Below are 72089 nucleotides of genomic sequence, written 5' to 3' on the forward strand. Positions count from 1 at the left end.
CATTATCCAGAATGATATTTGGCTCAATGACAGAAATGCCAGGAGGTCTCAGTCTGATTGTATCCCCAATTCTCCCTAAATCACTTGGCCTGGATAAAGGGCCTGTGCTGGTGTTCATTCAGTCATAGTCAGGAAATGTAACACCTAAGAGACACAGCCTGCAGGAAGAGAGGGAGCAGGGATGGAGAGACGGCACAGCGCTTAATACCACTTGGTGCTCTTGCAGAGACTTGGGGCTTGGTTTCCAGCACCCATGTAATACCACACAACTGTCTGTTACTCCAGTTCCAAGGGATGTGTTGCCTTCTTCTGGCCTCTGGTACTACATGCACAAGTTACACATACACATATACATATACAGACAAAACACTCATATACATAAAAAATTAACAAATGTAAAAATTTGAAAAGAAATAGCTTTTTGGTGATGGTAAAATAGGAAGAGAAGAGGGGGAACTTTTAGACAAAGTTAATTTTGCTTCTAATTATTTCAAGAATAATAGATGCAAAAATTTTATGTTCTTTAATGGTATGTCATATTACGTCATTCTTTGTTCTTTTGAAACATATAAGCATCTAAGTGCATATATATCACCTTATACACCTGTATAGTAAAAGGAAATGCATGTTGTTACTTCTTTGTCTAAATTTCCTTCCTATGTTATATCTATTACTTACTCTTTAAACACTTTGACATAAAACGCATTTTGATTGTAAGCACTGCTCAGTCGCCTTCCAGCTCTCATCCTCCGAGATCCCCATGCATCTCCCTCCCAACTTCAGGTTCTTCTTTTCTTCTTTTGTATTATTTTTTACCTTCTAAATTGTTAGTCCTGCCTATATGCGCACAGGCATGGGGTGATCCACTGGGGCACGAAGAGCCCTTCAATGACCGTACCCCCAAAGAAAAGTGCCTGTCCCTTTTTCAACAGACAGCAACTGTTAATAGCTGTTGAACTAGACATGGGGCCTCAGGAGCTCCTCCTCCCTTCAGGTTAGAATTGTTAAATGGCTTGATACTCAGCAGATGACCCCAACTCCTGGAGGTTCATGCATGCAACAGCCATGACATCCCCAGTGGACAGGATTTCACAGGCCTCCCCCGCTTCCTTCTTTCAAGACACACAGTTTTCAAATTCTCATCAAATTTCTCAGAAAATACTTTTGACAGCTTGGTTTAGGTGATGAGGAGTCCAAAAGGACTCTGGCAATGATATCCACGTAGTAATTATCAATAATAGGTTAAGCCAAATCAGGATTGTATTCACATGTGGGCACTCTTTGTTACAATGTCATGAGTTTCTTTTCTAACAAAATCAATAAACTGGCAAGGAAGCTATACCAAGCCTGCCAGCCTTCAGGTGCCCGGGTGCAGATTAGCAAAAGAACTCTATGGAAGAAATGACTTATTTGATGAAATTGGAGGTGCCCCAAAAATTAAACATTGATTTCCAAATTGCAGGAAAAATAGTACTTTTTTAATATTGCTAATTATTATTCATTATTTTGGGCTTGTGAAACATCTCCAGGACAGTTTGTTGATGAGGTTGACTTCAAAGAACAGTATTTAGGCAGAGAGGTGAGGAACTCAGAACCACACCGAAATAACAGTTCATAGAATATGACACCTGATTTAGTGGTGTTGGCTTTTGGCTTCTTCAAGAAACAAAATAGAAGGGTTTTGGTTGTTGTTGCTTATGTTTTGATTTCTTGAATTTATTTTTTCTTTTTAATTACTCTTTTAGGAAAAAAAGTCATGAGGATAGAATTAATACTGAGGATATTGGAAAGTAAACACAGCATCCACAGAGATAGTTCAGTTGATAAGATGCTCACGGTACAAGCTTGAAGACCCAAGTTCAATGCTCAGAACCTCCATAAAACAACAATGGAAAAAAACATGAAGGCATGTGATTGTGACCTGGCAGTTGTAAAAAAGGCAGACCCCCCCAGCTGAATTGGCCAAATTCTAAAGCAATGAGAGACCCTTTCTCAAAGAACAAGTGGATGGTATCAAGGGAAATGCTACTCAACACTGATTTCCCTCTTTCTCTCTCCCTTCTTCCCTCCTTCCCTCCTCTCTCTCTCTCTCTCTCTCTCTCTCTCTCTCTCTCTCTCTCTCCTCTCTCTCTCTCTCTCTCTCTCTCTCTCACACACACACACACACGTGCACACACATACCAGAGAGAACAAGAGAGAATATGAAAATATGGTAACTATAAAAGCAGGCATGTTGAAAAACTCAGTCCTTTTTTTCCCCTATATGGAGGAACCACAATACCAAGTGATAGACTGGGATGGGGGCATCAGACCTGAAACACACAGCAAGGTTTCACCGGGCCTTGCCTGCTGGATGAGGAAAGTACCAGGCCTCCCTGGGAAGTGTATCATCAGTCCACCTAGCACATCCAGGAAACACCTGGAAACATCTCCAGTCCTGGAAGGGAAATTTATGGCTATTTTTCCACAAGGACATTGAGATCTGAGCCACTCCTCTGATAAGCCAGTGGCAATCAGTTCACCATGAGGATCTCACAGGCTAAAAGAATATTCTGGTAGTGGCCATGCCATGAAGCAGCCAGCATTGTTCTGGAAACTCAGGCTTGAGCAGTTGTCTCACCCATCCATCTACCCTGTCCAGACCCATTCGTTCATCCATGGCCTCCCTTAACATGTGAGGGTCCTCCCATCATGCTTTGCTACCGTCGCTTTTACTATTAAAGCTCCCCCCAACCAAAGTCATCTTCCTCTTCGTGGATGGCTCACTTTTTCCACCAGCTCTCCCCACTGCAAAAATGCAGCCGGACACCCATGCCCATCTCACTCTATGTCTCCGACACCTTCTTCTGGCTATTTATTAGGAATTTCAATGTTAACATGCTCTGGAGAAGCTCGTTACGCAACTCCTCCATGGCCAACTGTCTCCTTGTCTTGTTCCTTCGGTCTCTGTAATTGGAAATCCTATCCACCCAGCTGTTCAGACCCCGAGTCCTGAAAGACGCTCCGACAGTTTCCCTTTTAGAGCAGAGCCACGGCTCCCTGCTTAGGCTTTATGGGAATCTAACTTTCTCCAAGTCCTTTTTCACCATTTCGTTCTCTCTCTCAGTTCACGTCCACGATAAGGATGATTGTACTTGGCCCCTGCTGTTCACAAAAAAACAAAAACAAAAACAAAAACAAAACAAAAAAAAACCCAGACTCTTTCAAAAGTGTGGCCCAGATCCTATTACCCGCGACACCAGTCCTGTGGCTACTTACAGAAGTCAAAAGAAAACTCAGATGGCCAAATGATTGACTGTGTTTGATTGGCTAAGCCCTTACTTCTAGACTTGCTTCTGTTAGTAAATGTGATCCCTTGGATCCAGTCATCACAAATTTTAATCAGGCATTTAAGTCAAATGAAGAATTAAATATAAAAGGCCTGATATTCATTGAAGCCATTGAAATAATGATGTTTTCCAGATTGTATTTGATTGGATTTATTTGTTTTATTATTCCGTTGAACCTTGAGGTAATTTTTATTAGAGTTTAAAAGAAAACTTCAGAACCGACAAGCTGTAAATCCTAACACCGCCTGGAGGAGGAGAATAGAGAAAAAAATGAAAGGGGTCATGCCATTTGAATGAATCTAACAGGGAGGCCAGCAGCATGGACCATGAATAGCGCTTCAGAGAAACAGAAAGGAAGCCCAGAGAACCTTAGAAAGCAGGCTTAGGCTCTGGCCAACATAAAAGAAAACATGATTTATTTAGCTATTAATTGTGAGTTTCTCCGCTCTCTGTGATTTTGTACTTGTGTGAGTATTGACGATCGATGTTTATAGAGTCTAAAAGAGGGTGTTGAGTTCCCGGGTGCTGGCATTATATGGTTTTGTGTTGCCATCCATGGGTGCCAAGAACCAAACTCAAGACCTCTGCAAGAGCCGCAAGTGCTCTTAACCTACTGAGCCATCTCTCCAGTTCCCAAGTCGGAATGTCTGTGAAAAGGAACTGAGGACCTGTATTTTAAATATCCTCCTGCACTAGTATTAATAGACATAGTTGAGCACACATGGCCCTGGAGGCACACACAGATGTTCCCTTTCCATCAATCAACCCTCAGGACACTTGTCATCTTTCCAGAAATGGTTTCCTGACCACTTAGTCCAAGGACTTCCCCAGTTTCTCTGCCCCCTTGTTGATTTATAGCCCATTATCCTGTGTTTCCTTATAGCATATATTATTGCCAGAGTTTACGCCACTTCACTCCTTGTTCTTGGACCGTGTCCCTTTCCAGAGCTAAAGGCACTGATGACAGGGTGGACACTTTGTTTCTTCTCCATTTCTCCTGCTTACCCCTCTGTCACTCTGTCAGATTGAACCCGGGAGTTCATGCCTGGCTATGTTCCCAGGTGAAAAGGGACTCAAGTTAGTAATTTAACATCTTTGTCGTCAGCTGGAAAGGACACAGCATTTGAGGCTTCTAAGGGAAGGGATGTTTGTCTCCTCCCATGGGGCAAGACCAAAGCTAAGGCGTGAGGTCAAGTGAGAATCAAGCAAGTGAAGGGGAGACTCCAGGAAGACTGAGGTCTCCAGATGGGAGGTTCTTTGTCTTTGGTCAGAGGTTGAGGGTACGATATGTTCCACAGGACAGCAGTTGTTCAAGTGCCAGTGGGAATCCTGAACAGAAATGATGTCACTGTGTCAGGCCCGTGAAAGATGGTAGGGGGTGGGGGTGGGGAGCAAAGACAGACAAGGAGGTGCCATACCATGTAGGAGAGGTTAAAAGACGAAGCAAGATGTATGGTCTGCTTTGCATCTTAGAAGATTTATTTGGCTAAAGTGCGGATGCAGGGATGAGGTTGACAAGTGGTCAAGACTCAGGGACCCTGGAGACCAGTAGCAAATTGCACTAAGCCTGGAGAGATATACGTGATAGAATTTTTCAATGACAAGGAAGACCCCATGCACCATGTCTATTTGAAAGATTATTCTTTGTAATTAATTTCTGAAAATTGGATTATCAGTTTGATGAGTCCTTAAAGCACCTGTCAAGGGCTCTGGATCCATGAGTGGTCACAATTGAGTTTGGGGCATTTATATTTGTGCTTTTCAAAGCCTTCCATTTACCTTGGCATGCATAAGAATGTGTCACATGGTAAATTACAGAAACGCAAATTGCAATGGAGCCAAGTGAGGAGAGTTCATTATTTCATGAACCTAGCTCTGGGATGGACGACAAGGCTGCCAGCACAAAGCATAGTTCTCACCTCCAAAGGTATACAATATAGTTTATTCTGGAGCCAAATATGAGAAAACATGACCCAAATGTGTGACATCAGATTACCCTAAATAACATGTCCCAGTTTGATAAGTGTCACAAATTTTTTTATATTACCAATATAAAAAATTGTTCTCAAGGCCCTTTCCAAACACATCACCGGAACCATCCATTCTTCATACACCAGCAGGAATGTGTCAGAGGACAAGGACAATGGCAATGAGTAATTATGGACAAGAAAAACAAAGTAAGAGAATTTATACAAGAATGAAGACACATTCATGGACTTGTGTTGGAAGCCCACCATTCTGGAGAAATACAACTGACATTAATACAATCTAATTTGTTTTATATTAAGAAATCCAGGTCAGTCTTAATAACTCCACAGTTGAATACTACATGTACTATATTTCAACGATAGACAAGCAATGGGTGTTTCATGGGAAGGGAATCATTGTAATATCTACTTGTTTTATTAAATGAGAAGAAGACAGAACAAAGGATGAAAGAGAAAACACAGCGTCTTCTCTATCTCCATTGGTGGCTTCTCCTGCTATTTCTCTGGGGGAGTGCTCACTCCATACTGGGCCTTTCACACTGGGGATTTGTGCAGGCCCCAAACCATTATCACCCCAGGTGGACAGGCGTCCCTGAGGTAAAACAGACAGAACCCAGACGGAAGTGATGGCTTTTAGTGAGATGGCTTTTAGTGAAGGGTTCACTCTCATGTACCTTTAATAATCATTGCCATTACCCAAGGCTACAGCAAAGCAGACCTCGGTTCACGCTCATGAGTCAGGATGGGTCTAGCGAAGGCTTCTCTGCACCTCCGTGAACCCTCAACTTCCTACAATGACCAACTTCTAGGATTAGTGTGCTGCACGGTGACTGTCGTCAGCAATACTGTGTTGTATAGCTTGGAATCTGAGACGAGGGCAGATTTTAAGAGCTGCCATCCTTACCCCCATGGGCGCACACAAATGCTAAATGTGACTGGTGACAGCGTGTGGACGTGTGGTGTCGTTCGACAATAATATGTGGACACCCAGTCATCCCATGGCACATTGTGAACCCATCCTTTCAACTTGCCAACTGTGTCTCCGTAATCCCTCCAGAAGATAAACACAACTCCAACTCCTCTGTGTGCCAGCTTTCACTGTCCAGAAAACAAAAGCCACATTGGAGGCTAGTCATGTGGTCATGCCACCCGCTCCCCCCACCTCACAGTTTTCAGCCAGGGCCACTGTTCTCAATAGCCCCTTTGTTGCCCATCTCAGCCCCCGTGGGGTTACCAGGGGGCTCTCTGTACTCAATGGACTCCCTCTCTGCCATTGTCTCCCAATATCAGTTCATGGTCTCAAGGATACAAACTGCCCGGCAATTAGTCATAATGTCCAGCAGCCCCTGAACCTCACTTTCCACGCAGAGTTTATTGGCCTTTGTGATGGGGACAAAGGGAGACTTGTTGGAAGCTGGACACAAAAGGCAAACACAATGTATGGATTTGAATAATACGCAGGCGGGGGAAGAAGAGCAGTCACACAAACGGCCATGCTATTGACCAGAAACAAGGCCCTTCCCCCAGCTCTTGCCAGCTTTTCCAAGCATCGAACTGACATGTTCTTCAAGATTTTTTTGTTTGGTTCGCTGTTGTTTTGTTATGTTTCTGGGGCAGAAAAACTTGTACTGGCTGCACAAGGCATGTATCTGACACAGCAGAAACACATTAGCCTGGCGAAGTTTGTTTATGAGGGTGTCCTGGGAGTACTTTATGTGACAGAAAAGCAAGTTCTGAGGTGCGGAATTGGCATGTTCAGAGGCATTCTCTGGAGTTTGTTCAGGTGTATCTGTGGTTGAGTGTCCGGGTATGACTGCATGAATGTGTGTAATCATGAACATGTGTGTAGATGACTGTATGTTTGTGCACCAACTTCACGTGTGACAGCCTTCTCATCTCCCGAGAACAGCTCACTCGCCAGCTTCCTCTGCAAGTTTTCAGTAGCTCCAACTTCCAGATTTGTACTGCATATGATAAGCATGCTCATTATAAATGTACATATTTGCTTGTGTATGTACTGGAAAATATGGGAATGTGTGAGTACACGTGTGCGGTGAAAATATCCATCTATGAGTTTTTGCTTATGTATTCATGAGGGCACCATATGGCAGTTTACATACGAGAATGCATGTCAATGTGCATGTGGTTGGTGCAAGAATGCATGTGCAAGTGAGCATGAACTATCTGTGTATGTGAATCTGTACATACCAGTGTGTAGTTGTGCAGATGCCATTATTCATGCTTGAGTTTTTGCGTGCATGTGTGTGTTGACGAGTGTGTGCTTGTGATAGTGTGTGCTTACACACCAGCTAAAGGAGTACCATCGCTGCTCTCCCAAATTGGGTAAGCCTTTAAATGGGGACTCTACTCAAAGGCCCTTCAGCACTGGGCTTTCATCCTCACTGTGACAGCCTGCCTGCTGCAGCTGTAGACTCCCCTGGGGACCATGGGGGAACCACAAAAAGTGTCTCTGGAACAAAGGTGGCTCTGGTGACTTGCAGGCAGCTCTGATCTGTGATCTGACCAAGGGCACCAACTTCGCGTGTGACAGCCTTCTCATCTCCCGAGAACAGCTCGCTCGCCAGCTTCCTCTGCAAGTTTTCAGTAGCTCCAACTTCCAGGTAAGTTTGCAACAAACCTCTGAAGACTATCTCTCCCTTGTCAAAAAGCAGTGACGGGCAATCCAGAGGTTGCTGCCAAGTCTCAGGCGACCACCACACTTACTGGTTCACCTGTCTGCCAGCTCTAATCGACAGTCCCCCCCCCTCCCCTCCCTTTCTTCTTCTTTCTCTGGCATTCTTCCTTTCTTTCATTCTCTCTTTGCTTTTCCATTTTCACCTTTTTTTCTTCCCTCTTACTTTCCTCCTTCCCTCTCTGAACATAGACATGTTCAGGTATGATTGTTGGCAGACTGCATTTCTGTCTTGCTCCCCTGGCAGGCCAGCATTCCACCTCTGGACCCTGTGATAATCCCAAGGGCAGCTAATGCATTATGAATCTCTTCTCATAAGCTGCCATGCTTAAACTACATTAAGAAAACACGATGCGGTTTCGACAATACAATGATCACATCTTGACCACAGACGAGGACTTGGTCTCACAGAGAAGATGTATCTGTGAAGCCTAAACCCTGGCTTTTCGCTGTCTACATATATGCCAAAGTGCTCACCTTTCTCGCCGGGTTCTTTCTGACTGGGGGCGATTCTTCACACTTTTAAGTTTGAAGAACCATCACACTTAGGATGGTTTCTTAAAGTTTCGCATCTCATTATTCCATGAGCTATGGACACTTGACTGTACCCATTCTGTACTTTCTGACTGTCTATCAGAAAACAGGCTCTCACTTACGTCCATCTGTCCATCCAGTTATTTAACCAATATTTTAAGTACCTCCTTCTAAACCAGGCACTGTTCTACTCTAAATCTGGAGGATGCACTCTTATACACACACCCTTCTTTATGAAAGTGTGTGTGTGTGTGTGTGTGTGTGTGTGTGTGTGTGCCTGTGTAAAAGAGAGAGAAAGGAGAATAATAATAAAAAGAGGCAAACCACCTTCACAGTGCTAAGTCACCCTTCCTCTGAGACTTGGTTTTGAACATAGTACAGAATTGGGGTGGTAATAGGAACACTTTTGTGTGGCCCTTTGCCCAGTCTCTGTCAAGGAGGAAAAGCCCAAGTATGCTGGCTATTGTTAATTTGTGCAAAGGCATTTTTCACATCTATACAGACTTCTAAGCTAAAATTATCTAGATGATGAAGTAACTGGATAATTAAGTCAATAAATTCCCTTCTTTTTCATGGTACTGAGAATCAAGCAATGTATATGAACTGAACTATATCCCGACTCTGCTACCCCTACCTTTGAAGAACTCAATCAGGTTTTGCACCTGCATTGTGAATTGCGCTTTTGGTTTTTTACTTTTAAAATAAGTATTTATTTATTTTTTTATAGATTTATTCATTTGTATGAATGTTTTGCCTGTATGTGTTTATGTGCAGCACATGTGTGCCTGGTGCCCATGTCATTGAGAAAAGAATGCCAGAGTCCCCTGGATCTAGAGTTACAGATGATTGTGAGCTACCATGTAGGTGCCAGGAATTGAACCTGAGTCCTGTAGAGGAGTTCAATCACTATAAACCACTGAGTCAAGTCTCCAACACTTGTGCATTCTTTTTTAATTAAGCTTGTTTGCTTGTTTATGTGAGGGGGGGAATCAATTACATGTGTGCTACGGGTCTTGTGGTCAAAAGAAGCTTAGAGAAATTGGATCTCTATTTTCACTACGGGAGACCTTGGAAGCAAATTCAGTGTTAGTTTTCAAAGTAGACATGTTACTGGTTGAGCCCCCCCCCCCCCTCTCTCTCTCTCTCTCTTTGTCTCTCTCTCTCTCTCACACACACACTCTCACACACACATACACACACACAAACACACACACATTTACAGACACATACATGTACACACACACACACACACACAAACACATCTGCTTTAATTTGAGATAAAGTTTCATTAAGTTTCTCGGGCCAGCCTTCAGCCTTCAACACATTCTGTAGCCCAGCAGGCCTTGCGATCATGGTTCTTCTGCCTCAGGCTCCCAAGTAGCTAGAACTACGAACCAGCAGCACCAGGCTCACCTAAGACAATTGCTTTTCGCAGTTGGTGGGTTCCAAATACTACTTCCCGGCCCCGACATTTATCAGCTACACAAAACCAAATCTTCCTCTTAATCTATGGTTTTTCCAGCTGCACAGAGTTTATAAATCAAACATGATACGTAAGGTACTGAGTCCAGAGCTGAGCCAAGACGTAAGAAGTGAAGCCTACGTAACTGGATTCAGACCCCAGGGTTCTGGTGGAGCTGACTTCCATGCGCTGTTCCTACTTCCTCATCTTTAAAGCAGAGACAGCGCTTGCATCCTAGAAAGCAGGACCTGGCTCTAGCATCTCTGTTACTGGGCCATCCAATGCTGATTCTCTCCTCACTTGTCAGTCAGTCCTGGTAATGAAAATGAATCAACCGATCAAGCCAATATCAATTTTAAGATACCATAGAATGTAATTTAAATTTCAACCATAACGAAAAACCTCACTTGAATCTGCCTCAGATGGTCTTTACTTTTCTTTCATTTTTTTTAACTTATTTTAACTATTTCAAAGAGCCAGTACCAAGATATGGCTTACCAGGTCCAATGCTGACTATTGCTCATCTTGTACAACTCATGAACTAATTATGACATCAACATTTTAAAACAGGAGAACAAATAATTTTTAATAAGAAAACAAACAAGGGGCATTTATTTTGTGACAGGTGGAAAGTTCATGGAATTCAAGTTTCATTGTTCACAAACGGGATTTGACTGTCACACGGATAGAACTATGGCTTCACAGGTCCTGTGGCTGTTTGGAGCAACAAGGGCAGAGGCGAATACTTGTGGCAGGAACACTCTGTCAACAGAAACAAATATATTACTGTCCAGTCTTTATGAAAAAGTTTGCTAGCCCTCGCTCTCATCTGCAAAGTCTCCTCCCTCCCTATGCCAAAATCTCAAATTTTTGACAATAGAGCCATCTTCATGTTAGTGTCATGATGACCCTCAGAACTACTGCTGGGATGTTAGATGAACTTAAACGTCTCCATTCCCTTTGCTATGTCTGTTTCCTGATGTGATGCCTCTTCCGTTTAACTCTGCCTCTCCTGCCCAACAGCCATGCTCTTTTAAATGTCGGGGTATACTGTTAGTCCATAGTCACGAGTAATTAAGATACCCAGGAGGTCAGACTGCAGAGTGTTTTCTGAAGGTTAAGCTAGAACTTTCAACCATCTGCTGATAGCCGCACATCTGGAATATGAGAGCTTCCTCTGTGGATGGTAGGGAAAGCCTTGGGCTGAATCTGGAATTCACTGGTCCTCCTGAGAGGGAAGAGGGCAGCTGCCTATCATCCCTGGGTCACACTAGTCTCCTGTGACCACTTACCTGGCCATTCTTTCTCCTGAATCTGCAGCTCTTGGTTCAGTCTTCCTGGCCATGAGTCCATAAGGGAAGAAGGTCAACTCAAGGCCCCATGAAATATGTGTCATTCCATGTAAAATATAGAGAAATCTCTGGAAAAGATCAAGTGGCTTGTATCAGTTCCCTACATGAGTCTGGATTCCCACCCAATAAATATAAATATTAAGACTTTCCATAAGGAAATGGGGTGTGATTCTACGGAAATAAAGAGTGGCTCTTTGTCAAGATTATCTCATTCGACTGCTTCTGATGAGTTTCTCGTACTCAAGAGTCATGCCCTGCTTAACCCTGAATTGTGAATGCCAAATTAATCATGCCAAAGAAAATAAATCAACATGCCAAAAACTTATGTTGTGACATTATACACGTTTGTGATACTCCAAACATGGCTCCTTGTCTTTCTTCACAGCTGGTCTCATTTACTCCATATAAAGTCAACATGAAAATGCTGGTGCACATCTTATATGTGATGGCGCTGAAGCCTGAAATGTTTGGTCAAGGGACTGGAGAGAGGGGTCAGAGGTTAAGCACATTTGTTGCTCTTCAGGAACCCCTGAGTTCTGTTTCCAGCTCTCACCTTTGGTGGCTCACAACCTCCTGTTACTCCAACTCCAGGGAATCTGATGCCTTCTTATGGTCTCCATGAGCACCTGCATACAAGCTGTGCACATGTGCACACATACACACACATACACACACACACACAAACACACTAATAAATACATATACACATTAATAAAAAGTACACTAATAAATACACACACGCATTAATAAAACAAGTCTTAAAAAGAAAAGTCAGATAGATGCCCAGCCCCGTGGGACAGTACTGAATTAAATCAATTTTCAACATTCAATCTATATTCCATGATTCCAGTCAGAGCTTGTTTATCATGATTATAACTACTTTATATCCTTTGATTTAAAACCCAGAAGAAATTGAACCCACAGGAGTTTGGCTTCCTGCTGTCATCCAAGTGGCAACAAGGGAAGCCAGTCAGACCTAACACATTTGGCTTGAACCTTCTTGTTAATCCCCAAACGCCATTTCTTCCCATAATGAGAGTCACCTTCCCTTTAATTAAAATTCCCTTACAAACGTAGACATTTCGCATTTACTAATAATTACTCAGAGAAGAATTTTAGCCGTCAGCACTCCATAAATATCCATCCCTCCTCCGTGAAGACCATAACAGTTGCGCTGTTCGCTCTTCCTCTAATTTATTATTTATATAGTGCTGCAGCTAGGCAGGGGCTCTTTGTGGCAATTAGCATGGGCCTTCCAGTCTGCTCTTGTGGAGTGAGGCTGGAGATGGCCATTACAACTTCGATCACAATTACTATTAATTGGAGGGCTCTCGTTTCTCTATAAAATATGTACTACCCCAAAGTGAGATAAACCGCGCAAGGAGTATCTAGTCTACATCCAAGGATGCAGTGGAAAGGCCCGGGCTTTAACAAGTCAGTTACCCTGTAATTACTGGGGTGGGGTCCTCCTAATGGGGCAGAGGACATGTTCCCAGCAGCAGGGGCTCAGACTCTAGACTCTCCTGACTTTCCCATGATAGAAAGAACCACAGATTGATGGTAAATGGCCCAATACATCTGACCGATATTCCTATGTGATCATCGAAAGGCTAACTAGGATTCCTTGGGCCATGGAATCTCTTGGCCTGTTACAAGAAAGTCAAACTTCCAGTCAGTTCATCATTGATTCGCTTTCTTAAGCAGGGGTCTGCTGTAGACCAGTCCAGCCACTGTTCTTCAGATTAGACCCTGGAGTAAGCTAGTAAATATGTCATAGCCCTGATCTCTTGTGGGGTGACGTAGGACCAATTCATCTTCGGGGTACAGAAGGAAAGGGGCACTCCTGGGAAGAAAGACAGCCATGGAAACATTAAAAAAAAAAGGATCCATTATCTACATGGACAGACTGAGATTCAAACTCCTACATATTAGGTAGGAATTGATCCAGAGGCAAGAATCAGAGAGTAGCAGTCAAGCTGAGGAAATGGCGTGCAGGCCAGGGTAGCAAGGCACATTTAGGATTGCCAAAGTCCATTTGCTGGTGGAGAGAGTTTGAGTTATGTGCTGAACATGTGTGGAGGACTGGACTGGGTCCTTCAGTGAGCCCGAGCAAGAGGACCAAGTTGCTCTAATTCCTACTGATGATAAATAAGCACATGTGCTTGGAATTCCAGGGACTCAAACATCTCTATATGGTTGATGTCATGGGCTCCTCATTGAAAAAAACCATAACACCATTCACCTCCCAGAAACTCATGATTTGGTTCATTGCCAGAGCAGCCAGGTAAGGCAGATGCTTGTGACCTATATGTGCAATATGTGTTTTTTGTTTGTTTGTTTGTTTGTTTGTTTTGATAAGACTCTTTCTCTGAATCTGGAACTAAGTTGCCTGACCAGTAACATCCTCTGGTCTCTAAGTTCACAGAACTGGGATTACAGTACATTGCTGCTGTGTCTAGATTTTTCCCTGGGTACTGGGAATCTGGTTCGAGGACCTGAATACAGGCACTGAATGTTTGTGTGGTACTTTATTAACTGAGCCATCTCCTCAGCTCCAGGGACATTGTATTCTAAAATGAAGACATTAGACTGAGGGTCAAGTTTTAACCTAACCTCTTCCTGACTACGTGAGTTCAGGCAACGTCTACCATCTACAGCTTCCACCTGTGCAAAGTGAAAAGTTCATCACTCCATCATCATTTTGTCCAGATTAAGTCAGTTGTAGAGAGTCCTAGGGAGCCATCTGCCAACAACACACATAGGAGAAGGTTGTTATTTCGGGTCCTGGATTATGTTTTTCTCGTAGAAGGGTTTGTTCATTTGGTTGCCCATCAGAATCAGGTTCATCAAAAGCTGTAAGTGCCTGATCCTCACTCTAGAAATAGGACAAACGGGGCACAAGCGAAGATAGGAACCACAACATTAGTCCAAGTGCTTGAAAAGAAGGAATGGGCAGATCCTGGGTCACAGGTCAGCTATCATAGCCCCAAGGATGACCTCCAGGACAGTAAAAGACACTTCTCTAAAACAGGAAAACAAATGGGGAGACCCGAGGCTGCCCTCAGTCATCCACGCTCATGCGCACACACAGCCACATAAACGCTTGTCTGCGCATGTACAAACATATGCATTTGCATACATGCAACCCCCAAAGCATTGAGGAGATTGTTATTTTAATTCTATTGTGATGGGCCCTCACTACACAGCACAGAGTGTGACCTCTCATGATACAGCTTTCTTCTGGCATCACTGATATGTAGTTCCAGGTGCCTGATAGAATGAAGGTAGCAATGTAGATTGTCTAGACCGAAGAAGAAGCCCCAAATCTCAGCATATTAAAATTCATTCCTCACACATGTAAAGTCTGATGGGAACTGGATGCTTTGTCTCTACTCTGTAGCTATACCAACAAGAACATCTAAGGTCCCTGCGGCAGAGGAGAAATCACCATGGTGATTTTTAAAGCATCAAGCCTGGCTGCAGGTCATTGTTACTAAGTTAATATTAGGGGAACCCAGGAAATCAACCTACCCATGTGTACCCAGAAAGATAAAGGAGAGCAAACACAGAACAGCTAGCCTTAAATTCTCTAAGTCTATATCCTCTGATCTTTCTTTCCAACAATCAACAAACCAAACAAGACCATCATCCAAAAATGCGACTTGGTGCTCTCATGTATATAAAGAGAATATCACTGTTTTTGTTTTCTAGAGTTTATGCAACAAATGTCACATGCCAGGTAGCAACCAAAATCCTTTTGCTTATAGTTATGAAGACCAAAACCTTTTAACTGTGTTGACAGAGGGTCAGGTTCTCCGGTCCTTCCTTGAATCTTTCCAGCTCTTGCTGGGGGTCACAAGCTGTGCTGCCCTGTGGGACCCAGCTACATGTGCCTGACCTCAGTGTGCATGGTTATGACTCTGTATCTGCTAGTGTCTCTCTAGAACCTTCTTTTGTCAAGGTCCAGGTCATCAGTGAATAGCAGCCACCCTGATGGCTTTATCTTGACTTGATTACTATGAAGTGACTTTGGTCCCAAACAAAGTCATGTCTTGAGGGACTGGGGGATATGATTTTTATGTACCTTAATTATATTTTAACTTATTTATTGGTCAGTATATGCCAAGATTCTCATGCATAGGTCAGAGGACAACTTTCAGGAGGTGGTTTTCTTCTGTGTGTGTGTGTGTGTATCTAGGGAGATTGAACTCAGGTGTTGCGTTCAATAGCAGGTGCCTTTACTCCCTGAGCCATCTCTACAGCCCTCATAGTACTTTCTCAAGTAGGGGAAAGGTCAGACCTTAATAGCTACTTTGCTAAGTCCGGCATCTATGGGGTTTAAGGCATGTTCGTTGCTAGAGAATGTGATTCTGAATTACAAAAGTCTCAAAGGCGCTGGGGTGGGGATGCCTCTATGTATATACTGAGTTCATTGGATGATTTCTCACCCCCTTAACACATGGACGATAACACTGTCTTCCAACTCTGCACCAAATCTACCTGATAGCTAGAAAAAAAGAAATGGGAGGAACCTAGATGTATCTACAGGATGGTAACTTAGACACTCAGAATCTTTCCTGTGTGTCTTCTAAATGCTTTCTCCCTGGATTGTCTACAATAAAAAGCAGCATTTCAGGATCTGAAAAGACAGCTGTTATTTTCTTTCTCTGTCACTGGATTTTCCATACCTGGCACTCGTGTCTTGTCTCTGGCCCTCTCGTCCCTTAATTGAGTGCCCCAGAACGGGTGTTCATTTCATGCTGTCCTGAGATCTGTCAAGGCCTAGGAGTGGAAATTTTTATTGGGTGTCCTTTGCCATTGCCTTTGGGTTCTGGGCCCTCCTTCCCTCGCTTGCTGAGCGGCCTCTGGCATATCGCCAGCCTGAGTCCAGTGTCTTCCTGGGTAAACAACGAGGCTTTTCATGGCCCCAGACCCACAGAAAACATTTGAAAACTTTTTTTTTTTGGATTACTTAGGAGGTTGTGTACTTTTAATACAGATAAGGACTTTCAAAACCTCATGGAGGTTTTACACTGTCTCAAATGAGATGTCTCGAGGAGATGGAAGTAGGAGGAAGAAAGATACAGGGTCAGAATCTCTTTGCTGGTGTCGTTGAGGGCATTGCCAGCCACCTGGAACCTGACCATCTGAACACAATAAAACGGTGCGAAACGAGATTAGAAACAGAGCAAAGCAAAAGCAAATCCCAGGGCACAGAGTTCGCTTTCTGACAATAAAGTAAATGTGGAAAGTATCCAGGTGACTCTGTCCTACACTGGGGACTAGGGAAGATGACAGCGACGGAGGGAGAGCTTGCTTGCCTCTTTGAACTGTCAGTGAACAGCGGACCCTCCTGGCTGTCAGCAGCCTTGAGCGCATTCTCACCTTTACTAGGATCGAGAAAGCCACTCTCTTAGTACCCCTTGCAACCCAGGGGAATTCTTCTCTTGAGGGACACGGCCCCCACCCAGCCCGGTGATACAAAATGCCTCTCGTCACTCCTCTGGGATTCATCGGAGTCGCCTTTGACACCCGTCACTTTGCAGCTGCCATCCGTGCCACTGGGCCCTGAAGTCTGCCATGGGCTTGCACAGCCTAAATGTACCTACCTTGAAGCTGACATTATAAATAAAATATGCTCCCTGGGAGGTGAATGCCAGGAAAGCTCTAGATTAGAAACAACAGGGTACAATTACATAGAAATCTGTTATTGAAAAGCAAATCTTCACTAGTGTAAGTTGGCCTCCCATATTCTGTTCTCTCTTTCTCTCCCCTCTATCTCTTTCTCTCTATCTCACTCCTTTGGACAAACTGAGGATCCAATCCAACCAAATGCAGACTCAGCCCAATGTTGTTCTGGTTTTGAAATGGAAGAGAAAGAGAAAGCAAACAGCCATGGGTGGGCAGAGGGGCTCTTGTTACCTGGGGGAATCTTTGGACATGTTAACATTACCCTTCTGAAGACCCTGGAGCTCCTCTCAAAGTGAAAGAGGCACCTGCTGAGACATGATAATGTGCACAGGGAACCTGAGAAGCACCCTAGCACACTTCTACCCTCATGCACACAAGCAGGCTTCAACTCGAGCTATGCCTCTGTGTGTGCCTATTGAAAGCTAAACCTATGCCTACTCTTGCAGCAGCAGTGAGTGGTGTTGGTTGGGGCTCCGAAATAAGAATGCATTGGCCCCACTCTTGGCTCTCCCAGGCTGTGTGCCCTTGGACAAGTCATGTCACTCTACGGAATGAGAACAACAACCACAGCCAGTCTCTGTGTGCACAAGTGGCCTTCCTCATTGCTGCAACAAAATCCCTGACAAGAACAACTGAAGGAAGGAGGGATTTATTTCCGTTGGTGGATTGAAGTTCCAGCCCTTGCTTGGTATGGGAGGTCCTTCTATCTGTGTGTTGCCTTTATTGGTTAATGAATAAAGAAACTTCTTTGGCCTATGGCAAGGCAGAACTTAGCCAGACAGGGAAAACTAAACTGAATGCTGGAAAAGAGAAGGTAGGGTCAGAGAGAAGTCATGGAGCCAACATCCAGAGCAGCTACAACCAAGCTGCTTAGCATTTTAAAAAGCTCTTCTGGACAGTAAACAATTACAGCTTCACAATAGGACAAATTCAGACATAAATGACCTCTAAATAGATCACATTGTTAAATAAATGTACTTAGGCTTGGGAGAAAAAAGATAAAGAATAAACAGAGCCAAAGTTAATGCTTTAGAAAAAGGGTAAAGTCTTTAAAGAGACAGTACAAGTATTGATAGATTAAAAAGAGTAAACAAAAATAAGCCACATAAAAATGAAATATTCAGAGTCTGGATTCTGTATATGACTGTGTCTTCTTTAAATTTTTGACTATGAAGGAGCTAACTACAGAGAGAAATTTCATTGTGTGTGCTGCTAAGCTAATCCAACACCTATATTCTAAAGGTATCTTGACTTCAAAATTTGGGCCTAAGAATATGGTGCTTTGGAAAAGAGATTTTTCTTTTGTTTTCACAGAGGATGAGACCCTATGGATTCCTTCCAGACAAATATGGTTTTATAGATCACGCCCTCCTGAAAGGTTGCTATGAGCAGCCTTAAAAACTTACTTACCTCAACTGCTGACTGAGATGAATGTAGCACACAGGATACACCATAAAAGACCTGATTAACAGTGCCCCCATACAGCATGAAGCAGGTTTGGAGAGAAAAAACTATGCCCATATTCCCAAATATTGTTTTTAAATGTTCTTTTACATTTAAAGGGAGATATGATATAGATATAAATAATTTGCATTGATATGAATCTTGGTTTACTGATACTAATTTAAGGTCAATTTTGTTATATGCATATTTCTGATCTCAATTAAGGTATTGTGATTGTGTAGTTCATTTAAAAATGTAATGTATAATTAGGAATTATAGATTGTTAATGGATAATCATCTATAATAGACAAATTTGTAGTCATGTTAGTTAGTTTTTTCTAGATGTGCATTTCAGATGGATAGACATTCTTCATATCTTTCAAAGACTACAGAATATGGCATTTAAAATGTTTTAATAACTCAGGAATTTTCATGACAATGAGACACATCTGTTCCTGGCAGCACCAATCTACTTCAAGAGAAAGATGGGAATCAAAGAGGTTCCTTATAGAGTTGGTTAGCCATTTGGGCAAGAAACTGCTCTTGCCTGGACTGATGCATAAACTGGACATGAAGAACCCACAAAGAGATGACTGCTGAACTTGCCTAAAGGTGAGATGGTCCTTCAGGGTTCCTGCTTCATGAAAGAGTCTGTGAGACAGTCTTCAGGACACAGAAGAAAGTGACTGAACTGTCTTTAAAATTTCTAGCTTCATGGAAAAGTTTCCTGGATACTATGGGCCTATAGACTAAAGATGGATGCCCCAATGGTACAAAAGAACTTTGGATGACTGTTCAGACAGCAAGATGTCTCTGTCAATTCTAGAGTTTTGGAAGTTGCTTACAATGCACTTCTTATTTACTTGAGTAATATTATATCTTTCTGGAGTCTTTGATGGAGTTGAAGAATAGATAGATAATTATAGCTTTTCTTTGTTATGCTAAAAGGTAAAATAGATATAAATAATGTAACTGTAATTCTTGCTTGATACTTGTTTTTTTATATGTAATTTTACTATGTTAAAGTTAAAACCTTCCTTTTTGTTTAAACAGAAAAGGGGAAATGGTGTAGGAGGTCCTTCTGTATTTGTGTTGCTTTCATTAGTTAATAAAGAAACTGCTTTGGACCTAGTGATAGGGCAGAATTTAGGTAGGTGGGAAGACAGAACTGAAGGCTGGGAAGAAGAGCAGACAGAGAACCACCATGGAGACACCAAATCAGACATATTAAATCTTTCCTGGTAAGCCATGACCTCGTGGTGAACACAGATTTAATAGAAATGGGTTAAATGAAGATGTGAGAGTTAATCAATAGGAGGCTAGAGCTAATGGCCAAGCAGTGTTTTAATTAATACGGTTTCTACGTGATTATTTTGGGTATAAGCTAGCTGGGAATCTGGGACAAACAAAGGGCTCCCACTCTCCCTGTAACATAAATAAGGGCACCTCACATCAGATGACTTCAGTTAAAAGCACTGGCTACTCTTCCAAAGAACCTAGATTCAGTTTCCAGCACCCACATGGAAGCTTGTAACCCTTTATAACTCTAGTTCCAGGGGATCTGACACTGTCTTCAGGTTAATAAATAATGTTCTATAATAGTCAACCTTGTCGTCATATTAGTTAGGTTTTCTAGATGTATAGATATTTATTTCAGTTATATAGATAACCTTCAAACCTTTCAAAGACCTACAGAATATGGAATTTAAAATATTTTAAAAACTTAAACTTATCTCATTGTTTTTATAACAATGAGATACATCTGCTCCTGGCAGCACCAATCTACTTCAAGAGGATAATGGGACCAAAGAGGCTCCTTATGGCATTGGTTAGCCATTTGGGTAAGAAACTGCTCTTGCCTCTATTGCTTGATGCTATGCTGTATGAAATGGACATGCCAGACCCACAGAGAAATGACTGCTAAACTTGACCTAAAGGTGAGATGGTCCTTTGTGGTTCCTGCTACACAAAAGAGTCTGCTAGACATTCTGAAGGACACAGAAGAAAGTGACTGACAAACTGCCAATATGGACAGAACTGTCTTTGAAATTCCTGATTCATGAAAATGTCTTCCAGATACTATGGGACAGTAGGCTGAACACAGGTGTTCACAACTTACAAAAGAACTTTGGGTGACTGTCCAGGTAGAGAGATGTCTCTGTCATTTCTAGAGTTTTGGAAGATGTTTACAATGTACTTTCTGTTTGCTTAGGTAATATTATATCCTTCTGGGTTGAAAAATATATAGTTATTAATTATATATATATAATTATATAATATATAATTATAGTTTTCCTTAGTTATGATAAAAGATAAAGTAGATATAAATATTACAACTATAATTCTTGCTTGATACATGTTTTGTTTTATGTAATTTTACTATGTTAAAATTAAAACCTTCTTTTTTTATTTAAACATGAAAGAGGAAATAGTGTGTGAGGTCTTGCTTTTATTGGATAATAAATAAAGAAACAGCTTTGACCTATAGCAAGGCAGAACTTAGCTAGGCATGGAAAACTAAACTGAATGCTGGGAGAAAAAAAAGTGTGGTCAGAGAGAAGCCATATAACCCCATCGGAGATAGATACCAGAACTTTACCCGGTAAGCCACAGCCTCATGGTGATACACAGATTAATGGAGATGGGTTAATTTAAGATATGAGTTAGCCAGAAGTACATTTAAGCTATTGGCCAGACAGTATTACCAATAATATGGTTTCTGTGTGATTATTTCGGGGCTGAGCAGCCAGGAACAAACAAGCAGCTTCCCTACAACACGTATTGACAGGGAAGGCGTGGCAGCAGGACTGTGTGGCAGCTGATCACATTGTGTGCAGAGCCAAGAAGCAGAGAGATGAAGCTGTTACTCAGTCTGCCTTCTCCCTTTTATTCTGTCCAGTCTACAGATTGCTGCCATTCACAACTAGGGAGGGCCATCCCAACTCAGTTAAGTCAATCTAGAACTCGCTTACACTCAGACTCGGGGTATGGGGGAGAAGTGTGTCCTCTAGGTGATTCTCAATCCTGTCAGGTTGACAATCAGTCACATGTACATGTTCTGGGGTAGGAATGGGAAGTGTTCAGCACTCTGGGGCATCCTTTGAAGCTTTTAGTGTCATCATCAGCATCAGCATCAGCATCATTGTTATCCACCTCTGTCCACTTACACATCCAAGTAAGTCTTTCAGCCATTGCCCAGTACTGGTAATGCATTGTCTTCCTTACAAAAGTGGTGGCAACAGGAACTGTAAGCTGCCCAGCAAATAGAATGGCTGGAGCAGCAGCCTAGCTTCCGTGTACTCGTCCAGCTTACAAGTATGAGGGCAAAAATACAGTCATAACTCTAAGGGTAAATGAATTCAGCCTTGTGTCTTCTGCAGGACAGAGCCTCTTCGCAGCCACCTGGGCTTGGCAAACAAGGCACTCAGTGTGGGAAATGTAGGAATGTATTGGGCCATCTTTGGGGTAGGGTAATAAAGGCATTGAAGTACATAGACGTGGGATGTGCTCTTCAGCAGGGAGCACTGTAGGAAGGGAGTCTGAATTGCAGTGTCTGTGATGGGGGCAGTGGGAATGAGCTTGCCATTAAGTGCAGGGAGTTCCTGGAGCCCAAGAGTCTATTCACTCATGATGGCTGCAGTGGAAGGAATTATTTTCTAAGAAGAGAGGGTATAACTGGGTTTGAGGCGTTGAAGCTTCAAGGACTGAGAGCTAGGAGGTGTCATTGGTCCAGGGGACAGCATGTGCAGAGTTCAAGAGAGATTCATGGGGTGTGGCTACCATTCAGGGCCTGCACACCAGGGAAGATCAGCAAGAAGCTTAGAAGCAATCCAGGGACTTTATCCTTCTTGAATTATGGGATAGGTCATACAGGATACTGCTAAGGACAGTGACCTTCAGTACTGGACATCATGGCGTCTCCGACCCAGCCAGGTTTCCCTCACAGCTTCCTTTTTTCCAAAGCTTCCACTGAAATCCGACTTCTGTGGCCTTTCTGGGTGTTCATCATCCCATGTGTCTGAGACCTACAGTTTATGAAACCTGTGAATCACAATGCTCCTGCCCCCAAGAGAGCACCTTGAGAGACTGAGGAATAGGCTCACGCTTCAAGTGTCAGGATCTTTCCTAAGGGCCGAGAACTGCTTGGGCCCTTCATTTGCTCACTGTTCTTCAATGCCATAAATATTTTTTAAAAAAAATTAAAAGTTGAACGTATGGCTCCATGATCAAGAGCATTAGTTTCTCTTGCAGAAGACCCAGGAACAATTTTCAGTGCCCATGGCTGCTCACAGTCACTTCTAACTCCAGTTCAAAGGGATCTGAAACTCCTTTTTGACCTATGCAGGCAAAACTCCCATGTGCATAAAAATAAATTAAAAAAATAAACAAACCTCTAGTCCCTGAGGCCCTGCTAGGTGACAAAAAGACAGAGCCAGCAGCTCCTTCCTAAATGCCAGCTGTTGGCACCGCTGTGAGAGACAGAGCCTGCTCCGGGGGCAGGGGCAGCTGAGTGTCTCGGAGGCCTGCTCCCTCCCATCACAGAGTAGGAGGAAAGACTTTCTCCTCCACTTGTTGCCTTGACACTCGTGAATTCAAACCACCCAGTTACATAACATGGCATCTCTGATGGCCCATTGTTCCTCAGCCCTCTCAGCTTCGTGCCTTCCTCCACACACCAGGCCCTGAGTGCTTGCCTGGTCCAAGTCGAGGCAGTGCTTTGAATGCTTTGTTTCTTACCCCTCACCCGAAACAGATCATTGCATTGACCAGTTATTTCCAAATATTTCCGTTTCCTTCTCCCCTCTGGCCCTTCATGCACCTAACTTGCTAGAAACTTGCTTGTTAAGGAAATGCTGGGAACTATAGCAAAAAACCCACACATGCATGATAACCATGTAGATAATGCCTAGTTAGGAAGTGACTAGGGATTAGTTGCCAGAATCAGTTGTCAGGTTGGGAGAGAGTCTGGCTGGGACGTGAAGATCCTCCCTGTTTCCCTATCAGAAGGCACCCAGTTCTAACACAACACACCAGTTGCATTCTGGGCCCAGGTTCTGTTTACATAGTTTTTTGTTTTTTTTTTTTTTGGTAAAAATAGATTTCAGGACTGGGGGACTGGTTTGGTGGGGAGTATACTTGCCATAAGGGCTTATGGAGCCGACTCCCGGGCCCCAGTACTCACACAAAACCTGGGCCTGGTGGCAGATGCCTGTGACCCCAGGGGTGCAGGGTGGAAATAGCTGAGTCCTCAGACTTCCTCCCTGTCCTGCTGGCGCTCTGGGAAGTTAAATCCAGGTTCAGTGAAAAGACCCTGTCTACAATAACAATAAAACAAAACAGGGAGAGTGTAAAGGAAGATTTCTTAAGCCAAATTAAAATATACTTTAAATAAAATTATAATAACTTCAACTGAGGTGTGGAGAATCATTGAACCCAGGACTTGAGAGTTAGACAAATGCTCTACCACAGAGCAATACTCCAGATTTCTGTTTGCTTTTTTAAGTGGCAAAAATTGCTGTTTGTTTGATTGGTTGGTTGGCTTAACATGCTTTCTTATCTGAAGAACCAAGATATCATTTAATAAAAGAGCTAACAGGCCCTAAACCTGTTATAATCATGTCATCCTAAGATAAACAGGTTTTGTTGTTGTTGTTTTAATGTTGGCCAGAGAAGCTTCTTCCTGCAGTGGGCAGCAGTTTGTGTAGAGACTCATAACCAGATAAAGTACTCAAGTAAGGGACTCTTAGGGGCTCAGCCCTTAAACGGGACATCCACATCAACTCCACAAAGCTTAGGGACATGGAGGAAGGAGGGGAACACAATGCCAGAGAAGGAGAATGTGGAGGAGAGCTGTGAAATGCTCTCTCCTGGGCAGGAAGTGGCGATTCTACTCATGACCTCATGGCAGCTGTGACTCTGCAGAAGACTTCCACAAGCCCACGCCAACCAGAAGACTGGTCACCAGCGAGTATTTCAGCAGGCACCACCAAAGGGACTTGATGACTCAAAACAAAACAAACCAAACAAACAAGTTAAAAACCAGGACACGAAGGAAGGAAAGTTGGGTATATTTTCAGGGGTGCTGGTCAAATGGGAGGTTGGGTTAGGGATAGAAGTGGTTGGTGTATACGTGTATGAAATGATTAAAGTGTAAATAGAATACTTGAAAGTAAAACCAAGAAATACTACACACAATTAAAATCAATTGAAACAGGGGTGTATTTGTAAGGTGCCTTTCTACTGGGCGTGAATCATAGTTGTGAATGAAGAAGCAGTTGCCCGAGTCAGCCTCTGTCCACCTAGGGCTACTGGCTCAAGGGTTTTAACAGCACTAACAGTCCTTTATGCAGGGGACCCTGAGGGGAGGGATCCCCAGCCTGATTCAACAGTTCGGGTGACCTAGTTGTTGTTCCCAGTGTGCGCAGGAACAATCCCAGTTGAGCCCTGTGGCTCTCTCCATTTCTGAGCACTTTTAGATGCAAGGCTGGGTCCTGGGGCCTGACCTGAGAGTCAGCGACTATGCTCCCAGATCCAGGAATGTGTGATGACCTGACCTGGAGCGAAACGTGGCAGGAGTTTCTAAACTCAGGAGGTGTGCTCAAGGTAACAACATCTTATCTCCTTCCTGGAATTCATTCATTCATTAAGCTATCCAGGTAAAGATCACGGCCAGATTACACTGACTGATCTCCATGTGCCGGGCAATGAAGCAACCGCTTTATGAGCATTGTATCATTTCATCCTCCCAACAGCCCTGTCATTATCCCAGTTTTATGGATGAAGACACCGAGGTCCAGCAAGATCGGACTTTGAATCTGGGAAGCACGGAGCCATGTCTTGTGTTGAAAGCAGAAAGGGCCTCCTGATAAGCCTGCTATTCTGAAAGACATGAGCACCTTTCTTGTTTACTTGTTCAAAAGAAAAGTGAAACAGTGTCCTTTGATGCCCCCAAAGAAGATGCAGAGAAATACATTTAAAGTAGAACTATACTGGAGTGGGTTTCTGAATAGAGACCGTATTTGTCTGTTATTGATATGCAATGAATGATCCCAAAGACCGCGGCTTGAAGGGACCCAGAGTTACTATATGGCAGCCCTACGGGAAAGAAAGCCAGGAAGGTTTGCTCAGAAAAATCAAAGGATGGAAGTTAAGAACTTTTCAGATGGGATTTTTACAATGTTATCTTTTAATTTATATTTGCTTGTGTGTGTGTGTGTGTGTGTGTGTGTGTGTGTGTGTGTGTGTGTGTGTGTAAATGTGCAGGTGCCCACAAGGATCAGAGAGAAGGGTCAGGTTCCCTGGAGCTGAAGTTATAGGCATTTGCGAGCCATTAGACCTGAATTCTGAGGTCCTTTGATAGAGCAGTTAGCACTTGTAACCACTGAGTTATCCCAGCTCTCTCTTCAGCCATCTTGCCAATCATCCCTCTAGCCCTTCCAGCCCCTCCAGTCACTGTGGCCATCTCCCCAGCCCCTCCAGCCCCTCCAGCCGCTATGGTCATCTTCCCTGCCCCGCGAACCCCTCCAGCCCCTCCAGCCGCTATGGTCATCTTCCCTGCCCCGCGAACCCCCTCCAGTCCCTCCAGCCATCTGTGGCCGTCTCCCCAGTTCATCCAGCTGCTATGGTCATCTTCCCCTGCCCCGCCAACCCCTCCAGCCTCTCCAGCCGCTGTGGCCGTCTCCCCAGTTCATCCAACTGCTATGGTCATCTCCCCAGCCACCTTCCCACTCCCTGCAGTTGGTTTTGGAAAAGAATCTTCTTCAAAGCTCATTCAGGTGTGGGCTGTACCAGGCTCCTTGCTGTTCTTTAAATACCTATCCATGTAACAAGCCATGTAACTTAGGTGAAGTGGCAGCATTTTTTATGTCAGCGGGGGTCCCTCTCAGCTTCAAGAAGCCCTTTATGGCCTTTCCCATCTCGGAAGCCAATTAGGTCTCTATGCTCTGAGTTACAGACCAGCAGGTGAAAACTCCCTGCTTTTAAAGGGTCACCTGGTTGGTCAGGCCCTCTCCCCCTGGGTTATCACATGTACACACATGGTAAGAACACCTGATCTGGGAACTAATTAGCACCTGCAACGTCCCTTCAAGTAGTATCTACATTTGGTTCCATTAAATAACCAGGGGATAGAAACCTTGGGGACCATCACTGGGATTCTGAGTACTCCCGAGATAAAATGAGGAGCTCAAGGATGGTCCTGTGGCCAAGGGCTGAAAGGAAATAGATGAGGGACAGTGTGTCACATAATTCTCTCCCACAGTCCCATCACATCCTCCGATGTTCTACCATATGACTTTGACAGCAGGAATTTTTTTTTTTTGTCTTTCAGGCCTCTCTTTCCCTATGTGGTAAACAGCAAGCAAAATCTCCCAGAGCAGAGGCTCTCAACCCTCCCCATACTGCAACCCTTTAATATAGTCACTCACATCATGGCGACCCCTCTCCCTCTGCAACCATAAAACTGTTTTCCTTACTACTTCACAACTGTAATTTTCAGGTTGTGGATTGTGATTGTACAGTATCTGTGTTTTCTGGTGGTCTGAGGTGACCCCTGTGAAAGGGTCGCTTGACTCCCAAAGGGGTCACAACTCACAGGTGGAGAACCATTGTCCTGGCGTTTGGAATAATTAAATTGAGATGCTACTTGGAAGGGGGTTTGTATGTCACCTGGCACGTAACATGAATAGGTGTTTAAGAACATTCGGCATGGTTATTACTGATATTATCTATGAGAAATTATATAATTAGAGGTAATGTAGCCTTTATATTAATAAAGAGACAAACATAAATAAGTGGAAAGTTTTTAAAGGAAGTGGTGCTTAAGCTGGGTTTTGAAGGAATATATCAGACAGAAGGAATCTCTAACCTTGAATAATAAGTTCTAATTACCCAGATTTGATCAGAATGTGTATATGTATCAAATGATCGTGCCGTGCCCCATAAACATGTACAATTAAAATAATAACAGTTAACTTGTAAAGTGCTTCGCTGGGCTTTTGTGTCCTGTCCCTGCCATGCTCTAGCCTATTGTACAGCTCTAAAGGGGCAGTGTGTCCCTACAGGAATTCTCCGGAGTACCTACATTTATAGAAATACTGCAACAGGGCAAGCGAGATGGCTCAGTAGGCAAGGTGCTTGCTGGACAGGCAAGAAGACTTGAGTTTGAAGACCAGGGCCCACTTTAAAGAGCTGGACACGGTGATGAGCATATGTGGTCCTAATACCGGGGAGACAGAGACAAGAGAATCCCTAAGACTAGCTGGTCATCCAGTCTAGCTGAATCAGGGAGCTGCAGGTGAGAGATATTGCCTTCAAAAACAAACAAACACCAGAACCACTAAAAAACAAAGCAAAAAGCCAACCAACAAAAATCACCAAGGAAGAATCAATCCTGGGGATCAACACTCAAAGTTTGACCTCTGGCTTCCTCATGAAGAGATGAACACACACACACATGCACATGCACACACACACGCACACGCACACACACACACTAAACCTTTCTCTTTCACCTGAGACACTTTCTTCTCCTGTAGAGACTCCTAATCTCTCTCTAAGTGCTCACAAAACCTTTGTGTGATTGTTTCTTCCTGGCATTTTTAGTAACCGAAGTTCACCCTCAAAGACAGTGAGCACAAGACTCGGCCGCAGCACGTCGGTGAGAGAGTTGGAATCAGGGCTTGAAACACGAGGGAGAACTCTCGGGCCTCTCTTGTTTGCTCACCCTTCCCCTTCAGCCTTGGGTTCTGTCCTGAGCTGTTTTCTGTATCTTTATTGCCTCTGCCTCCTCGCTTCGGTCTTCTTTCCCCCTGTGATTCCAACTTGTCACTTTTTGATTTCTAACGATCGGAAGGAAAGACTGTATGTCAGGCTGCCCCATTGCTCATAGCCCAGGAGGCCCAGAAAGCACCCTGTGGACCATCAATCTCTGAGTCACACTGGATCTGAAATCGCTAATACTCATTGAAATGGTGACTAGATAAAGATCAGAAATGAAACCAAAACGTCCTTCTGTCACGGGCAAGAAATGAGGCTATTCCGTTCAGTAACCAGGTAACGAGACTGCTCCCAGGCCACTCCCTCGTCGGTCTTTTTCCTTTGGTGCTAGGTCTATTACTGTAGGAGCAAATCCAACTGAAAGGCCATCATGCCAAGTCTTTCCCCTTCCCCTGGAGCAGGAACTTGGAGGGAGTCTACTGAGGACTCTCCCTTGGCATCACCCTTCCCGTGGGGCACTCGCTGTTCGTGTCATTGGGGAATCCCAGACAGACCCACCAAATAAATGTCTCCGCTGTTGGAGCTCAGCCAGCTTCAGATATTCCCTCCTATTTCAACATGCCAGCAGGGTTGCTCTTTGTTCTTTGGGGAGAGCAAGAGGAAGAGAGGCCACACGTATTAGGTCTACTCCCCTCCGCTCTGATTCCTAGTCCTGAGGAAAGCTTCAAAGTCAAAAAGGAAAGTTTTCTGCCTAGAAACACGGGGCTGCAACATCACGCCTCCACAAATAAGTTATCAAGTAACCCTTGTCAAGGTCTAGGGCAGCCTAGAACTTATACACAGATGCATCCGAGTGACAGGTCCTCTACTATGCTCAAAACGCAATGCACAAAGGGCTCAAAGGACTGATAAAACAGTCTTTTAAAAATAAGTTCAGATTCTTGGAGCTGGGGGTATACCTCAGTTTGTAGAGTGTTTGCTTAGCATACACAAAGCCAAAGCCCTGTATTTCATCCCTAGAACCACATAAACCAGATTAAAGTCTGGGTTCTCGGCATCCTGGAAATGGAGTTAAGAAGATCAGAAGTCTGTGGTTGTTCTTGGCTATATCTTGAGTTCAAGACCAACCTGGCATTTTGTGAGATCTTGTCTCTAATAAAAGGAAAGAAGGAAGAAGGGATGGAGGGATGGGGTGATGGGGGGGTAGGGGAGACAGAGAGACAGAGGAGATGGACAAGAGGCATGCACAGCCCTGCCTCAGGCTCCTGGGTCAGAATCTACATTCTCTCGGCTCTGGGTAAGGTCCTGCGCACAACTAGAGTTCAGGAATTGCTGAGCTGGAGGGTAAGAATCTTTTCTCTGCCTAAACAACAGAAATCTTTCAATAAATAAAAGCTTATGTGTGCTTTCACCAGAGGGAGAGGTGATCTGGCTGGAGCATGTGAACACAGAACATTTGGAGCTCCAAGGGGGCATACCTGAAAACCACTATCCTCTTTTACATCTCAGGAAAACATGGGTCCTGAGAACCACTCTCCCCTTCATTTACATCCCAGAGAAACATGGGTAGGACACACAGATGGCTTCTCTCAGCCAAGCAGCAAACCCACAGGGCTGCAGCCATTCCCATGGTCAGGTGATACTGAAGGACAGGAGCAGCTTAAGACAGGAAGGGGTTTCTTGGTTCCGGTTTGAGAACACAGACCATCGCTTTGGGGGTGGGGACAAGTAGAAATCGTGGTGGCAGAAGACAGAGGCCACTGGTCACATTTCCTCAGTCAGGAAGCAGAGAGAAAGGAAGCTGGTGCTCTGATCACTCCTCCTTTTATTTAGTTCATTTATTTACCTATTCATTCATTCATTCATTCATTCATTCAATCTGAGACCCCAACCGTGGGCTGGTGCCAACCACATTCAGGCCTGTACTCAATCTTCAGTTAAACCTCTCTGGCAGCACCCTTGCAGACGGAGGTGCATCTCCCAGGTGTTATTAACCCAGTCAACCACTCGCACAAGGACCTTGATTTCTTGAGCACCCTCTACTGGACCAACTACGAGAGCCGACTTCATTTAAATAAACAAATAGGGGAAACAGTGTCTATCAACCCAATCTTACCCGTGTTAGCCCCTCTTTCTCCTCAGCCTGAGTGAAATTCGTCTCTGTCTGGTTCAAAGCTGAGGAGCTCTGGCGTTATGTCTGAGGTCTTCACCTGACTGGAAAAGCTTGTGTGCATGGCTGATTGGCATCAGGCAGCACCTGTTTTGCTAGAGATTCCTACCTGGGCTCAGGGTTACTGTCCTTGAGACTAGTGTGGCTACCGGGATTTCATCAACCCCAGAAAGTCATCAACATGCTGGTCTAACGTTTCTAATGGACCCATTTACCGCTCACAGGATGAATCCGCCGGGTTTGGATTTGGCACGAGCAAGAAACAAACCAGCATGCTCAGAGCAGCCTCTGAGAGGTGCTCCATCAGGGGCAGTCACGGTGGCCTTGGTGGACAGGGTGACACAAAATGGTCGCTAAGCAAGGTATCCTTTTCACCAGAGCCTTGTGCTGTCCCGGGGAAGCTCCTTTTCTAGCCCTTGCTTCTCTTCATGACTTCCAACCTACCTACTGTTTTGTTTATGAGAAGCTGACCTTAGAGGGAACAGGCTCATGTCATTAGGGAAGGAATGAGTAACTTGTACCAGGACCAAAGCAGACTCCTGGGTAATTTGAGCTCTCTCTTTATTTGTACATTCCTTCTGAGAAATGCCAAATTATTCACATTTTTGTCTGAAATATCGGTTAGGCATCTTGATTTCTTTCACTTCCGTTTTTTTTTTTATTTTTTAAAGAGTTGTTTTCCTTTATTTTGAGGTTTTTGTTTTTGTTGTTGTTCCCCAGGTTCTCCCAAGAATGGAGAAAATACGAAGAAATTCCACTTCCCAGACAAAAATCTAAAGCTTCTACCAACACAGATGGTCTGACTTAGTGAGTGTTTTTGAGCCATCTCCTTAAATATGTATTTGTTTTCCACCCGTATGGAGCAGAAGCAAAGAGGAAAACCAGATCACAGCACAGACCGAGATAGTAAGGGAACAGTCCTTGCCCGCTGGAAGCAATACCAAAAATAAGCACAGATCGGGTGGGTTAGCACAGAGACACCCTGCTGCTGAGCAATGGGTTAGCACCTGGAGACCCAGGAGACACTCAGGCACATGTATGTTCACCAAAGACATTGTGCTGGGTTTCAAAGATGGTCAGTGTCAGCCCTTTCCTCGTGCCCATCACAGAAGGTCTTTAGCAGCTCTACTGAGGTCTGCATTTATTGCTCTCAGAAGGGAAACTGGTGCGGGAGAATTATCTGTAATCTGTCAATCATATTTTAAATAAATGCTGATTGGCCAGGCAGGAGGTATAGGCGGGAAAATCAGACAGGAAGTAGAGGTGATGCAATGAGAACAGGAGAATTCTAGGAAGCAGGAAGCTCCCTCTGCCATTCCTGCCCAGACCACAGAGAAGATGTAACCTGCCCCACTGGAAAAGGTACTGAGCCACATGGCTAACACAGACAAGAATTATTGGTTACCGTAAGATGTAAGAATTAGTTAATAAGAAGGCTGAGCTAATGGGCCAATCAGTTTATAATCTTATGGAGTCCTGTGTGTGATTTTCTTTGGGGCTTGACGGCTGTGGGGTTCCAGGTGGGACAGAAACCCCAACAAGCCGGCCCTCTTGCTACAGGAAACATCTTTTCCCTTCCATGTAAAACCAGACTGGTGACTGGTCATCTGCCCAGCCTCAGCAGCTCCCTACCCTGCCCTAGCCTTATGTCACCAGGAGCATATTCTCAGGGTCTACCTGGGACTGAGTCAAAGTGTTCCCAAGTCTGACGCCACCAGATCTCTTCTCAATACACTGGCTTACTGACTGCTGATCCTTTCATGATTCATAACTGGTGGTTATTCAGTGATTATGGCAGAAATCAGATATTTGCTTTACCGTCAGATCTGACCTCTTGTCCTTTGGACCAACTCAGTTAACCTCAGGCTTCAGCAAGCTAGCACAATGCATAAAGAAAACAGCATTCAGAGTTTCAGTTGGAAGCTTGGTCTCCCCTGATTTCTCTCTTTTCATCTTAGGGTCTGAAGTAGAGAAAGCCTGGATCTGAAGCCAGCCAACATCTACCAGTATTAGAACCAAGAATGCAAGAGAGTTCCTATTATATAGACATCACTATTTACACAAAATATAGAAAAAACTAAAGGGATGAGGGAAGCAATTCAGTGGCTGAAGTGCTTGCTATGAAAGCGCGAGGTGTCCAGATCACCAGAAATCAAATAGAAGTCAAGCAGGTCAGTGTCAAGGTCAGGCAGTTGTGTGTGTGTGTGTGTGTGTGTGTGTGTGTAATATGAGTGCTGAGAAGACAGAAACAGGAGCACCTCTGGAGAGTGCCAGTCAAATCTGTAAGCTGTGGGTTCAGTGAGAGACCCTGTCTTAAAAATTAAGATGGAGACTGAGGAGAACACGCATGCATGTGTGTATGCGCGCACACACACACACACGCGCACACACACGCACAAACACACACTAATAATTTCATATTAAATGTACCCTGAAAGCTAATGTAATAGAGACTTGGTCCACTATCAGGAGATGGTTGGACCTGTAGTGTGAGGACTTCTCATTCACTCCCTGAGGCAATAGCTCTTAAAGAGAACCATGGCACCCTGACTTCATCTTGTCTCCCTTTGAGCCTTACCTCACATATGTGGCTGGAACCCTCCTGCCTCCTGCCACGATGCAGCACTCTTGCTAGGGAGCCAAAGTCATGAGGTCATTGATCTTGAGTTGGATCCTCCAGAACCATGAACCAATATAGACCTTTTAAAAATATAAGCTAACCGCCTAAGGTATCTCATTATAGTGATGGAAAGTAGGCTAACACAGATGTCAACCTCACTGGAAAATTGTTAAGAAGGGAATGGAATGGCATTCTATATGGGAAAGGGGAAGTATCCCTCGTCTGCCCTCAACAGTCCATCGCTAAACTGTGTCCGGCTTTTGTTGTGCAAGGCACTGAGCTGTGTTCCCAGCACCAACAAAAAGGCAGAAAGGGGACAGTTTTGACTGAACAGTTGGTCTTGTGGGGGACAGGGAATCAGCACTTCTCAAAGTTATTCAGTATCTTGATTTTATAACTGTCAAAGTTGATAACACCTCTTTGAATAAATATTTAGTAGAAAAACAGGAAAGTGTGTTTAAGGACATTACAGAAATTGCTGGAAATTTTGTGCTAATTCCAAGCCAAAATTCTTATGAAGATTTTTTAATGAAACCAATTCCAGTAAACCAAACAACCTATTTTTAAAAAATCAAGCATCTAACACAATCCAACCCAAAGATATACGAATCTGACACACACACACACACACACTGAGGAATGAAGGCAGGAAAATATTAAAAGTCTTTCTGTAATTAAACCCATATGTTTATGTAAGATCAAAAATGTTCATTATATAATCTTAAACCTGAATGTGATTCAGGCAGTTTTCGTTAGTATGGCATGGCATGGCCACCTTCATGACCAGTAGAATGGAGAGGAAGCATTATTCTGAGATTAATGAGGTGAGGTCCTAAAAAGACTTAGAGCTGTCATTTCAGCCTCTTGATGTCCCATGACCATGCTCTGAGAAGCTCAGGCTTCAATATAAAGCCAAATACAGGCACTACATCTCCAGGCCCAGCTGAGCTTAGCCCTCTGTCATTATAGGCTTCCAGTTGTGCAAATAAGCCATCCTGCTTGCCTGGTTCAGTCAATTAAAAAAAAATGTCTTGTCCTCGGTCAAAAAAAAAATGGACCAAAAGTATAAACAAACTTGACCTAGTCGAGTCTAGTCCATCTCAGAAATGAGTAGAGACATCATCAACTCCTTTCAAACAACCGTTTTTGGGGGGACGATCTCTTACATAGCACAAGATATCCATAACACCCTATAAGGCTCTCGGTTTACCTTGCAGCCCATTCTGTATTTCTTCTTGTTCTTCATCTTAGCTGCCACCTTGTTCTGAGAGACCTCACCCCAAATTCTCAGACACTTTGTTTATAGTCTCATAAAATCTTACACTTTTCCTCCACAGTACTTTTAATAATTCATGCATGTATTATTAAATAATTACCATAAAGCTAGCTCACGAGTCAAGGTAAATAGTAATAAATGTTCATGTAACTTTTTCATTGCATTAGGCCCAGAACTGGGAACAGAGCCTTGCACATAGTAGGCACTCACAGATGTTACAGAAAGGAATATGAGTGAGTGTGTGTAGGCTTCAGAACTGAGATCTGGTTGTCCAAAAGCAGACTTTGAGAAAGACAGTGTGCCCAAATACTGGTTCCCTAGTGACCACATATGACTAGGTACTTTATTAGATGTTGGAAAGGGTAGAGTATCAAGTGCCTAAGGCATGCGGCACATGGAAAATTTGGTAGAAGATGGTAATGTGAAGTCTCGGAGGATCAGGAATCACAAGGCAGTCACTCACACTAACCTGCCTCTCTGGGATTCAGACTCCTCCAGTGTGTCCTTTACATGAGGCTCCTTTAAATATCCAGCGAGCCATAGCAAAGGACTTAGCAGCACATACAAACACCTCTCTGCCCTCTAAATACCTCCCTTGACTTGTCTTCCATTTTCACTAACACTGGAATTCCTGATTGCTGCCTTTATACAACGTTCTAGGTTGGGGTTCTATTGCTGTGGCAAAGTACCACAACCAAAAATCAAATTGTGAAGGCCAGGGTTTATTTGGGTTGCACTTCCATATCGTTGTTCATCAGTGAAGGAAGAAGGACAGGAACCTAAAGAAGGCAGAAACCTGGAGGCAAGAGATGATACAGAGGCCATGGAGGGGACTTGCTTACCAGCTTGCTCCTCACGGCTTGTTCAGCCTGTTTTCTTATAGAACCCAGTACCTCCAGCATAGGGAAGGCAACACTCACAATGGGCCAGGCCCTTCCCCATCAGTCACCAATTAAGAAAATGCCTTACAGTCAGCTCACATGCACATATTTTCTCCATTGAGGCTCCCTCCTTTCAGATAATTCTATATGTCAAGTTGATATAAGACTAGCCAGCATATATGATAAAATGTGTTTATGTCTACCCATTTATTGGCTGGGCGTACCCAGAACATGGTTTGTGGTGATGGCTCACCAAGTGGTAAGACCAGGGATGCGTTGGCCTGGCCCTGGAGATGGGATTGCCCACTTTCCCCACAAATGCCATCTAAGCCTGGGAAACTTCTGGATGGGCACCGTGTGCACAAGCCAGTTGCTGAGGTAGCAGCAGACAGTAGGACTGGAAGAGGAGGCCACTGTGGGCATGCTCGAGAACAGTGCTTCAGTATCCAAGTTCACCCTGAAGTTTTAGCAAGGGAATAAACCTCTGCCTCAGTTTCCCCTAGACACAGTCAGCATCACATGTATCGGGTGCCATGGGGGGGGGGTGTTGTTATTGTGTGTCAGTTTGGAAACTCAAACCTGAGAAGCAGCTCTGGGAATCTGAAAACTGACTAAGAAATTTCCAGGCCTTGGGCTGCACAGTGAAGTTAAGCCCGTGGATCCCACACCAGGGAGCTCTAATCTGCTTGGTGTGTCCCTGACTGTACATTCTCCTTGTGTGGAATGGCTGCCTTCTCAAGTGTGAATCACAAAAGCCACATAAACTGCAGAGAGGCTGTTCCCCTGCCCGCTTCTTGGAACATAAACAATAATAATGTAAATATGACTTAGTAAAGGCTCAGGCAGAGTGCTTAAAGGGAATCTCTATTTTTTTATGTAAACAGTCTTGTATTTACCCAACGTGGCTTAGCCCTGCTGCTGAACTGGGAAGACGTGAAAGCAGGCTGTCAGGGAGGCAAAAGGTCTAAAGGGCATGACCCATGACCTAGAGATGCTGTTTTGGGTGACACCTTCATTGGGTGACTAGACTCTGATGGGAGATGTCAGGATTTTCCTTTCCGTGGCTTTGAACAGAGACTGGTGGTGGGCAAAATGCTGTGGAGTCTCTCTCTCTCTCTCTCTCTCTCTCTCTCTCTCTCTCTCTCTCTCTCTCTCTCTGTGTGTGTGTGTGTGTGTGTGTGTGTGTGTGTGTGTAACAGAGAGAGAGAGAGCCAGAGAGGAAAAGAAAGACATAAATAGAGAGACAGAAGGATGACTCAGAGATAGAGGCAGAGAGTGACAGACGCAGACCAAGACATACAAATAGAAAGAGACAGGCAGACAGAAAAGCAAGCAGCAGAAAGCTGTTGGAGAAAGAGGTTACATTGAGACATGCAGAAACCATAGAAAAATTTTCCATCATCCTTCCCTCTCCTTTTGTCTCCAAGCTGTGTATTGATCCTAAGTGGTAACCTACGTGGGTAGAAGATGTCAGACAACACGAAAATGCCTCACTGTTCCTAAACCACAAATATTTAGGGTTTGCGTTATCTAGGCTATAATGAGAACCTGCCAGGGAAAAATTCAGACACACAAATCTTTGTGTAAACTACCTTAAGAGTCTTAAGCTGACAAAAGCCAGGGCAAAGTCTGAGCTTTGTCCTTAGAGTACCCATAATAGATGTTCTAGTGCTCCGTGGATTGTAATAGGATTCCCGCAGAGACCAAGATTTTCCACGTATAGAATCTTGTGTTTGGGCCAGGAGCATCTTGACTGTGTTCTGCAGCCTTGCAGGCCCTGTGCGAGGCAATTTGGAAGCGATGAAGAAACTGAAGTGGATGTTTTTTAAGGCTTTGGAACAATGCTGCAGAAACCCACCACTTAAGGGTGAGGTGGGAATGTCTCCACATTCTCTCTCTTTTTTTTCCCCAGGTCATTGGGAACATCTTTGTTCAGAATTTACTTGCTAAGAGCTTTTCAAGAACTTGGACAAATACACTTTAGATTTTAACAGTGTAACCACCCACCAGGAAGGTAGCAAGTGCCAAGAGGCTGATGGTAGGTTCTTGGCTCACACCATGGCCCCACCATTCCCTGTGGTCCTGCCAACCTTTGACACATTCTGGTTTTAAGCATAAGTTTTGGAGAGCCAGGTTTGGTTGACTGCATGTAACCTCCCTCCCAGATGTTATACTAACAGACAGATGTTTTGTGGTTGACAAAACTCTATAGATACTTTGAATGAGACCACTGTTTAACTATACACTTTCTAATAAGCATTTTTATTAGTTTTGACTGTCCACTGGGTATGTGTTACAGTTACCCAGCAGCAGAAAAACTCACAGGATAGGGAAAGTTGGCATAGAAACAAAGCCATTCACAGCTTTGTGAACAAGAGGAGAAACAAAGGGTTGAGATGCAGCTCATTTGGCCAGATTGACTGTACCTCAGAAGCTGAGGGATCTTACTCTCAGTATGCAAGAAGGAAAGAAAGAAAGAGGGAGAGAGAGAGAGGGAAGGGAGGAAAAGAAAGAGTAAACAACTGTCTAGCTATCTCCCTGGGATTAAAGGTAAACTAATAATACCCATAGTAAATTGGCAAATGTGACTAATACTGACAATGTCCCTCCTGTAACAGTGGTGTTGTCAATGTGACAAGATCTAGAATCATCTAGGAGGTGAGCTTCTGATCTTGGCTGTGAGGATTGTCTTCATTACACTAAGCAATGTCGGAAGATCCATCTTAGTTGTGATGAGTCCATTTTGTGGGCAGGGGATGCTGCACTATAGAAAATGGAGTAAGCAAGCTGAACAGATGTGTGCATCAGTCTACCCACCTCGTTCTTGGTCATGACTGGCTGCGTCAAGCACCTGCCACCTTGCCTTCTCCACTACGGTGCACTAGAACCCGGAACCATGAGCCGGAAAAAACCTTCCCTCCACTTGGTTGATTTTCCAGAGATCTTTATCACAGCAAGAGGAGGAGAAATAAATAAAGAAATATCTTCTTTCCATTTTCAGAAGCCAACTTACATAGGAGAATGGCCCACATGTCTGTTGGGATTAACTCACTGAGCTAGGCTGTGTGCTCCCATGGTTGAGTATACTAGAGACTTCGCGTTCTGTCGTTCTTGGGTAAAATCTTTAACAAGCCAGACAAATGACAGGTGAGTTGGTTGTCCCTTTACTCAAAAATAAATATTTATTTATTTATTTATTCACTTAGAGATGCTAGCTTTCATAAGATGTCCACTATGCTCCAAACAGGGAAAGATTTTTTTCACAGTATCACGGTTTAGTCCTTAAAGATGCTATGTGTTTAAAACTTCATCTAATTTCTCCACTAATTTTTAGTGCATAGAGAATAATTTGAAAGCACAGGAAGCTCCCCATGGCCATCACACAGCAATACCTGTTTGGTTCCAAGCTCTGGGTGGCACTCGGTCACAGGGTTCCTTTGAGTACACCAGAACACATATGTATTAGACACAATTGATCATAACAGAGGAAGTCATCTGGCCAGCTCAACTTGATGAAAGGAGAAAAGAAGGAGAGAGGAAGGGGAAGGGAGGGAAGGATAGAGAAAGGGAGGGTAAAGGAGACGGATAAAGAGAAAAGACAATCCAAAAATAACCAAATCCATCTGGTATATGGCAGGGACGTAACCCTGAAGCAGCTCGAACTCTGAGCTGGCTAGCCTTCCACATGAGGCTGTCTCAGATGAGGTTATAGCTCTCCTCAGAGTAGCCTCAAGGAACCCAAGAAGCGCACTGATTGCTTCTTGGTGATTTTATAAACAGTGTTTGCAAACCACAGGTCATTATCACTCTTCTGGCCAGCCAGTCAGACTTTCCATGGCCTTATGTGTGATGCCCTTAATCTCCCTAAAGTCAGCACTGTCATCATTACCCTTAACCAAGGGGACTGTTTACTTTGGCTAAAGTCTCAGCCTGTCCTCTGGTACCCAACAAGCTTAAGAACCACAGTTCCAACTTACCTCCCATCATCTATTCTCTTGTTTATGTTTTAATGGCATATATTAATTTTATACAATAATGGATTTCATTATGACCTCATCTATAGAATTATTTTGATCATATTTACTCAATTACTCTCTGTTGTCCTCACCCCTTTGGTACCCCGATAACCTTCCTCTTCCTAACTGGTACACCTTCTGCTTTCATCTCTTCTTTGTCCTGGTGGCTCACAGAATTTCTTTAGGATTGCTTGCATACATGGGTGAAGGGTTATATATAGGAACAAGATTTTCTTACCAGTGGATATGCCACTGAAGAAAATGTCTCCCTTTCTCCCAATTAGTAACTGCATGGAGAGCCCTTGGGGATGATATCATGCCTCCAGATCCCCTCCCCGTTTTCTAGCTACCATCATCCACCATCCATTTGACTCACTTGTCTTTAGATCTCCCAGGATCTGTCCAGGCAACTAGGCAGCCATGCACTCACCCACCCACTCACCACTTCATCCATTGATCCATTTGCTGAGGTAGGACTCCGCCCCTTGTGCTCCCTTTTAATCATTCATCTACTTATCAGATCCAGCATACATCACTAGCTATCTTGTAACCTTGCCAGTAATTTATCCTTCCATTCATCCATAGATGTATCCATCCATTCCTTATCTACCCACTCATCCATCATTTCTGCCCTCAATCACCCAATGTCTTCTTTAGTCACCTAACCACCTACTCACTCCATTTATAACCACATATTCTGAGCCAGGCACTGCTGTTGATATTGGAGAAATGAGGGCGAGCCACATGGTTACCCATTCTTCCATCCACCCACCAGCCTCTCATGGATTAGTGTCTCTGTCCCCCGTGCAGAATTATGGTCCTGTGGTCACTGAGTTGGGTCCAGGGTGGAACCCAAGGATGATGGGAGGAACAAATGAAGATGAACTCCGATTCAAGTTCAGGCAGTGTGTGCACCCAAAAGGACAGTTGGAAAGAATTGGCTAAGAAGCGACACTCAGGAAACAGATGAGCTCAGAACACCAGTCACCAATAAAAAGACATACATTTGTAGCAGTGAGTCATCAACATTGAACCCAAAGAGATTTGTTCAGGTACAAATCAGTAACAGAAGATTTTAACAAAGAGACTGTTCCTTCATCAGAGCAAGTCTTAGAAAGGTGCCTGAGTATTGCCGTCCCTCCAGACATCTGCCCTTAAGCTCCCATCTCTTCAGCATTCCACAATTACAGCAGGGGCTCCCCATTAGAGCAAGAGCTTCCATGAGCAAACAACTTCCCTGAACAAGTCCAGTTGTGTCACCCCTAAATTCTAGCGTCCTTCATTGCCGTTGACACTTAGCAAGGGCCACTGAAGTATCTGCTCAATAATGAATGCATGCTTTTAGTTAGGACTAGATAAACCTGAACTTGAAAGGTAGTGCCTTGATCAGATAACAGGGCTGGCCCCAGGGCTGATGTGAGTGAACGTGCTTCTGATCTGATTGCTTCACGGCCATGGTTAGGCTTCTCCGAGCAAACGTGCTGCAGGAGGCCAGGGCGAGTTCCTGCCTGTCTAGGAGACACGCGCTTTGATGTGGCTTTATCGCCTTCACAGTCTGACACTCCACAGCTTTAAAAGGACAATGGTCTGATTTGGGAATTAGGGGCTGATCATCTAAACCTCAAAGGCAGCAGATCCAAGGATATTTGTTCACTTCAGCTTGATGAGATCACCACAAAAACCCTAAATCAAACTGACCAAGCTAGGGAGAGCTACATTTGTATCAACAAGACTGATTTGGTCATAGAGGCAAGAGGGTTACTCTTTGAGTTTGGCCAATATAGTCATGCCAACTGACTAACTAAAACTTAAATCTTTTTATTTCTTAAAAAAAAAAGTGAGTGCCCTGATATTCCCCCAACCCTTCAAATGTGTAGTGTACAAATCTGTGCACATGCGTGTGCAAGCCAGAAGAGGACAGTGGGTGTTGTCCTCTATTGTGCTCTGCCTTATTCCCTTGAAATAGGTCTTTCTTTGAACAGGAGGCTTGCTATTTTGTCTAGCCAGCAAGCTCTAGGAACTTGCCTGTCTGTTGCTGGATACCGAGGTTATAGACACACGTAATTGTGTCTAAGTCTTTACATGGATGCTGTGGCTCAAAACTCAGGTCTTCAGGATGTTTTCTTACCCATTGAGCCATCTTCTCAGTTCAAGAGCCTCAAGATAGCTTAGCATGCCATTAGCAGCAAGGAAGACCTGTGGAGGGTGGAGACAGAGAGAGAAACATTTGACTACAGAGACTGGTTTATTGAGTCTGTAGTCCTGATCAAGTTACACTGAATGTCTAACCCTCAGTTTCTCCAACTGAAAACAAAAATCTTTACTACCCCTTTGTATATTCTTATCCAAACTAAAGGAAGAGTCTGTCTTTTATGCAGAGAGACAATATCCAATACACAGTCGTTTTGAACTACTCGGGTCTCTAAAATCAAGCAAGCATTTCTGCTTGCTTCCTTCACCATCTCAAAGCCCCACCCAGGTTCATGGGGCACCCATAGGTGGCACTGTTTGGGGAGGTTGTGCTAATCACACTGACTCCATCTGAGCTCTCTGATTCCTGTCTGTTGAGCTGTGCACACGCAGCTGCTTCTGCTCCTGTTACCATGAGCTACAGTGAACTAAGATACCCCTTCCAATATGTCTCCCCCACCATGGTGGACTGTATCTTTCCAAAACATGAGCCAAAGTAAATCCTTCCTCCTTCTGTCAGGTGATTAGTTAGTAGTGAGGAAAAATAACTAACATGACTATTTATACAGAGAGAGAGAAAGAGAGAGAGAGAGAGAGAGAGAGAGAGAGATCTATTTTGATTTTCTCTACACCAGAAATCCTAGTTCTGTAACGGGATTTCACGGTGTGGCCTATTCAACACTAGTTGAATCTGTTTGTTTGGTCATGCATTTCTTCTTTGCTTCCCAGGAAGGGGAAGTTCCATTCTTAAAAACAAACATTTGTTGGTTGGGTTGTTGATCTCTATAAGCCCCTCCTTCTCGGGCCTCGGAGCTATAAATGGATCCACTGGAGAGGGGACCGTGATAGATGAGCATCTACTCAGGAGCCCGGAGCCCTGACTCCTCCCTGTGACTGCTGGCATTCACCACACTTGCTCAGCCTCAGCACTAAGGGATATATAATAGACACAGGAGGGCCCATAAACGTAACAGCTGAAAGTGCAGCAGGGCCGGGTATTGATTCATTCATTACTATAAATTTTTTGTCATTACGATGAAATTGTTCTATCTCAGGAAGAATTGATGGATGTGGTTGGAAGCTGGAGCCCACGGTACAAAACTTTCCCCCTCTTCTGCAATTCCCTGTAACTCTTCTCCTTCGGAAGAATCATTATTCCTTATTACGTAGCTCTGGCATGCCACCTATTTAGATAAATGCATGGAAGAGTAAGCAGTAAATATTCATAGTGGCCCGTGTGTCAACAATATATGTCACTAATTAGGTAATTTAGTGGCTCAAATAAATAAATAAGAAAACAGAAGCACTCCCAGGAAAAATGGTGGAATAACACACAGAACCCCTGAAGGAGTCTGTGCAGGCTGAGGATCTAATCACTTCCCAGGCTCGGGATGTTCACCTGGCATGTCAGCAGCCAATCTAATTAGAAGGTCACAGCCAGGCATGAAAAGAACACATACACATGGCCGAAAATCTGCCCCCCGAGTGGGAGACAGCCGGAGGGACTCCTGGCTGATGATCTAAGGAATTCCACTGGCAAGTAGTCTCCAGGAATCCGAGGCCTTTTAGTTTGTCCACTTTTTGTTTTGTTTTGTTGTGTTTTGTTATATCTGATGTTTACAATTTTATCAATATATAAACAGGACCAGGTTCAGAGTCTGGAGGTGATGGGTTCAAATCCTGAGTTTGATAGGAAGGGAGACATTTCATCTAAATCGTGGACCTCAGTATTCGTACTTGCAGGTTGGGAATGATGCAGGTTTGGAGACAGAAAAATGATGGTGCTGATGACTTGCTCGGCTTGGTTTTTTGTTTGGTTGGTTGGTTGGTTTTGTTTCAACCCAAGAACACCTGCCCAAGAGTGGTGCCACTGACAGCAGAGTGAACCCTCCTGCATCAATTATAAATCAAGGAAATTCTCCACAGACCTGCCCATACGCCAATCCAGTGGAGGCAGTTCCTCAACTGAGGTGGCCTTCTTTCCAGATGACTTTGTGGAGAACTGGCAAAAAAACCAACCAGCCCAGTTATTCTTTCTGGTAGACACTGTCCTGTTCACACCAGGTATTATATTGCTTTTCCTGACCTTGGTTGATCATATGCCAGGATCATGTCCCCAGTTATGTAAGTCACAAACATCACCGAATCTTGCCGAATGTGTCCCAGGCAAACTGTCCCAGGGTGGGATCTCATGCCCTGGGAGAAAGGTCTTCTTTGGAGACATCGAGCAACCATGAGTTTCCTATACCTCATTTTCACCATTGACAAAATGGGTCTGACAGTGATTGCAAAGATGTTGTAAATATGAAATTAATTCATTCATTTAAAGCAATTAGGAGCTCGCCATAGGGAAGGCTTTTGATAAATATTTAGACAGGGTGACTGGTTCCACTGACAAGATGTCTCTTTTTTAAACGTGCTTGCTACGTGACTCTTATTCAAGTGAGCCAAGTTTGACAATTTATTATAAAATAAATAATGGCGTAGGCAGAATAAAGCAATGCCCAACCAAAAGAGGATGAGTTATAACTGTTGACGTTGGAAATGTGTATTTAAAGAGTGGAACTGGGGCCTATAGACAGACTCTGTGTTTTAATCTTAGCTCCATTGCTCGTTAGCTAACATTTCCATGATGCCAGGTTTGCTACCTGTGAAGGAAATGCCAGGTCCACAGAGAGGTGTGGTTCAACAGAATCGGGAAGCTCAATAGAAGGACACCAACCACCTCACGAACGCACTTCTCCCCTTCTCTGCCTCTGCTGCCAGTAGTTCTATTTTCCTCACCACTTAGCGTTGGGTAACAAATCACCCCCAAACTTAGCGGATGAGGCCAACTGTTGGTCATTCACACACTATCGCACTGGAGGGGTATGGGCCGAGCTCAGCTGGCTGTTTCTAACAGAGGTCTCCGGTGACGTCATATATGCTCTCATACAGAGCTGACTCTTCCAAGCTTATTCATTCACATGTCTGGGTGTCTGTGCTGGCTTCCCTCCAGGACTCTCACCATCTCCCAAGAGACCAGTCTGGATGCAGCATGAAAGCAATTATCTTCAAGAAGACCAAGAACAGACAAGAACAGAAACTTGTCTCAGAAACCACGACCTGTCCCTGCTACCACACTGTGTTGATCCAAGCAAGTCTCAAGGTTCACTTCAGAGTCAGAACATGAAGAAATCAAATACAAGTCACATAGCAAAGGTACTGTAAGCAGGGAGTTGTGATTCGCTGGGGCCACCTCCATCATAAGGGTCCACACGCACTGTCTGCTGGGGAACAGCATCCCCCAAAGCATCTGCCCCTCTCCTTTTTCCATAAACATTAATGTTGGATGCCATTCCCATGACTAGCGGGCCAGCACAGAGGTGTCCAGATGTTCACGAACACCCTCAGACTGTAGGAGAAGCGCAGGACACCACAAAAAATGGGTTACTACCACAGCTATTAATGGTACCTCAGCTCAAGGTTACCCCCAACAGCTCGCTTTGCTGTCTACAGAAGCTGGCACTTGTGTAGGATTTCCCACTCTCCGAGAAATCCCCATCCTCCCCCACACTCAAGAATAGACAGAATGAAAGCCAGACACGATGATTATTATAGTGACTAACCTCAAGTCTGTTTTTCTTAACATAATAACAAAGGCATTATGTCAAATGTCAGCTCATCACGAGACGCACGAAGAAGCCTCAGAACAGCTAGCAAAAGGCCCAACAGCTCAGAAGAAGGATCAGCTCATTTGGATGGGCCTTACTAACTTAGGCAGTGAAGCTAAAATTAGGAATTCAATCCCACTCAGCCCAGATTTTGTATTGTTTTCAGTGGTCACCATCTAAAGAGGGAGGCATGCTTTGTTGGTACATGTCATGAACAATGAATTTCCAGTGATTTTTCTCTAGTCCCCAGCAGTTGCCCTCCTCTTGGAAGGAAGACTCCACCCAGCACTGAGTGCCACCAACGGTTGTGTTGCATCCAAGTCCAGATATCGACATCAAGCCGGGGTTCCTGAGTGGGGCTGGATCACTTCCTCATATCCTTCCATCTGTCCCCCCACTGCAGAGACTCCAGCTCCAGTCCCAGCCTTGTATCCAGTGTGTGTGTGTGTGAATTGTATATGAGTCTGTACATTTGTGTCTGAGTGTTTGTTCAAATGTGTATATCTATATGTATTGGTGTGTACATGTGTATATGTGTGTGTGTGTGATTAGCGCATGTATTACCATACTTAATCTTTGTGTTCCTGTATGTGTATATGTCTCTAGTTTCTATGTATCTGTGTACATGTCTGTTTATCTATGTCTGTGCATTGTGTCCCCATATGTGTAGTATGTATGTGTATCTGTGTGTGTGCTTGCGTGTATACAGTAGATCACTCAGTCATTTTCCTTCTCACATTATCCTGACAGTTCTGTGTCACCCGAGGAATGCAGTTCCAGTCCTTCTGTCTGTCCTCCATGCTCATGTCAGTCCCTTCCTTTCTGTCCTCACTCTGTCTCACTCTGTCCCACGCCGCCCCTCTTGCACACAGACACACCCTCCTCCTTCTTCTGCAGGAGCCCCCGCATGTGTGGCTCTGTCTCCGCGAGATTCTCTCCTGAAACCCTCTGGTGATTCATTCCCTTTGTACACGTCTTAATCCAAATATTACCTCCTCAGAGAGGCGTCCCTAGGCTGTCCTCCCTGCAGCCAGATGTCACTCACCCTTCTCTTTCCCTGCTTTGTTTCTCTTTAAAGGACTTTTCAGCCCACCGAATCCTGACAGCCTGTGTCTGTCTAGTCACTCAGTGTCTGTCTCCCACTGGAAAATAGTTCCCATTAAATCAAGGACTAGATTGTCTCTATTCTTTGCTGTCTGTTGTCCAAAACACCATAGACACTAAATAAACATTTTGGGGAAATGACTGGCATTACTGATAAATAGTAAATTACTTGTCCAAAGTAAGAATGTTCTCAGCATTTTGACTCCTCTTTTTTCATTCCAATTAGATACACACATGTTACCTAAATATGAGAAGAAACACAGTAGAAAATCACCTTGTGTGGACATAAATATTTTATTTAACTTCTCTATCCACTCCCTCTATCTTTCCCCAGCTTTAAATGATGTTTAAATAAATGGAAGTCTAGACCTATGTAACGTCACATTGCATATTAACAGCAAGAACTTGTTTTTCTTTAACCCCTTAGCACTGCCTGTGAGCTCTCTGGATTTATGCTGAACACATTGGAATTTTGGGGAAAATCCCTTTGATGCTTTCTATTACACAGAATTACACAGACACTCAGACCTGGGGCTGGGAGATGGCTTGGTGGCTGTACAAGCGTGAGGATCCGAGTTCAAGTCCCCACCATGCAGCCCATAAAAAGCCAGGTTTGTCTCTGCTTGCCTGTAACTTCATCACCGGAAGACAGAAACAGATAGACACCGAAAGCTAGGTGTCCTGATTTGTGTCGCTGGGTAAGCCTCGCCTATGCACGCCTGAGATCTTATGGTAGGGTCTCAAAACTCACAGATATGATGCTACCTCACTCTGTTGTTGTTGCTCAAAGTCAGAGACCGTTTCCTTTTGGGAGGACTTGGAGTTATCCTGGGAGACGGCCACCGACACTCCTCTGTGCATTTTTTCTGTCTCTCTTGGCTTAGGAAAAGACCGCTCTGATCCTAACAAGGTTATTAGTCCCGTTCAGGGACTGACTTCCCAGAGAAGGACCCATGCTTGTCGGTCTCCAGGCAGAACTCTATGAATTCTTCCCTCTAAGCAAAATAGCAAAAAGGGAGATGGGAGTCGTCACGTTTGTGATTCATTCTGTATCAGAAGTACATTTGTTTGCCCTGTTTTGCCGAACAGAAGAACCTCAGGTTCACTCAGTAAAACTCAATCTGAATATTTCCATCCTTTATTTCCATACAGATTAGCTTCACATGGGCCTAGGTATAAACACTTCAGATGGGCTCAGGGTTCTATGCGGGAAGAAGAGGCGGCACAGAAGGGAGATCATGCCTATATTAAGTTTCTTTGTGGTTCAGCAGGCGGCCGCTCAGACTTCTAAAGGAGCACATGAAATAAGAAAAGTTTATTGATTAGTTTACAAATAACTGCTGTATGAGAAAGGTACTGAATAGCAGGCTGGCTTGCCGATGGCTTACTGCTGCAATCCTTTCATTCCCCGGCCTCGGGAGATGGCCTCAAGAGGGAAATAAAAGGAACAGAGTGAATTTGTTGTCTCGATAAATAAGAGGTTGTGCCAGGTTAAAAAGTAAATAAGCAGGGCCCTTTATTTGTGACTGGTTTGAAAGTACACCATTGAACTTCTATTCCGTCTCTCAGGAAAAAAAATGCCATTTTCTCCTCTGCCTGACTCAATAATCCTCTCTACATGGACAACACTGCATAACACAGGTAACAGGTGCTGATATGGAATCTCCAGGCACAAGAGACCCATGGAGTGGTGTTAGACAAGAGGCAAAAGCCCTGAGTGCATGCAACTGGTGAGCTGGCCTTGAAGAACTCTTGACCTGGAAAGAAGAAGGCCATCTGAGGTGAGGAGATTGTCCCTAGAGAAAGCAAACATAAGAACAACATCAAGACTCCTGCTTCCTCTTTGGGAGACCTTGACCAGTTACCTCACCTCTCTGAGAGGAGCATCCATGCTCGGGAAGGCGGATTAGGAGGATTTGATTTAATGGGTAAGTCCCTGACTCATGTCTCAGAGAGCCACTTTGATGGCCAGACGTATGAGGGAAATGATGGGAGAGGGCTCAGATGTAAGCCAGGCAGAGAAAGAGGGACCTTCCAGGAACTGCCAAGGAGCTTGGTCTGATGCGCGAAGACTAGTGTATGAGATAACAACTCACATTGTGGGTGAATTTCTAGAAAATTTAAAAATTAAGCACATTGGTGTTGGATCACAAGGCTAGCGGCAACAATGCTGAGCTTAGATCACTAGTCTTGCGAGCTTTACTATATTGATTCTAGATCAAACACTCAAATGCAGGGCCATAGCCCACATGAATGTCAAAGATGCAGTGACGTGTTGAAGCCCCGCTTCGGCACTAAACCACTGTCAATCAAAGAACTGTGGAAGAGCCCAAGGAGACATCTGAGCACAGCTAAATCAACAGGAGCTCAGGATTCTGGCCAGTGGGGTAGCTGCATGCTTCTCAGTAGGGTAGGAAGAAAATAGAGAAGCGGTGTTCAGGTTCTTCTATGTCAGCCGCTCCTCTATATTGAAAGCAAGCCTGTCTGGCCCAGTTCCAGACGTCGGTTCCTGAGGATTACAGGCAAACTTTCAGAGAGTAAAAGGTAAACATAGATACTGTAGGAGAAGGTCATGTGTTCACACATGCAACAATATGTTCCAGGCAATGTAGCAGAGCGAAGCTGCTGTGTTGGAATGTGGACCATCATAGAAAGACCTGGACTCTCACCACAGCCATTGGCTCATTGGATTTTCCCCTTGCTCCTTAATCGCTTCTTACCCATCTGCAAATTAGTGATAAAACCTTTCTATTTCAGTGTTGCTCTGAAGACTTAGGTTCATCCATTTTTATCCTATGAGCACATGTTAATGCCTGTTATGTACTAGAGAACATGTCACCAAGACCAGGTCCCTGATTCTATGAGATGAACTCATAGAATTCAGGTTTTTCCATTTATCATGTGAGATAAATGGAGAGGTCAGGTATAATGACAAATGACCCTGGGGGCTGCTAATCGTGACAAAAAGAAGGGCGAGCTCAGGGGCTTTGGGCATAGAAGTCAAGGTAGGAAGTTTGGATTTCATTTGGAACAGTCACCAGAAGACTCTAAGGCAAGAAAAGGAGTGTTTTAGTGTGCTCTGGATGCTACTACAGAAGGGCGATGTCCAGAAGGAACAGATTGGAATCAAGATGCCAGCAAGGAGCACCCTAGTACTACAGATAGAAAGGAACAGGGAGGGTCTGGGTTGGAACTATGAAGATCAACCAGGATGTTTTCCTTAAAGAGCCAGAGAGTAACTACACTGGATAAATTTGATGTTCACAGAAAGTCTACATAATCATATAATCATTTTAAACCATTTTGTTATTAAGAGAATAAAATCTATTCTTAACTTTGAAGTCTTAAAACAAACATGTAAACAAAAAATAGGCAACTGGCTACATCTGATCCATAGATCATGCTTTCCAATAAGACAAGAAAAGGGTGAATGTTTCCATTTATAAAATGGGTCTGGTGTTTCATCTCATGGTAGACAGCACTTGGGAAGAACTCCATGCCTCACACTTTCTTGAGTGTGTGCTCAGGCTCCCAACTATTGAGTAGGGTTGGGCTATTAACCAGGTTACCAGGATAGCACTACTTGGTTCTGCCACCGATTTCTTGTTTTTCGATTCACTAGTTTACTCAAGGTGGCTTTGTGGAGACTGCCTACAACTGGGACTCTCTCTTTTCTCATATTTCTGGGCATCCTGTCATGGCCCTATTGACATTCGAGTAGATGTATAGAATTTCAGAATTCTATGATAGAAATGTTAAGATTTTTGTTTTTTAGACACAATGTGCATATTATGTGTCAGTTCACTGACAGGGTATTGAAACAGGAAAGTGAAGGATGAAAGGGTGTGGCCACCAGGTCTGTGAAGCCTGATTCATCTGGTATGAGGTCAAAGACTGAGGACTCCCCCAGCAAACACTGTGGCCTGGTGATGTCTGCAATAAGGAAATCAGATTTCCCTGCACAGAAACATCTAATCCATAGGGATTATTATAGCACACAATCCACACCCAGATGCTTTGCTTCTAAAGTACAACTGCACTAAAGTTGCAAGTTGGCTAATCTTTGCGGGTCTACAGTCATGCATGAAAACAATCTAAGGTTGATAAGGCATCAGCTATACAGCCCTCTTCCTTCTAATTTCATTTATGGTTTATACTGTACATAGTGTGCTCTTTATATTGAACTACATGCCTTATCTCTCTTAATTGATATAGACTTGCATGTTTATGTTTATATAAGTGTGTTTATTAATTTATTAGACAGACACACACTTATGCTATAAAGCAGTATTGCTGCGGAAATTTCTTAAAGTTTACTTAAAGGAAAAGCTGCTCCCTGGCTCCTAATTGTGCTGCTGGCTCTCCTTCAAGACTTACAGAGTTTGATTTCTGTTTTCAAGCCGGAGTGACCTATTACTTTCTGTTAATGTAGCCTTGGTCCCAAGGCTCACTTTCTGGTCTTTTGTTTTACCTCACATTTTACTTGTGGCATTTTCGACGGCCTTGGGGACCCTCAAGGCTTCTACCATATCTGCCTGAATGGTAGCTTTACTATTTAAAGATGAAAGCGAACTGCAGAGTTGATCTTAAAGGTTGTTTTCTACGTCTTATTTCCCTACGATAAGCAAGGATTTGGTTACCATTTCTTCCTTCCTAAATATCCTTGGTTTTCCATAGCATTCAGATGTAGGCTTTAGCCTAAACCTAGAAGGCTGGTTGTTGCAAGTCTTTCGAAGGACAGCATTGATTCCTCTCTGGTGACCTAAGGTGGCTTAACCATCCCCTCCAGAGTCTTGAAGTCCTTGACTATTCCGATGTTAAAAAAGAACTCTGTCAGCTTAATTGGTAGAAAGCTTTAAGCTTTATCCCCATGTTCATTAGATAAATACATTTCCTCGATTTAATTGCTCTTTTGTCTGATTCCACAACTTTTCTCCTTAGCTCTTAAGGAGGAGTTACTGCCTTCTCTCCTATCTCCAGTGTCTGGGTGCTAATTAATCTCTATCTCTTTGTTAGTGAGCTACCCGCGATCTCTCCCTTGCTCTGAAAAGCAATTTACCTGCCTGCTCCAGATTTTAACCACACCAAATGATGATGAAGGTCCTAATGATGAACGTATCTTCCTTAGGCATATAAATTCCGGGACATGCCTCTAGGCCAGTCTCCCCCTCCCCTTCCCAAGCGGAGGGGACAGTTTTGGAGCTTGTGTTGCAATAGAATACTCTTTATCTGCCCTTGTGCAACACAGATGACTCACTGAGCACCATGAGTCACCCAATCTCTGGCCCGAGGCATCTCCACCAGTTTGCAGAGTCTCCTACCTGCCCAGATCCCTGTCTGAATGGAGATAGCATGACTCAGCCAAGGGGAAGAGGAGGCGCTCCTTCTGTGTCTGGATGGTGTCCTCTGCTTCAGCAAGCTGCAGCCTGACAGCTGAGAGAAAGGCCACGCCACTCACGTCAGCAATGGAGCCCCGTGCAGGAAGGAGCGGCCAGAAGCCGTTTGGTCCTGCTACCAGCTACCAACATAGAAAGGAAGTTGGCCCAACGTCTGTGTAGATCTGGAAAGAGCTGTTTGTTTTTCTTCTTTCCTGGCCTCACGGGCAGCCCAAGAGGCTTGGATAAACTCAACTGCCAATCCAATACATCCAATACATCATGTATTGCTTCCCAAGCAGTGCATAAGTCATTTACTTCTGCGAACATCCCAAGAACACAAAATGGTTGCTCATTTGACAGATGGGGAAACTAAAGTTTACAGGGACGAACCCACTGCTCGCATGCGCACACCAGGATTTATATCCAGTCTCTAGAGCTTTCTATCTTAACTGCTAAACCAGTCTTCTCCAACTGTAGAGAACAAATGAGTCACCCAAGGACCTTATTAGTGAACAGGCTCTGATCCAGCAGGATTGGGCACATTTCTTGTGAGTTTCCAAGTGAGGAACAGCTGCTGTCACCGTGAATGACACAACTCTTGTGTTGCATTGGTCTTTGTTGGAAAATACTGTATCCTTGGTCCCGTCATTTGCTTATTTAGTTGTTGCCTACTTATATATTCAATCAGCAGCTACCGAGTCTCCACCGTGAGCTGAGCTTACAGAATAGAATGATAGGCATATGTACCACACTCATAGAGAAAATCAGTTCACCAAGGAGAAAACCCCTACCTCACTCCTTCATGGACCCAATAAGGCCTAAACCAGAAGGGAAGGCTGTTGTCGTGAAGTAGGTGCCCAAAACAGTTGACTTCATTAATGAATGACACAAAGCATCGCAAAACAAACACAAGAAGTGCCAGGTAAGGGGAGCTGGCATCGTACATTGGAAAGGGCTGGTCTGTCAGTAAGAAGATCTCAAATATCCACCCCAGAATTGAGTAGAAGAGGACGAGAGGAAAATGACAGGCTATTGCTAGAGACTCCTTCCTTACAGCCCTACAGCCTCAGGCTTTTGCTCACCCAAGTCTTTCCACCAACACAGCTGTGCCTGTACTAGCTTCTCGTCTTCTAGTTGTAATAAGCTACCTGACGGGGGCTACTTAAAGGAGGGAGGATTTCTTCGAGCTCACAGTTTCAGAGGATGCGGTTCATTGTGGTGGGACAGGCATGGCACCCAGCTCGGCTCCTTCCACTTCAACCTTCATTTCTCCAGCGGCCGCAGACATCAGCAAACAGAAAACCCAGGCTCTCCCAAGAGGCATATTTGACACTCAAGGTCCCGCTCCCAGTCATCCACTTCTGGTCTACATGTCCCAAAGGATCCCACAAGTGCGCGGAGGACCAAGTGCTTATACGGGAGACTTCATATCCAAGCTCTAAGACTGCTGGAATCCCAAGGTCTGGTCACAAACTAGATCATTCAAGGTCTAGCCCAAGTGTCCTCTTCCATAGTTACTACCAATAGCTGGGAAACAAGTCTGGCCTGTGGTGACACATTTAGCTCTCACTCTGTGCCAGACCTCAGACATTTGCATAAGGAAAAGCCGTGTAACATGCATAGACAGCTTTGGCATCAGTAAAACTGTTATCTCTAGTTGTTATGTGAGGCAACCAGGGCACCAAGGAGTTATGAAACATCTCCTAATCGTCCAGCCCAGAGAACATGGCTGGATTAGGAGCCAAGCAGGTTCTTTTGCACAAAGCTGCAAGGCTGCATAACCACCACGCCTGTCACTCTCTCCCTACTTCACCCTCTTGCATACAAAAGGAGAAGCTACACTGAGACTGAGCCCCTAAGAGCAGGTGCAGCAGGGCCTTTGGGAGCAGGGGAAGAAGAGTGGCAGGGGCACTAGTTGGCTCAAGGAAGGATCAGTTTCATAGATTCACAAGCTCATGGTGGCTGCTCTTGAGGTCTCCCAGGAAAGTGTCCAGTGGGCTCACACAGTGGCAACAAGAAATACTTTCGGATTTGTCACCAAAATCGCTCTGGCGATTGGTACTGCGTTGGTACAGGCCGTCTGCGTTGGTACTGAATTTCATATGGATCATCTGTTGATGGATAATGAAGGATTCCAGGTACAATCCAAGCCAAGGCCAGGGCCCATGCTCTTCACCCATGGCAGACTTCAGAGCAGAGTCCTGCGTGCAAGCAACTGTACTCATAGGACATATGTTCGACCTGTCATGCACCAAAATTATGATCCCTCCAGCAACTTTTAAACTTGGGTAGTGGAGATATAGGGCAGATTCTTTTTCTTTGCGTGTGTATGTTTACATATATGTAGACACATACGTGCAAAGGTACATATGTGTGCATGTATATGTGGGGCCAGTGGTTTGACAGCTGTATTCTCCCAATCTTCTCCACCTAGTATATTGAAGCAGAGTCTCTTGTTGACCTTGGAACATGCCAGACTCTCCTGTTTACTTGGAGGATCCCCATCTCTGCTTTCTGAGTGCCGGGATATCACACCCACCCAGATCCATACTTTGGATTTCGTGCCTGCAGAAGGCAAGCGCTTTTACTCCCTCTGAGTCATCCCCCAGTACGACAGTGCAAATTCTTGAGCCCTTGAATCAGAAGCTCTAGGTTGAGGCTTGGTTCTTTGGATTTCAACAAGGACCCTGGGGGACTTTGAGGTGCACTGGGCACCCTCCTATTAGTGATGAGGAGCTTCTGGGAGAGGCTTGGGGGTTTAAGCTCTGGGTTTGTCACTAGATAACTACTGTCTTCTTCCCAGCTACTCAGGCTTTCGAACCTTGGGTTTCCCACCTACAGGGGAGAAAAGTGTAAACAATAATCAGGGGATTGCCCTGAGGATTAACAGGACACTAGGCATGCGCCTAGTATGTGGCTCTGCTCACGGTCAACAGTGGACTAAGGTTACTTCAGTTTTAACAACAAGACAGTAGTTCCCAACAAGACAGCCTGGCAGGCCTGGAACACATACTTTTATGGAAAGCGAATGTGCATTCAAGGTTTTCATGCCATCCCTAACCTCTACCTGTTAGATGACAATAGCAGCAGTCTTGTATTTCCTAACTGTGACTACCAAAGTGATCTCCAGATATTAATAACCTTCCCGCAAACAGCAAAGTCCACCCCTTGAAAAGCCACTACTCCAAAGAACGGGAAAAGTCGGGCATTGGAGGGAAGAGGAAAAAGCGTAGAAGCTTCCAGGAAAACTTGAGTTGCATGAAATCATGGGTTAGAAGTCATCTGGGAAGTTACTTGAAGGAGGCAGGCCGAGATGCTAGAACAGAGAAATCTCCAGAAAATCCCCAGACCAAACACATTGGAAAAGAAATCCCCAAAATGCCCCTTATTCTTGGCAGTGGATAAAAACAGAAGCTCAAAGGACGACCTGAGGTTTCTGTACAAAGGACTTTGGAGTTGAAAGGAGAAAGGGGAGAGGAACCAGTTTTCAGGTCCTGTTTTATCTCCATCCAAGACGCTTCATCACTAGGTCACAGACTCTGGGGGATCAAATTTCAGCTCCATGACCTTCTTAAAAGTAAGGAAATGTGTTGGTCAAGAGAACGCCAAAGGTCACAGGTGGACTGAGCCCAAGAAAGTCCTAAGTAAAGGTTATCTGCATTAACAATGGTTCCTGAGGTTTGCCCAGGCCCAGTGCAATCTATGGAAATGCCTATATGGAGTGAAGTACTGAGAATACTGCTTCTCTAATTGACAGGGAGGATGTACGAACATTGATTAGTGATGTCTTCCACGGGCAAGTCAAAGGGAAGCAGAAGTGCTTGGGCCCAGTGTCTTACCAGTCTGGTTTTAAAGTTCTTTCGGGTGCGTGTCATCACAATTTTGATTAAATGATGAATGAATGGACAGAAGAATGGCTCTTATATTTAATTGTCTCAAGGAATCAGCGAGCAGATCTGCTTAGCTATTGGTTGCGTATATAAATAAATTTTCAAGAATCCATTTTCAGAGTTGTTTGAGGGTGCGTTCATCGATTCAGCAATCCATTTATTTTGTTTTCCATTTCTACTGCCTTTAGAACGTGTGCCAAGTCCTGCACTAGGTTGATAAATATGTACCATGTGGCGTGCCCGGCCCTGTGTGAGACAAGAGTTAAACAGGAGTTGGGGAGATGCTCGATAGTTAAAGGGCTTGACGCACAAGCATGAGGACCAGATCCTCAGAGCCGTGGACTGTGTGAAGCAAGCTAGCTATAGCCAATCTAACTGTATCAGGGAGCTCTGTGTGAACTTGAGGAACCCTGCTTCTGTAAATAAGGTGCAAAGCATCAAAGAGGACTCCCAATGTCATCTTAGGCTGTGGCATAGAGCAAGCATGAATGAAGGGATGAGTAGGGAAGGCCCCAGGTATGTTTACAGAGGTTCAAGAGCAAGGCCATTCAGGGATGAGACAGAATCAAAGGCTCACAGTCTTATACATGAGATCAAGGACCGGGTGCATTCTGTCAGTTCATCCATCTTTACATCTCTTACTAGGCATACAATCTACAGATGATATATAGAGATGAAGGAAGCGATGGAGTGTGGAGGTTAAATGTACTCAAATGCACAGAAAACCATCTTATTTGACCTTTCAATTGTCCTGGTCCTGTTAGAAGACCCAGAGACACAGGGACAATGTTACAAGATGCCATAGATATCAGAGCTGAGATTCTCTCTCTCTCTCTCTCTCTCTCTCTCTCTCTCTCTCTCTCTCTCTCTCCCCGTGTGTGTGTGTGTGTGTGTGTGTGTGTGTGTGTGTGTGTGTGTGTATCTCAGGGGGCAACTTATGGGACTCTTTTCTCTCATTCAATCTTGTGAATCCCAGGAATTGAACTCGGGACATCAGGCTTGGTGAAAATCACCTATTTTACCCACTTAGCCATCATACCTGCCCCGAGTCTTCTCTTTTTGAATTTGGGACATGATGGGGCTTAGAATACAGAGATTAAAACAAAAGCTGCTCAGTTGCTGCTATGGCTGGACTTTTGGCAAACATCTGGCCAGCATCACACACGGAGCCCATCCTGTACCTCATATGGTCAAAGTCGTTCCCACAATGCCTGTCATATTCCATTAGCTCAGGTTCATGGGAAACATAGACATATTTCTTGCCCTAATCATAATTCCTAGACTTTCCTCTGGATTTTTAGTGACTTCATTGAGGTCAGTTTTGTTCCCAAAGTACACGTGGTGAACAGGCTAAGGGTCTCCGCCTCTTGGGAATGAGTTCTCCCTTGCCTTCCCACCTGAGTCTTTTCTGACACCAACTGAAGTGACTCACTTGACAAGGTCTGCCGTGTTCAGGAAGATTTCGGATCTGCACACAAATACGCCCAACTTCAGATACCCTCTCAGACCCAGCCTAGGTGGCTTTGACCCATCTCAGGAGATGATGGAAGAGCCTGCCTTTCAACAAGGGACAGGAGAGGTGATGAAAGCCGCATCGCTGTGGCTGGAACCCACACCAGATGGCTGCCTGAGATGAAGGAATAAGTGCAGAGGGAGGCAAAGGTAGCAGGGCGGGCTCACACCCTCACTCCAGCACTCCACTGGGTGACTCACCGCATGCCACCCAACCACCCCAGCATCACTGACGACTCAATATAGAACCTGATGTGGTTTACCTGGCTGCAGAAGAATGGAGAACAGGTGACCCCAAGCAGTACACCTGCACCCAAACACGTCTACTTGAACGTCACCCTTTCTCACAGTGAGAAAGCTCTGAGCTTTGATTTTATTTAGTCACTACCTGCTTGAGAAGAAAAGCAACTCAAGGTAATCCAGTCGGGACACCAGGGTAGACCCAGTCATCAAAGCATGACAGCTTGGCCTGAGGGGAGGATTTAGAGCAGTTGGTCTCGGAATTTAATGGAAGCGGTGGAATTATGGAACTGGCCCACAGGAAACTTTCTCAGCCCAGGCCCTAGAGTTTCACAAGTCATTCTGTAACCAGCCAGCAGAAAGGAAGATGTTCGAAAGTGCTTCTTGTCATCAGACTGTTTCAAGAGCAGATTCCAAAAGGTAGGAATTTCCTGAGGAATCACATGCTGGGAGGAAGAAAAAGACTCCATTAAGAGAGGAATCTCTGAGAAGGATATTTCTCACCATTCTAACAGTGTACCAGATCACATTACGTGATAAGAATGGAACTCAGGCAAGGATGGACCAATGGTGAGTAGGACCACACCTTGACCATGACCACTTAGGTGCGCTTCTCCTTGGCACTATTTAAACTTGGGCCTCACTTCAGAACACAAAGACCAATTTGGGGAATTTAACTGGATCTCCTTGTCCCTCTTCTAGATATGACCCTCTCTTGAAACAAACAAAACAAGATAGACAGAACACAGAAGGCACACACATGTGCCCTGGGCAATCAAGATATGGCTAATCATTTCAGCAATAATTCTTGAAAAATTAGTCATTGTTGGAGGTGGCCAACCATTTGGTAGCCACAGCCTGCAGCAAGGCTGTTAACTGCAAAGGTAAAGATGATTATTTTAGCAAATTGTCATAGACTGGTCAATTTGGCCTCTCTGGAGTCTCTGAGACATCCTTACAGCCATCAGAAATGTGACTGCATAGGATCTAAAAGCCATTAGGTCCCTTTTCCTTCTGTTTTGAGCAAGAAGAGTATGATCATGGACAGACACCAATATGGATTTGTGGGTGCCATGAAGTGGAGGGTATGAGAGACAAGTCCTGTCTACTCAGTCAATAAGAATTTTCCAGATTATAGGGCTCAACCTGTGCCAAAACCTAAATATTCTACTAGGAAAATTATTAGATCTGTGAAGTAATTCCATTTTTTGTTTGTTTGTTCCTAAGAGGTAGAAGACTTATTGAAATCTAATTTAAATAATAATGTAATAATAAGTGGGCCATTTTAGTGGGAAGTCATGAGGTTGTAGAACTAGCTTAGGCTTGGATTCCTCCAAGAATACTTGGTAAAAGTCAATATTTAATTATTTACCCAACTAACCCCATCTATGTTGGCCCCATGGACAGGCCACACTAGATTATCAAGAGGTCTGGCAGAGGCAGTGAAACATTCCCCAGTCACATAGACCCATTTCTAGCTGGTGGTGATGGTTTTGAAACTTCTAGCAGTTAAAGAAATAGGTCGCTTGGGGCCATGTCATTGTTATCTCGTCTCTGGCCTCTTGCTTTCACTATTCCCAGTCCACCGTGGGTTAATGAGCCTCCGCTGCCACATACCTGTTCCATCATCTTCCTCAGCCCATGGAGCCAAAGAATACGGACTGACTGTTCTGCAACCAAAAGCCACAATGAATCTTCCTTTCCCGGAATTATGTGCCAGGAATTTCATTCACAGTTACACAAAAATAATTCAGACCGTCCTACTGTCTGGAACTTGTGCCCTTTTCCTACCACCAAACCAATCACAGTGACCTGGGGAGGCAGAGAACGCACCAACAGAAGCAGAAGCACAAGAGAGGTGCATCCTAGGACAGAAGCGTAAGAAACAAGAATCGTGAAGAAGCAGGAGTAACTGGAAGAATCTGAAGGTGGGAACCAAAAGAAGGGCCTAGAAGGAAGCCAGAGTCCCTCTGACAGGCATAGCTACCCCTTCATGAATTAATCTCGTGATTAGGATAGAGATGCAATCTATGGTAAGGGGTCAGACTGCTGACTAAAAGCTCCACTGTGGGCCTAAGGGGCGCTAAATAGAATCAGGAAAATCCTCATGGGCAGAAGTTAGTCGTTTGGGGCTTGCAAGTGAAAGTAGGCTCACACCAAACTAATGAATCTTTGAACTCATTAAATAGTCAGCCCTGAAATAGGACTGGCTTTAGGCTTAGTCACGCTGGCAGGATATACAGGCTGAGGAGAGGCATTCAACAGAGATTGAAATGAATACTGTTAGCAAAATTTCATCAGTAAAATGATAGGAGGAAAACTCTGTCCAAAGGATGGGTCTACCACTGTTAAACTGTCAGGGCAGCCCGAGTTGCTCTATGCCAGGTTCTCCTCAATCCCTTCAACTTGCTTGTGGTTCAAGTAGGACCATGCCCACCATCTGATTCTCCCTTTTGCACGTTTGGTCACCAGCAAGACCAAAACAGCACAGAGGCTGAAGTAGGGGATGCATGAGTTTGAGGTTAGTTTGACTAAATAGTGAGACCCCATGGCAAAACAAACAAGCAAAAATCTCAGAGTCCTACAGCAACCAATGCACTAGCTGGAGCTAAGCCCTAGGGACTCTGGGAGTCTCCACAGAACAAGACTTCAGCTCTGTCCCGTGCTAATATATCAATAGACATTATCCTTTCCACCCTGGCTGAAGATGGTTCGTGTGCATGATCAGAATAGGCTCCATGGTCCAGACAAAACTCTTGGGTAGAGAATGTGATCCTGATATTCACCCCAGGAAGGATGAAGGGAGGTCCCAGGTCATGTGTCCTTCCCTGCCTCTTGCTGGGCTTGTGTGTGAAACTAGTTAACTAGCTTTTGGATTTCCTTACTCTCCTTGTTCAGATGACAACACCAACACCCACAGAGGATTATTCTACTACCGTAGTCACTCTTGGGGAGAAGCCACACTGTGTGCTAGCTATTGTCACCCTTGTCCTGTACTGTAGCAAACCCAGATTAGAAGCTGGACTTAGAAAGACTTGTAGAAGTACGTCAGAACACATTCCCCAACATGGGATATGGGTCAAGAACAAGGCCACCTCTAGAGGAGTGGGTGAGACTTTAGTGAGCAGAGCCTGTGCTAGGGTACCTCACTTGCTTCCTTGGATTTGAGCTCTAATCTGTTGAATGACGATGAGAGAGAAACAATGAAGCAAAACAGTGGTGGTTAATCTCAATCATCAACTCAATGAGATCTAGAATCACCTGGAAAAGGGGCCTTGAAGCAGGCCTGTGGGGAGTAATCTTGTTTCGGTTAACTGGGATGGGAAGACTTGTCCCTGTGGGGGTCACCATTCCCTGGACTTGGATCCTGAACAATAGAAAATAGAGAGTGTGAGTTGAGTGCAGGCGGAACATCGCCAGCCTCCAGCTCCTGCTGCTGTGGTTTTCCCACCATGATGGATGGCGGCCCGGAGCTGTGAGCCGAAGCAAATCTCCCTGGAGTATTTCGTGTTATGAAATGTCCCGAAATGTTCATGTTTTGAATGCACTGTCCCAGCTTGTGGCATCATGCTGAACGCTGCCAAACTTTTAGTGAGTGGAACCTGACTGGCACAAATAGGGGCTTGGGGCTAATGTGGACTTTGAAAGTTTTATACCCGCCCCTCGTTCTGGTCCCTACTTTTCTGCTGCCTGACCTTCCAACTGCTTTGCCATCCCTGGTGTGGTGAGCTTCCAGAAATTGAGGTTTCTTCCCTCAGCGTGCTCTGGCAGGTATCTTGCTAGAGCTATGAGGTAAGTAACAGATCTGTCTGAATTTATTCAGATCTTACAAGAGCTTTACGAGATCAGTGCTCTGTCATCAAAGGCTGTTTATATCAGGTGCGGAAACCTTAGAAGTGAGAAGCTGCGGCCCTTGTTCAAAGTCACTTACCTATTACATGACAAGCCAGGATTCAAAACAGGTAGAGCATGCATTGTAGCTTTGGCTCTGTCAGCCATGCCTAGACTCCGGCCCCAATGCTACGGCTTTCCTCCCTTGTGCATTTGAGATCGCTGCAGCTCGGTTTCCTTCTCTGTCCAGTTGTAAAATGGAGGTAATGGAACTGTTCTGGGCCTGTGTTATGTCAAGGACACAAGCACTGGGCACTGAGCTCAGCACCTCATAGATGCCACCCAGCACTACTGTCTCTCTTTTTCAACTGTCCATATCACCTGATAATTGAGCTCTACCACTGAGGAAGCACCGGTTCTGGTGTCCCCTGAGGATAGGGAGTGGGGAGGGGGGATGTCACCCTGGAGTGCGGCAGCATACAGCAGATAGCAGTACCTTCACCCAACACCACATACTCCTCCAAAGATAGGGCCGATTTCACTCTGAACTCAGTTCATTTAAGGTCTCCACCCCGGGAAGAAACACGGGATCTGTGGCAGTGAACTCAGCCGCATTTGTTCCCCAGCCCAAGAATAAACAGAGAAGCAAGCAAGCTCCCCGCGTCTCCCAAAGCAAAGCGCACTGCTTGTGCTGGGAACAGATGAGTTCTCTCCGTTTGCATTAATCGTGTGACTGTTTGGTCCAATTATTCTCACCACTTCAGCAATCATGAGATGCTTGTTCGAGAAGAAAGAAATAACAACAGATTATCTCGATGAGAGCAAAGAACAAACAGTGAGAAATCAGGGTCCGCTCCTCAGCGCTGCGCTCTGGCATCATTGTGCTAAGGAGATGATTCATGTTCTCATAGCAACTCGAGAGCAAGAGAGCAATAGCGAGAGAGAGAGAGAGAGAGAGAGAGAGAGAGAGAGAGAGAGAGAGATCAGGCTTCTGAAAAGGATTCAGTTGCAATAGATAAAAATCTTTTCAAAATCAGCCCAAATGGAGATAAAATTATTTTTTATCAGCTAACTCAACTGTGACTGCTCCCACCCCTATTTTATCTTCTCCTTGCAACTGATTTCCGTAGGTTAAAATAATTCTCTCCAAAAGCACATTTCATTAGACTGGGGTAATGGACAAAGCTCTTAATGCTGTTCCAATGCCTGCTGGAAGAACTCCGAGGATTGCCGATGTTTTCGGGGGTACACAGAGCCTCGGCCAGAAAGGGACATGCAAAGGAATAGGGAGGCAGCTTCAGGCAGAGCCTGGGAGGATGGAAAGTCCCCTTTCCTGGCCATGACAAGCAATCAAAGGTGTCTCTGCCATGGGGTGGCTCTCTGTCTTCTCCTCACCCGACCTTTCTCACAGTTGGAACCAGCAGCCAATGAGAAGCGAAGGGAAATTATTATGCTTTTTTTTTTATATCCTTGCTCTTAACCCCATTCACAGTCCATTTCCTGTCATGTTTCTGGAACTCCTGGTTCTGACTTCCTGTGTAACCTATGGTTCAACCCTTGGATAAGTCAACAGATGTCTTGGTACCAAGCCGGGGGTCATCCCCAACACTGTTTGTTATTGTCCCCTGAGAGCAGCCTTGAGTCTTGATCCAGGATGAGTGCAGCTTGAAGTTGGCTGGCAGACAGAGAGGTTGGCCGTGGTGCTACAAACAGGAAGCTGAACCCAGGGCTTCAGTCCCAGTAAGCCAGCAGTATCCGACAGGGCCACAGATGGAGAGAGTAGTGACAATCCCCACATCCGTGCTAACATGGAAGGCCCACGCTCTCTGCCGGCCAGTTCATCTGTCCATGGGTTATGGAATGGACAGCTGACGTTTCATTCCTTACCCATAAGAGAGAAAGACATTTAGTCTCCTTGGGAATTAGAACCCCAGGAAGGGTAAGAAGGTACTGGAAGATCGATGGAAACTGTGTGAGCCAAATCTAGAAGAATCTGTGCAAAGAGAATTAGTTCATCATTAGCCAGAGAAACCGTTGAAAGTTCTGGGATTTAACAGAGCACTTTCCTGTGGTAATTACATTAGTGGCTTTTGTGATGCTAATGACTAAGGTACCTACCAGGAGCATCTTAAAATCTAAAGTCGTGGCTCACAGTTTGAGAAGGTGCAGACCTTCACACCAGAGGAGACTCCATGGTGTTCATGTAAGCAGAAGCGTATGTGACCAGAAAGCAGAGTTAGACAAGACCGAACACAGGCTATGACCCTCTAAGGTTCACCCAGAGCAGCCTAAGTCCCTGGATTCAAGTTCCACAAGCTCCTAATATAGTGCCACCAGCTATTGAAGCATTTAAGACCATGAAAAACACCTCAGACCCAAATCGTAGCAGCTACCTACATTCAGCTCAACAGGGTACTAACTAAGCCTTTACGGATGCATGCTGAGCTAAGTTTTCTCAGCTAGAAGCATGGTAGATGCAGTCGTTTCTTTCCAGTTTGAGACATGGTTTAAAAGTTGATGCAAGAATAAACCCAAAGTCACAGCACAGTCACAGCCACAGTAATAGGCGTAAGTGCGGAGCGCAGATTTTAATGTGCCAACATTAATACTGCCGGACGAGAGATGGTGACTAAAGCAGACATCCTGGGGTGGTAAGGGCGAAGGCATGTTTGGAAGGATGTAGCAAATCTACAGTGAGAGTAGAAATAGATCTGCGAGACCAGTCTGTGAGATGTGTAAACAACAGGGCGGGCTTGGCTGTCTGTCTGTCTATGAGAAATATTCCTAGAGTATGCAACCAGGAAAAAGGATGTAAAAGCAAAGCTGGGGAGTTGGGAGCGATTCCTGTGTGTGCATGTATTAATGTATGTATGTGCATATATGCTTATGTATGTATGTATATATATATGGGGATGGTATTGTCCATGTATTGAGCTTCTGTGGAGGTCAAAGGACAACTTCAGCTATTGGCCCTCACCTTCTGCCTTGCTAAGGACAGGGTCTCTTATTCACTGCTTTGTACACCACACTAACTGGTCCACAAACTTCCGGGGATTCTTTCAGCTCAGCCTCCTTTCTCCCCGTAGGGTTGTGCTAGGATTACAGGGACTTGTGTTTACTGATGTATCTGCCTCTTTTGTAGGCTCAAGGGGTCCTAACTCCACTCATCGGGCTTGTACGACAAGCACCTTGCCTAATGAGCCATCTAGCCAGCCCGTTGTTGTTGTCTCCTGGGTAGGCCACATCCCTTCCTAGTGTTGCTGAGAGGATAGAGACACCTGTAAGGACTCTATAGAGTGGCTCATGGCTGTGGCCAGGGAGCACAGAGACAGCGTTCTCTTTACAAGAACAGAGACAGCGCCCCTGACCTTTGCAAAGGTCACCCCTGCACATAGTGCTATATTTGTATCCCAGAACCCCAACAGTCCTGTGATCCATCCCTCCTCAAACACAAGATCTGGGCCGCGTGGGGTGGGGGGATCCTTCCGACAGTCCTCTCTCCTCCCCTCCTGCCCTTCTACATAGCCTTGGCCAAGAGCCTGCACCTGCATTGGCCCCACTGAGGACAGAGGAAAGACTTCCGCTCACAAATGATTCCCTGGCCACAAGTTTCCTTGGCTGGCTGCCCCACGGCTTTGGTGTCCAAGCCCTCTGTTCTGGGACAGCATGCAGCGTGGGTTTACCCTCATGGACTGAAAATCGTTCTCTGCCTTAAGCCACAACTCAGCCCTGAGCTGGCTTTCCCCCAAGGACAGCACGGACACTGGCATTGGGCGGAGAAGGAGGACTGGGGAGGCCACGGAGGTTGCGCCCTCCATCATCAGAACACATTAAGAGCCCTTTCCAGTGTGGGGCCACTGGAGTCTCCTGCATTTATTTTACCCTCCATTCTGACACCGACTGCCTCCGCCTCAGTTTCTCTGCGTGATTCACAAAGTCACTGCCGTACTAAATAAATAGGGGGGGGGATCTTTAGACGAAAAGAATCAACTGCCCATTCATTTCACAAGTATTTATGGAGTGCCTATAATGACCTTGAGATATTTCTCTCGGAGTTTACTCGGGTTAAGGTTGTAAAAGTAGTAAGAGCGTTCCCAGGGGAAAACAGAGAAAGCAATAACGATTTTAAAAGCATGGCACATAACTTGATAAGCACAGAGGCTGGCACATAGCCAGAGCACAGCTAGCCGCGATTAGCTGAACATCTACTACCCCAGGGCACTGCCATGGAACTCTCCATCTACCCTCTCCTCCACCTTTACAGGATGAGTAAACAGTTCACGTTGTGACTCCTCTTCTATAAATGAGGACTGTAGACTCAGAAGATGGACGCAGGCTTGGCTTCAGGGAACCAGTGAATAGAAGAGTTGTCTGTGGACCGCAACCCTAAGGGATTGAGCCAAGCTTTGAAATGGCATATGTATGTCTGTTCAACTCCACATTATGGGCAATTCTGAATGAGATGGGATAAGGAGGGGTGTGTGTGTGTGTGTGTGTGTGTGTGTGTGTGTGTCATATTCTCAAGAAATACTAAAAGTTCAGATTTGTCAAAGGGAAGGGAGTGAAGACAGGTCCCTCCCACCTCTAACTCTGAACCCACAACGTTGAGATTTGCATAGTGAGTTAAAAGGGAGACCATGCAGAGCAGAGTATTGTGAGCCAGGCTCAGGCAATAGGGTATGTCAGGAGCCAAGTTTGGATCCTGGAGGAAACCAAGGCCAAGAGACTGACTTGTTGGGGTTGCTAGGTTATGGGGCACTGGCAGAGTGGGGAGGCTCGTGATACAGAGGGAATGTACCAGTGGGCTCCTTGGTTATGGCCACCATCCCAAATCGGTGACTGTCGGGTCTTGGCATCGGCAGCCCTGACTATGTAAAGCTGTTATCGCCGTGTTTGCATTTATTAAAGCCTGTAATTATTATCCTGACTCACGGAGCGCGTGTGCGTCCTCTCTAAGCCCCGGTCCGCGCATCCTCCTAAGCCACATTTGATCAGACTGAACGGGGGCCAAGCTTCTCTGGCTAATATTGACGTTGGCAATGGGCCAGCTGTCCAGGGTTAGAGGAGCTGAAAAGCCTGTTCTCCTTCTCACTCTGTTTTGTTAGGCTTTTTAAAACTTAACTGTTTTGGATCATCGCGCCGTTAAAACTGCGTCCAAACCCTGCCCCCTCCACGGCCTCTCCTTCTCCATTTCGCTCCAGAGTCCCATTTTCGGTGATTTTTATTTTCTAAAATTATTTTCCTTACTCCAGATTTTCTCCTGGATTAGACTGGAAATTTAGAGGGGGGAAAAACTTATTTCTTCCCTTCCTTTCTGCCTCCCCATCCCCACACACACCCTGCTAAGTTTGAGATTGTTGTTCCAAATGGGTAAAACACACACAAAGTAAAAGAATTCGAGAAAACAAGAAAGAGTAAGGAAATGATAAAAGAAAAACAGGAATAATCCTGGAATGCAGACTGTACGAGCAAAAGTCATTTTCTGATGGCTTAGGCAGTGCCTGTCCCTTTGTCCTGTGGTGTGTCCACACTGCTGATTACACATCACTAACAGCAGTCAGCAGAGTGTGACATGATGGGGTAGTGTCTCCCTGACAAGAGGTATCCTGATTCTTACAAGACATCCAGCTCCTTTGGTGGCCCTCACGGTGGGTTTTGCCTTTCTTGTTCTCAGGTCCCTTGTTCCTTCACGAACCTTCTCAGGCTCACCGTCTGCCTCACAATCCATGCAGGAGTTACATTGTGTGTGTGTGTGTGTGTGTGTGTGTGTGTGTGTGTGTGTGTGTGTGTGTAGGTCAGAGGACAATCTCAGGAATCAGTCTTTCCCCTGTCAGAGGCAGGGTCTCTTGTTCACTCCCACTGCCAACACTGGAATGGACTGTCTGCTAGCGTCTTGGAACCCTCCTGTCTCTGCCTCCTATTCCAACACAGAAGACCTGGGTTTACAGGTGCACACTCTCACACCCAGCTTTATGGGGTTGCTGGGATTAAACCTAGGTCCTATGCTTGCTCAACAAGTGGTTTATCCACTGACCATCTCCTCGGAGACGGTCAATATCTTTTATCCATACTTTCTTTTTAAAATTGTTTTTATTGAGCTATATATTTTTCTGTGGTCCCCTCTCTTCCTCTCCCCTCCCCTTCTGCCCTCTCCCGTGGTCCCCATGCTCCCAATTTACTCAGGAGGTCTTGTCTTTTTCTATTTCTCATGTAGTTTAGATCCATGTATGTCTCTCTTAGGGTCCTCTTTGTTGTCTAGATTCCCTGGGACTGTGAACTGTAGGCTGGTTTTGCTTTGCTTTATGTCTAAAAGTCATATTTTCATGATACCATTCTCAGTGCTCCTCAGTGTGATAGGGGTGGGGTCCACTCTCCCCTCTGTGCTTCCTAATCCATTTCTACCATGGAATCATTTCTGACCGCAACAGCCTCTTCTTTATGACCCTTGAGTGAGTCCTCCACTCCCTCAAATAGAAAGTCCAAACTAAACTCAAGGCTGTGTATGCACTTACTCATCTGCTTTTACTGTTTTATTTTTAGGTTTATTTCTTTATTAGAGTCTTTATTTGTTTGCAGCGTCTTTCTGTGTAGCCTAGAAGATGTCCGTCAAGAGATGAATGGACAGAGAAAATGCAACACCTATATACAATGGAATCATGCGGAGCTCTGAAAACTTAATCCATGATATTTGGGGGACAATAGAGGCAACAGGAAACATCAGGCTAAGTGAAATAAGTCAGAACTAACAGCAACAACATCCCACGTTCCCTCTTTTATGCAGAAGCTAGATTTAAAAGTATGTATGTTTGCATATGTATAAAAATAAAATAAAGGAAAGGAAAGGAAGGAAGAAAGTGAGGGAAAAAGGGAGGAAGGGAGGAAGGGAGGGAGGGAGGGAGGAAGGGAGGGAGGGAGGGACAGAGGGAGGGAGGAAGGGAAGGAGGGAGGGAGGGAAAAAGAGAAACAGGGAGGGAGGGAGGAAGGGAAGGAGGGAGGGAGGGAGGGAGGAAGGGAAGGAGGGAAGAAAGAGAGGGACAGAGACACAGAGAAAATAATGAGCGGCCTTTCAAATAGCTCTCCTGACAGAGGGTGCCAGAGCCCTGACTGAAGACCAAGTCCATGTCACCCTTGGGTCTCACATTCAGCACTGCTCATGCAATTATGAACTTGCCCAATCCCTTCACTCTGGGAAGAGGCTCCTCACCCATCCCTTGTGCTTATGGAATCTCTCCCAGTCCTGGTCCTCCTTGCCGTTTCTCTTTTGTGATCATTCAGAAAGCCCGCAGGAAGGAAGGGATGTAGTTCTTGTGCTACATGCTTCTGTTGAGACATGCCATGACCCCCCACATGCCGTCCAGCAGGTGCACAACAAACACCAAGTTGATGGAGTGCACAAGAAACGCACAGGAGGAAAGACGCAGTACGCGGAAACCGTGAGAAGGACTGCCAATGGCCAGCCTCCTTGGGCAATTATTTCGACACTGAGGGCTCTGAGTCAAGAAGAGGGCAGGAGGGCTAGAATGTGTCCTGTTTCTTCCTTGAACTCCTCCCCAGCACAGCCGGATCCAGCTCAGCTTCTTTCCCTTTTGTGCTTGGCTTCATCCTGTGCCTCCTTTACATCTTTCCATGAACTATGACGGAATACTGGGAAATTTCACTACCGCCGCCCCTCCTAGTTTCCCAAGAGGTACTTAGTAATTAAAAAAAAAAAATTAGTTTCTTTCATTTGTTACAATTTTTTTGTGTTTGCTTGATTGGTGGCTTGGTTTTTTTTTTGTTGTTGTTTTGTTTTGTTTTGTTTTGTTTGGATTTGTTTTACCTATTTGTTTTGTTTGTGTTGTTTGTTTGTTGGAAGGATGGCTAGGTTTTGGACAGGCTCTCATGTAGCCCAGGCTTGCCGCAAGCTTACATACAGGTAACAATGACTGTAAGCTTCTGATCGTCTTGCCTCCCTCTCCAAAGTCCTAGGATGGAATGCACGCACCACCATGTTCAGTCTCGGAGATGATTAGCATCGACCCCAGGGACCTGTGTCTGCTGGATACACACTCTTTAACAGCTGAGTTCTGTCCATAGCTCTGTGCTCTCGGCTTTTTTGAGATAGGATCTTGCCAGACTGAATCTCTGACTTACAGCAATCCCCTTCTGCTACCTTCTGGATGCTGGGATTGAAAACACCCCCGATCATTCTCAGCTTCCCTAACACATTTAACGGGAAAGTATTGAACTGAATCCTTACATAGCAGAGCCATGGCTAGAAGCTCTTCGGACTGATAACCCATAGGCAGGGCAGCTTCCCTCAAAAACAGTTAGGCTTCTGGAAGGGACTCAGGACCCAGTACAATTTTGTAGAGGAAACTCACCATGCGTGTTTATCCTCACATTGAAGTTATCGGCATTTTTAAAAAGATTTGTCTTATTTTTAATTATATCTCCCCTCCCTAGTGTGTGTGAGGGGGGGAGGTGTGTTCATGAGAGCAATGCCTATGGACGCCAGAGGAGGGCATCTGGTAGGTAGAGTTATAGGCAGTTGTAAGCTGCCCAACATGGTTGCTGGGAAATAAACTGGTCCTCTGCAAGAGCAGCAAGTACCCTTGGCTCTTGAGCCATCTCCCCAGGCACAAAAGTGTTTGTTTGTTTGTTTGTTTGTTTTAAGAGTTTAAAGCATCCTTTTAGGTGTAAGGGGGAGGGAATGCTTAAGATGAGCAGGCCTGGAGCTATGATCTCCTTCTACAATTTATTGCCTTGTTTTACCAGTGAGGTACCAAAACAAGAAAGATTGGATAAGCCCTGGTGGAAATCATTTTGCACCAGCTACAGCCAAAGCTGAATCCTTTAGGGAGGAGGTGAGAAGATGCAGTGATTCCCATTGTCTGCCTGTGGTTAGTGATAGAGACCCAAGCATGTCTACTAGAGAGCCTTCTCTAAGCTGCTGAAAGAAACTTTAGCTATGCAAATTCACTGTGCCAGGGAAGTCCAAAGACCATCACCATACCCTAAGAGCCAATATTCTTCGCCTTTCATTACAAGCACTCCAATACTCAAAGCAGAGATTGGTCCTACCAGCTTGGGTCATATAGTATAAAAAAAAAAAATCAAAGTGAACTTGAGCCATAAGGTCATGTTGGCCACAGAACTGCATCATTTTAAAATGAGAAATATGGCCCAGGCGGGACTGGGAGGGGGAAGAAAAGAAGGAGACATTTCAATATGAGGGGAGGCATATTCAAAGCCTTGGGCTGACCAGCCACTCTATCTAAACTGTTGTTTTATGCCCCTAATTTAAAAAAAAAAAAAAAGTCGAGTGCAAAAAAGAAATGTAAGAAGAGGCAAGAAATCCAGAGAGAGGCCTTTCTTCCCTTCCCACAAGCTACTTGCCTCCACGCTGAAACGGAAAACCCTGCCGTCAGCACCATCCTCACCCCGCTTCGCAATTAGGGCTGTGCGCTAAACCCGGCCTCTGAAGCCGGCTACCCCAAAAGAACTCAGAGCCTAAATGAAAAACAGACATGTGGCCGAGCAGTTGGCACCAGCCAGGATCTTGCTATACAGAACCGTATAGATTTAAGACGAAAATGAGGAACAGCCATCACAGCTAAACCCATGGCGTGCCTGCCAGCTGTTTATTCAAAAGGAAAGAGAATGATGTGGGAATTCTGGAGAACGCAAAGACTCCCGTGCTGCGCTCTACTTTAAGGATATTTGAACTACTTGTTTCGTGGTAGGGGAGGGCTGTCAACACATCTTTGATCTCTGGCTAACCCTGGTGCATTTCCATGTCCAGGTTGAGGCGTCTCAGTGTTCGTCTGAATCCTCTCCATGGCTTTTCACATTCATCTGAAGATAGTCTCCTGCCAGCCCCAGTCTTGGTTCTTTGGGTCCTAATTGGAGGTGGGACCTGGGAATGCATGTGTTGACTTTCTCTGTTGATGTTTGTAAATTCTGTCACGGGTTGGAAATAATCAGGCAGCCAACTTTGGTTTACCCGTCTCTGGTGCCACCTGTGTGCCTAGAGGCTCTCCCTACTGCAAAGCCCTTTTTGCTTTTCAGGGGATTTGCCCCTTCTTCCCCAGCTACCCTCTAGAGTTGACGCCCTTCCTTCAGAGGCTATCTCATGCCCACTCTATTTCTTTCATGTCTCACTATGTGGAATGGGCAGCTGCTCTCCTCACACAAACCAAAGAGCAGCACTTTGATCCACTAGAAAATACACACTGGGAGGTTGGACCTTGTCATCCGCCTTTAGGGTCTCATGTGCTGTGGGCCATCAAGAATACATGAATGCATGGCCAGAGTACGAAATGAACCTTGTTTGAGGAAGCAGAAGGAGAGCTTTGGACAGTGAAACAACCCTAAAGAATTCTGGGGCAGATCCTAAGTGGAGGAACATATCTAAGCCATGGGATCCCACTGTTCACAAATGCAGTGGGTCTCGAACAGACACCATGTCATCCCCCTTTCCTCCTCTTGCTGCGATGGCTGTAAAAGAGAAAAGAAAAACAGATAGACAAACAGAAAAACAAGCCACCAACAGCAGTGTAGTGGAAGTCTTCTTTGAGTTCACAATTTGAGGCTACAGTGCATGCCCCAGGAGAAGTCAAGGTGGCAAGGAGTTTGAGGTGTCTAACATCTGCAGCCAAGAAGCAGAAGGGGGAAATGCCAGGGTCTAGCTTGAGTTCTCTTTTATGTTCATTCCAGGAACCTGAACCCATAGGATGGTCTGTTCAACAGTTAAGATGGAGCTTTGCACCTTAGTTAACCTAACTCAGATAATCCATGACAAAGACACGGAGCCACAGAGGCTGAGATTACCTCTGACATCAAGTTTTCAACCCCCCTGATAGTGGTGGACCCTTTAATACAGCTAGCTCTTCATGTTGTAGTAACCCCCCCAACCGTAAAATGATTTCCATTGCTATAAAAATCATCTCACAGCATAGTTTTGCTACTGGTACGAATCACAATGTAAATATTTTTGGAGACAGAGGTTTGTCAAAGGGGTCGCGACCCACAGATTGAGAACGGTTGACGTATGTGCTCTCTCACAGACGTGTCGGGAGTTTGTCTCCTAGGTGACTGCAGATCATGTCCCGTTGACAACACTGACCATCATTGGAACA

At 44.8% G+C, this 72089-nt stretch overlaps 3 long non-coding RNA genes across 3 annotated transcripts; 2 read left to right on the forward strand and 1 right to left on the reverse strand.

Moving 5' to 3' along the window:
* Positions 1-10587: 10587 nt before the first annotated feature.
* Positions 10588-43365, reverse strand: LOC146890166 (uncharacterized). Its single transcript, XR_014999041.2, has 4 exons — positions 43290-43365; positions 41300-41367; positions 11298-11425; positions 10588-10767 (listed from the first exon to the last, which is right to left on the reverse strand). It is a non-coding gene; the product is annotated as an uncharacterized LOC146890166 (long non-coding RNA).
* Positions 31636-46490, forward strand: LOC146890167 (uncharacterized). The gene is made up of 4 exons (XR_014999043.2): positions 31636-31740; positions 38157-38302; positions 44360-44562; positions 45258-46490. It is a non-coding gene; the product is annotated as an uncharacterized LOC146890167 (long non-coding RNA).
* Positions 46491-66482: 19992 nt separating this feature from the next.
* On the forward strand, positions 66483-68694 carry LOC125402333 (uncharacterized). The gene is made up of 3 exons (XR_007232593.3): positions 66483-66617; positions 67546-67765; positions 68331-68694. It is a non-coding gene; the product is annotated as an uncharacterized LOC125402333 (long non-coding RNA).
* Positions 68695-72089: the final 3395 nt, after the last annotated feature.

This window comes from Myodes glareolus, chromosome 22 (genome assembly GCF_982192425.1).
Source record: "Myodes glareolus chromosome 22, mMyoGla1.1, whole genome shotgun sequence".
NCBI classification, from domain to species: Eukaryota; Metazoa; Chordata; class Mammalia; order Rodentia; family Cricetidae; genus Myodes; species Myodes glareolus.